The sequence below is a fragment of the Ochotona princeps genome, unplaced genomic scaffold, assembly GCF_030435755.1.
Source record: "Ochotona princeps isolate mOchPri1 unplaced genomic scaffold, mOchPri1.hap1 HAP1_SCAFFOLD_281, whole genome shotgun sequence".
NCBI lineage: Eukaryota > Metazoa > Chordata > Mammalia > Lagomorpha > Ochotonidae > Ochotona > Ochotona princeps.
Genome location: NW_026699228.1, coordinates 112,674 through 180,974, shown reverse-complemented (window position 1 = coordinate 180,974; position 68,301 = coordinate 112,674). Strand labels below are relative to the sequence as shown.

The following is a 68,301-nucleotide window of genomic DNA, read 5'->3' as shown; positions in this document are numbered from 1 at the left end:
CTGCCATGGCAGCCTGTCCAAAACACACAGGCACGTCCTGGACTGGCTGCCAGCAGGAGCGGCTGTGTGTGCAGGAGCAGGGGGCCGGAATGTTTCAGGCCCTCCACCCTGGCCATTTCCTGCCCAGGCCGCTCCAGCTGCCCACCCACCCACCGCCTGGCCCACAGCAGGGAACAGGCGGCTTGGCCGGGGGCAGTCTGTGAGCTTGGCCTTCAGGGGCCGCAGACTGTGACCAGAACCCTTAGTACCGGGAGGGGGGCAAAGGGACTGTCCTGGGGCCTCTCTCGAGGGCGGGGAGGGAGCTCTGGGGGGCCCGCTGCAGGTGTCACAGTGCAGAAGGGACCGTGTGTAGGGTCTTTCTCCGCCTGGGGATTTCCTGGTGTCACAAGGATGCCCCGCACTCGCAGCTGGGGAGTTGGAGGCTCGCCTTGGTCCTCCTAGAAGGGTCCTCTGGGTGTGAGCAGAGCTGACAGGCGTCCTCTGAGCAGCTCGGGGGTGCATGTCAGGCTGGTCGGCATCCTCTAGGGGTCTCTTGCCTGGAGGACGGGCCCCAATGCCCCAGTCTCCCTGGTGGGCATGTCCCATCCCCCCGGCATGGCTTGCTCCAGTAGTCCCCAGTGCCCCAGTTGCTTCTCCCCGCCCCAACCCCAGCTGCCCTCTCATTCTCCCAGGCCAGGGGCTGTCCAGAGACTCAGCATTCCGGCCAGAGGGACAAGGAGTGTTTCAGGGGTCTGTAAGGCTCCATGGGCAGCCAGGTCTGGTACCCAGCCGAATGGGCTGGCTGGGTCACAGCCCTGTGGGCACAGCCTGGTCATGCGGGACCCTGATGCCAGCCGTGGCGACTGTGACGCACACCTGCTGTGGGTGGTGACCGCTTGGGCAGGCAACAGGAGTGGGCCTTGGGCCTCCACAGCCCGTTCCGCACCGCATCGTGCCTGGCTGCTCCCCGACTGCGCCTCCCGGTCCGTCCCCCGCTCAGGCTCTCGGGTCTGCAGGTGGCTAGGCTGAGTCCCAGGGACACTGGCTCAACATCCCATTGCTGTCCCTCAGGGCATGCAGGCAGCGGAGGTCAGCAGGAGCGGAGGTGACTGCACAAGAAGCCATCCGTCAGTTCCAAGCTCCCCCTGCCGTCCGTTGGCCGCGCCTGGAGGCAGCTTGACCTCCCCCTCCTGCCACCCGCCAGCCTCTGGCTGGCCCAATCTGGCTCCACCCGCTCCGGCCCAGTCCCTGCCCAGCCCTGGCAGGCGTTTGGGTGCCCCCTTCTGTCAGCAGGCGGCAGCCTGACCTTGCCAGTCTGCTGGGGGCCCCTGGTTGGCCACGTCTCAGGGTGGACTGGCTCTGTCCCTGGCAGTCTTCGGAGACACTCCCACCTGACGAGGCTCAGTGGGCCCAGGGACCTGGTCACCACGGGCTCACGGGCTGTGCCCCAAGCCCCAGTCAGGGTGGCTCCGGGCAGCAAGGTGGCCCGAGAGGCTGGCAAAGAGAGCCTTCCTGGGCGCACAGCAGCCAGGGACCTGGCGGTCATGAGCTGGAAGAAACAGAACAGAGAGCATGAGCCCTGGGGAAGCAGGGGATGGAGTCGGGGTACGGGGGAGCAGAGAGGAGGGGGTCAGCTTGGAGCTATGCCCAGTGCCAGCCTCCAGCCCCTCCGCAGACACAGGTGCTGGGACCCCTCCCAGCATAGGCAGGCGACTCCCCGTCACCTGTAACCCAATCTCACACACACACACACACTCTCGGGTGCTCCTTCCCTGCCTTCCAAAGCTGAAGCCGTCCCCCTCGCCGCTCGGGGTACCCCGACGAGCTTCCCTCCTCACATGCCTCACAAACCTGCTGTGCTGTATTCGCTGCTATTGCCTGCAAAGGCTCTGCTGGCCACGGTGCTTCGGGGCAGCGCCCGGCTGGAGCCCAGGCTCTCAGAGCCTCCAGCCCGGCTCCTGACCACTGGCCCCGGTCTTGGTTCCAGGCCGAGCACACGGGGTTCCACGGTGGCCAGCGCCTGGTCCAGAACCAGCAGGGCCAAGAGGAGGCCTGGCTGCCACCCTTCCCGGTCCCCTCCCCCCTGTCCTGCCCCACCCAGCATGTGGAGGCTGACAGCCTACCGCCTGCCCGCCCTGTGTCTGAGATGGCCTCAGCCCTGGGCCACCCCAGCAGGGAAAGTTCTGGAAGGAGGCTGCAGCGCCAGGGGTGTCTGGGACACAGGTATTTATTCCTCTGAAGATCCAGGGCCCCCACTCACCGAGCTCACCGACCCCTCCTGGCAGTCCCCTCCCCAGCCCTGGCCCTTTGAGGAGGGGTCACTGCCGCCAGGTCGCCGTTGCTGTGGGGAGGAGCCATGGCTGCCCAGTGGCTCTCAGGCCTGGAGTCCTGGCAGGGGGCACTCTCAGCTGCTGCCTCAGGCCCTGGCGTCACCGCATGGTGACACGTGTCCACTCTGCTGGCCCGAGTGGCCAAGTGGGTGGCCAGCAGCCAGCCCTGCTCTCGGCATTCTCCGGCGGTTGTGGGCAGGAGCGAGTTTCAGCCCTATCTGCCCGGTCCCTGCCTGACCACGGGGGCTCCATGCCCGGCCGGGGCCGTGCTGGCCTCCCCAGCGGCTGGGGCCAGTGCTCTGGCGGGCCTGGCTGCCACTTCTGCCTGCCTGTGACCGGGCCTGGGTCTGAGTTGTTCCCAAACCACTCCTGCTTGCTACATGTCCGTCTGACTTCCAGGGCACTGTGTGACCCACTGGGGTCCCTTCCTCCAGCCCGGATATGACTCTGGGCCAGGTGGGGCTGTTCTATATCATGCCCCGCTCCCCACAGTGGCCAGGAGATAGCAACAGCACCCCCCTCCCACAGTGGTCAGGGGGCAGCTGTACCACCCCCCACAGTGGTCACGAGGTAACAGCACCCTGCACTGCATGGTGGCCAGGAGGCAGCAGCACCCCCCACAGCGGTCAGGAGGGAGCCCTCCCCGACGGCAGTCAGCAGGCAGCAGCCCTGCCCCGCGGTGGTCAGGGAGCAGCGGCCCTCCTCCACGGTTGGCCCTCCCCCGCGGTGGTCACGGGGCAGCCCTCCCCCATGGTGGCCAGGAGGCAGCAGCACCCCCCACGGCGGTCAGGAGGCAGCCATCCCCCACGGTGGTCGGGGGCAGCCCTCCCCCACAGTGGTCAGGAGGCAGCCCTCCCCCACAGTGGTCAGCGGGCAGCGGCCCTCCCCCGCGGTGGTCGGGAGCCCCCTCTGAAGGCTGCCAGGAGAGCCAGACAGAGTCCTGCGTGTGTAGCGCTCACTCTGGAGATGATGCTGGCACCTGGTGTGGCAGAGCGTGCCTGAACACCTCATACTACCTTCTGCCATCCCCTCCTGTCGCTGTGACCCAACCAGCCATTCTCTGTCCGGCCACCGCTCCCTCTCCATCCACCTACACACCCACCCACCCTCTCATGCATCTTGTCACCCTCTGCCCTCCGCTTCTCTCTCCCCTTCCCTCTTGTCTGACTCCATGTTACCACAGCCCAGGGACTCACAGAGCCCGTCTTCTGGGCCAGGGAAGCTGCTGGGAGCAGCAAGCCCAGTGGAGCAGCCAGGCCAGGCTTGCCCGAGTGGGCACAGGACACCGGTGAGATGCTTTGCTGGCCAAGCTGCTCAGGCTCCTGGCTAATGCCACACTGTTCCCCCAGAACCTCTGCTGCCCAGACGCTGGCCACTCCTCAGCGATGGGTCCCCACACACCCAGGTCAGCACTGCAGGGGGCCCAGGAGCTGTGTCTGTGCACAGGGTGGACGCCAGTGCCAGGCGAGGGCAACGGGAAGGAGTCCAGTCCCTGCAGGGGTCAGTGCAGGACAGGCCACTGGCCTTCTGGCACACTCAGTCCCAGTGGCTATGCCCACAGGTCGGGCACCGGACCTCCTCCATGGGGCTCAGCTCCACAGTGCAGGGGCTCCAGTGGGAGGTGCCAGTGGGCAGTGTCGGGAGCCCCAATAGCCCAGGAGGAACCAGAGAGCTCTGGGTGGGCGCAGTGCTGGGGCAGGGCTCTCACTGCTAACACTGCTTCCTGCTGGCTGGCCCTAGGGCACCCCCGGTCTCAGATGGGGTAGGAGCGAGGCCTCAGCTCCCCACAGGGTGGGTTCACTCTGCTTGGGAGAGGGAGCCCTGGTCAGCAAGGCCTGCTAGCGAAGGGAAGCCAGGACCTGAACGGACAGCGTGGAGCCCTGTAACTACTGCAACCCCACCACCCCACCTCAAGCCACTCAGAGAAATCTGGGATGGTTTGGGGAAGCCCTGGCCAGGCTGGCCTGCCCACACTCCTGCTCAGACTTCGCCTGCCTCCCACACTCTAACTGGTGCAGCTCACCCCAGCCTCCTGGCATATTACCCTCCAACTCGCCATTTGCTGTCAGGGTGTGTGTGGGAGCTTTCTGAAACAGACAGGGGCATGTGGTAGAGGGCCACAGGGTTCCCCCAAAGCTCCCACAATCCCTCCCCAGCCCGCTGTCCTGAAGGGGCTCTCCTGCTCTTGGTGTCTCCTCAGCTCCGTAGCCACACAGAGCAGACACAGCCCGTGCCTCCTGGGGCCCCTGCACCCTTGGCATCTGTGGGTGTCCCCAGCCACTGCAGGCATTTGGAGCGTGAACCAGGACACGAGTGCTCTTCCTGCCCTATCCAAACAGACAGACAAATGAACGAATAAATAAACACAACCTCCCTCCCTTTACTTCTGGCAAGCTTTTCTTCTTGTTACTGTTGTAGAAGCAAGGGCATCTACACTCATGGGGTGCCCCTCGTCAGCTCTCAGCTGCCCCTCGGGGGTACTCGCCACACCCGGAGGCCCCGGGGGCCCAGGCCAGGCCTCAGCATGGTGCTGTGAGAGTTGTACCGGTTGGCAAGTGGGTGATGTCGGCCATGTCCCTCCCGCCCCCAGGGAGTGGGCTGACGGTGTTCGGTCAGCGCCCTCTGAGGCCCAGTTGCCCTGCCCTCCCCCCCGGCAGCAGCTCCTGGCAGTGTCTTGCCCTGGTCGCTCGCATGCATGGTGGCTGTGGCAGCCCCTCGTCTGGGTCCGGTCCTCAGAACTGTTGAGGTGACGTCACCCCTAGGATGAAGCCTGCAGCCTCCCTGTCTTCTCCTGAACTCACGCAGGAACTAAACCCCAGAGTCCCACGAGGCGGGAAGCGACAGGTCATGGTGGCCTGAGGTGGCCCTGTGGAGGCCTTGGCTCTATGGCAAGGCCAAGTGGATGCAGCTGCTCTCCCCCCCTCCCGACCACCTGAGGACCCTCGGCTCTCCCTGCTGTGGAGACCCGTGCACTGAGGTGGTTGCCCTTCCGGGCCTGTGCCTCGGTGCCCACACACAGGGCGGCTTGTGGCCACACACACTGCTCTGCCGTGGCCTAGGCCGTGGTCGAACCACCGAACCACCAGAGGTCTGATCAAGCATGTCCGGTTATTGTAATGCATGCACAAACTTATATATATCTGGAAAGGGGCAGGCAGAAGGCTAGTGCCTGACAATCCTCCCACCCAACAATGAGATCTAACTGGCTAGAAGGCAAGTCTGTCTCTCTGGATTCTCCGACCAAGTCACAGGTCACATTCAACATGTGCGGCTGGCGGACCTGCCACAGGGATGGGCAGGTGGGCTGTGAGTCACGACTGGAACCTATGCCCCAAGTCACACTCCGGAAGTGTGGCTGGCAGGTGAGTTGCTCACTGAGGAAGTCCCAGCACAGAGAAGACAGACCGGGGTCCAGCCCACCACTCTCGCTGCTTGCCCAGTGAACAGGTCAGGTTGGGGCCTCAGTTAGCTGAAACCATTGTCAAGGGCTTCACCCAGGCACAGGCTGCGCTGTGTACCTATGACCTCCCACACAGGCCAAGCAGGCGATCCGCCACAGGACCCCAACCCCAGCAGTCGCCTCAACAACAGCCTTCAGCCCCTACTCAGCTGGAAGCAGCCTGAGCGGGGTTGCCCTGAGAGCAGGGGAACAAGGGAGCCCCAACATGTCCTACCGCCAGAGCCAGCAGGTGGCAGGTGCACATTCTGCTGAAGGGTGTTCCTTCTCTCCGGGAACCCTGCCTGTGGGCACCTTCCCACCAGGGGCAGACACCTCTCATATTCTTACTTCTCCCTTTCCCTACTCAGACCCCCAATCCCCTTCCTCCTCTCTCTGTCTGTAACAGACCCTGGCACATGTCAGAGAGTGTGACACCGGTGAGGATCCCAGAGGACCTGGGCCTCCTAGCACAGGCTCCTGGCTACAGCTCCCTCCTGCCAGGGCCCCTGGGAGGCTGCTGTAGGGGCCCTTGGTTGGCCAGGGCCAGGGCCAGGGCTGTCGTGAGTCTGTGGAGGGAGCCGGCCACAGGAGGGAGCTTCCTGGCTGCTTCTCTCTTGCTGTCTCTCATATTAATTATTTGTTGCAAGGTTTGGTGGAAACAGTTGTTTGGGCACTGCCCGCTGTGTGATCTGTTTTCCAGAACTCACTGAGAAGGGCAAACACATGGGGACAGAAAGTGGCTGGAAGGAGAGGGCAGTGGCAGCCGGGGACTGGAGCCAAGTTCAAGCCCTGTGGCTATTCCTCCCCTCCTCTGCCAGGAGGCCCTCACCTTGCAACGCATCCAGAATCATCCGGAACAAGTGTCACATGCAAGCACCCCCGCTGGAGCTCGGGGCAGCTCCGGGAGCCGCATCACCACCTGCACAGCTTCCCAGGGTCAACCGGAATTCTGCTCCGGGAACCCCACCCCGCCCTCCCCCCATGGACACCTCCTGGGCCACCCCCCTGTGAGAACTGGAGCCAAGAGCCGGGCAGGTGATTTGCCTGCGTTCCTCCGAAGACTACCTCCATCCCTCCCCCACCATTCCAGGAAGAACGCGGAAGAGCTGCGAGACCCAGCCTGGCTCAGCTCCTACAGCCCTGGCTGCCAGGCATCCACACTAACCCCCAAACACGGGCAATGCGTCACCAACGCTGGAGGTCTGCTCGCAGTGGCCATGATGGAGCCGCGGGGCGCCTAGGCCACCCAGGCCTTCCTGAGCTGCCAAGGTGTTAGGGAGACTGAACCCTGGAGTTCAGGGCTCCCCATGCCTCCCAGACCAGGGGCTGACTTGGTCCTGGCTCTGCCTCCCTTCCGGCTCCCACTAACATACTCCCTCTGCCATTCGCCCGGCAGGCCTGGATGAAGCCCCTGGCTCCTGGCTGCAACCTGCTACAGTCTGACTATTGTGGCCATTTGAGGAGTGAATCAGTGGATGGAGGAACTCTCTCTCACATATTCAAATAGCAACACGTTTTGCAGAGAAAACACTTGCATTTCCACAGGGGCAGGTTCTGCAAGTTTGGAGAACAGGGGGTCACACAGCCATTGTCCAAACCAGCCCTCCTCCACCTTGGTACCTGGCGCTTTGTGCCCGGGGCTCTTACTTCCTTTCACTTCCAGGATGCTGAGTGGGAGCGACCCACAGGGACCCTGTGCCGGCGGCGAGGGCCCCTGCCTGCCCTTTAGACCTGCCCTTGATGCAGCCCCAGGTCCTGCCCTCGGTGCGCACAGACACCACATCCCGATGCTGAGCAGTGAGCTGTGGCTTCACTAGGGTCCCACGGAGGCCACCGGCTCGGTCCCCGGGAAGTGCACCAGGACGCAGAGCAGGGTGGGAGCTACGCCCCAGACCCACCCTCCCCTGCACTTGGTGCTGGCCTCTGTTTATAGACTCTTTGGACTTTTTTAAGTTCTATCTGAAAAGCAGAGTGATGAGACACAGAGAGAGGGAAAAAAGAGAGAATCTTCCGTTCGCTGGATTACTGCATGAATTGTAACGACAGCTAGGGCTGTGCCAGCTGGGAGCCAGGAGCTTCTTCCGGGTCTCCCACACAGGTGCAGGGTCCCAAGGCTTTGGGCCGTCCTCTGCTGCTTTCCCAGGCCACAGGCAGGGAGCTGGATGGGAAGTGGAGCAGCCGGGACGCGAACCAGAGCCCATGTGGGATGCCAGTGCTGTAGGCAGAAGCTTAGCCTAGAAGCCACGGTGCAGGGCCCTGAGATGTGAGCTTTAACAAGGGCACCCCAAGGCCCTGGGCCCCCTGCTCATGCCTGAGGCCCATGCTTATCCTGGGCAGCTTGGGGAAGTCTGTGGTGCCCCATCAAGTCTGTGCAGGTGCGATGCCAGCTTGGAGCCCGGTCAAGCAGGGTCCCCAGATGAGTTCAAACCCGATCTCAAGTGGCTGCAGGGTGACGTAGACACCATTGGCATGGCAAGGCCTGCCGCACTGGGTGGGAAAGCAGGGGCCGCCACCCGTCTGAGATTCAGCCAGCTGCTGGGATCCCATGTCAGAGGACTCCATGTCAAGGACCCCATGTCAGAGGACCCCATGTCAGAGGATGGGCTCACTGCCCTGTAAAGACTCCCCTCCCCACTACAGCTTCATGTCTTCTTGGCTGGGGAGTCTTCCAGAAGAACCTTCCAGAAGGACAGAGGCGGACAGACACAGCCCTGGTCATCACCTTCCTGGGAGGCAGAACCTGGGAACCCGACGCTGGCCTGGGGACCTCTTCTTGGCAGAGGGTTGAGACGACCTGGCTCCTTGTGCCTCCTGGCACCCTGACCTTCAGCAGCAGGGGTTCTAGTTTGGGCTCAGCCTGGTTGCAAGTGCCCAGGGTCAAGGTTCTACCCAAAACAGCAAGCTGCCCCCCCACCCCATGGCTCCACTGCACAGACAGCCGTCTGGGGCCAATGTTTCCCCCTTATCCCAGCGTCCCCCTTCCATGGGCCTTGCCCCCATCCCTGCCCTGGCCGTTGGACCTACACCACTATCTGATGGGTGCAAGCTTCAGCCCTTGCTCGGCCTGCTGCCCCAGGAGTCAGGTCTAAGCTCTCCCTGCTATCTCCGCGGCTCAGCCCCAGGCCACCCCCAGAGCGCAGCCTCAGCCCTGGACCATCGCCAGCCATGCCCAGCCGCCAGCCCAAGCTCACCCCATTATCTGGGCAGCTCAGCCTCAGCCTGGGCCGTGGGGCGGGGGTGCTCTGTGCTGGTGGGAAGCCCAGCAGGATGAGAACACCCCTTGCAGCTGCTGGTCCCTGTTCTGTGCTTGCACTAAGGCCGAGCAACACCACAGATTGGTTGGAGATATTGTTGCAGAACCCCTAAGCTGGCCTGCTCGCCTGACGAACAGAAAGCCAGTCCCTGGTATCAGGTGGTAGATCAGCACTGACTGCAAAGACAGAGCAGGGAGCCAGGTAGCTGCTGCCTAAGCCCCTGGCGCCCAGAGGAGCTGTGGCCTGAGCCCCTGGCGCCCAGAGGAGCTGTGGCCTGAGCCCCTGGTGCCCCAATGAGCTGCAGCCTAAGCCCCTGGCGACCAGAGGAGCTGTGGCCTGAGCGCCTGGCGCCCAGAGGAGCTATGGGTGAAGGTTCCTGCAGACACAAGTTGGGGATGAGAGGCGTGCACATGTAAGATTCCTGATAGATCGGCAAGGCCGTGACCTTTAGGCAATTTGTGATGCCAGGTGGCGGGGGTTACACGAATGCAGTTATGGGATTTCCCTCTGGACAGCATTGGCCATTATGGTCCTTGCCTCTTGCCATCTGGGGAGAAGACGCCTGTGCCTGCTTCAGTCGGTGAATTCCTGCGGATAACAGGCAGGCCAGGCCACTCTGGCCTCAGGGGGACAGGCAGGAGGCAGGTCACATGATGGGGTTCGATTTCAACGCCACCTACGTGGTGACCACAGGTATCTCCAAGCACAGGGCTGGGAAAACATTGAGAAAGATAAACTTGCCAGAAAGCAGAGTGAAGGAGCCGGAGAAACAGGAAGAGGAAAAGAGGGATGGCGGGAGACGGGACAGAGTACCAAGGCACTAAGCTCAGGTCTCCCATGGCCATGACCACACCACAGGCCCAACCCCCGCCCAGGCCACAACTGGATCAGAAAACAGGTCCCAGCTCTGGGTGGTGGGATGAGGAATTACGGCAACCCGGGGAAGCAAACACCTCACAGGGGCTCCAGCCTCACCCCAGCCTTGCCCCAGCCTCCCCTGCCTGCCGGCCTCACCCCAGCCTCGCCCCATCACCCTGACCTTGTCCCAGAACCCTCAGGACCACAGCAGTGAGCGCGCTCTGCAGTTTCTTGCAGGGGAGTCCTGGGCTAAAACCTACTCAAGCTGGTGCCATCTGCAGCCCCCTGCCAGCATGAGCAGGACAGAAGCCCACCTTACACAGTGGCTCTGGCTTGGAGCCAGGACCACATGAAGCCAACTCCCGAAGGAAAATTGCTAAAACCTAAAAATGTTAGTGGGAATGGCACAATGGTAGCAGTGCCATGAGTTCTGGGCCTGGCTGCAGCCCCTCTGTCCCCTGCTGCCACACCCCTTGCCCTTGTCTCTGTCCACTCACACCAGAGAGGGGACAGTAGCTGCCATCTTCTGGTCTGTTCCCTCAGCCATGACACTGCTCCGAGTGCAGTGGAAGACACAGATCTGTGTGGCTTGAACCCAGTCTCGTCCGAGTTGAGTCTCCGTGTCCACGAACACGGAGCGTTTCTCTGGGTGTGCACGTCCCATCAGCCCCGGAGGGCCCCACCTCCCTGCTCTCATCCCCTGTGGCCCTGAGCTGGAGGGGGGCACCCAATCCCTCCTGACAGCTCTGCCCTCGGGCACTCAGCCCTGGACCTAGCCACAGGGGACCCGGGTGTCCTGCCCAATCCCCCCCCGTTCAGCCTCACCTCTTTTCTCCTCCTCCTTCTCTCTCTCTCTCCCTCTCTCTCTTCCCTAGCCCAGCTCAGCTTGGAGTCAGGTGGAATCAGATGACCTCCTTGAAATCCTTCCACTGCGTGTTGTAAAAGATCCATTTATTTGAAAGGCCCAGAGAGCTCCTCCATCCTCTCACTCACTCCCCAGATGACCACTCGGCTGGAGGCAGGAACTCTGTCCGGGTCTCCCCCACGGACGTAGGAGCCTGCCTGCCCGTTCTCTGCCACTGCTGCCAGCCAGGTGCATCAGCAGGGTGCCGGACCGGGAGTGGGGCAGCCGGGACTCTCTATGCTGGTGCCATAGGCAGTAGATTAATCCACTGTGCCAATGTTGCCAGACCCAGTACACTTTTAAGAAAAGACCTTAGCTGTCTTTCAGGGAACATTCTTGGGGAACTTTCCCAACAGCCTTTGTGTGTCTCCTGCAGCTTGCGGTGTGAGGTGTGCGGGGATTGTGTGGGTTTTGACTCCAGCCTTGCTACTCAGCACCCATCTCGGCGCCAGAGCTAAGTGAACCCCTGGGTGGGCTCACCTGTGCCGTCAGGCTTTGCCAGGGAATGGTCCAAGCACAGGAGCCAGCACCGTGGTGCAGCAAGAAAAGCTGCCGCTTAGAGAAGTGCCGTTGTGTGGGCACCAGCTCCAGTCCCAGCTGCTCACTGCCCGTCCAGCTCGGTGCTCACGTAGCTGGGAAAACAGTGGAGGACGGCCCAGATGCTTGGGCCCCAGCACTCACGTGGGAGACCTGGAAGAAGCTCCTGGCTCCTGGCTTCGCCACTGCAGCCATTTAGGGAGTAAACTATCACACGAAAGAACCATCTCAGTAGATCTGCCTTTCAAATAAATACATCCTTTTTTGGCTTGTTTTTTAAAGAATGCAGCGTAAGACTCCTGACTAAGTTATGTGCTCACCCAGATCCTTCCCCCCGCCTCCCAGGGGACACTGGTGCCCTTTGGTCACTCGTGTGGGTGGGCTCACAGCTGCAGCCCCTTCTTGGGCCCAGGGACAGAGCAGGGCTTGGCAGGGCCCCACTGGGCCTCCTCTCCCTTTGCCCCTGACCACCCAGGACTGTGGTAGCCCTGTGGTGGTCAGGCTGCCAGGGTCTCACGGGCCTGGGCTGAGTCGCCCTCCTTAGCAGCCTGGTGACTGGCAGCTGTGCACACCCGGGTCGGCTGCTTTGATAAAACAGTGATTCTCCTCACGCCCTCCGAAGACATGAGGCTGACAGGTGTCACAGGTGTCTGGGCTTGCCTGTTGGCTCACTGGGGACTGCCTGAGCCTACGCTCCCCCGCAGGACCCCGGCGGGGTCAGCAGGGGCGGCGGTGGTCCTGTCCCTCCGCAGTGCCACACGTGGCTTTTGGAGTACTGGCGGCTCGCCTGCCTGGGGAGGCCCTGTCGGGGAAGAGCATCTTCCCTGATGCCTGTGTCCTGCTGAATTGTGGTCTCTGCCTCTGACTTCGTGCTGGGAGAAGACTTTCCCTCCCAGAATGCTCCAGCAGCAACGACACAGCCCACGGTCTTAATGGTCCCTGGCCCCTCCTCGTGAGTCAGGCGTCCCAGCCCACTCTAAGTGCTGACCGCACATCACCAGGCCTGGGGGGTGGTAGAGTCATTGCCCCCACCTCCGGATGAGGGGTGGAGCGAGCTGCGGGGGAGGCCACCCTGAGAGCAGTGCCCGATGCTTCACAGAGCTCCTGGGAATCGGGCTGATACAGAAAGTGCACTCGGGTCCCAAACACCCTTGGAACTCACGCGTTCTTTTCTCACAGCACCCATTTTCTGAGAGGGTCGTTCTTTGGATGCTGAATTTTAGGCACAATTTATCCCTTATTTTTGCAGTTTATTTGAAAGGCAGAGTCCAAGAGAGTGAGAGAGATCTTCCATCTGCTGGTTCTCTACCCAAATGGCTGCAATGGCTGGAGCTGCGCCAATCCTAAGCCAGAAGCCAGGAGCTTCCTCTGGGTCTCCCACACGGGTGCAGGGGCCCGAGTACTTGGACCATCCTCTGTTGCCTTCCCAGACCATTAGCAGGGAGCTGGATGGAAAGTGGATCAGTTGGGATTCAAACCTGTGTCCATAGGAGGGTGCCAGCACTGCAGCCAGAGGCCTAAGTTACTATGCCACTGCATCAGCCCTCCACGAGCTTACAGAACGCCTCCTCTTTGAGGCAGGTTGGTGTCATTTGAGGTGGTTGGTGACAAGTAACCTGGCCTGAGGTAAACACTAAAGCACGGAGAATGTCCTAGGCAAGCAGCCTGAGGAACTTGTAAAGTCCTTGCCATTCCTCCCGCCGGGGGCAGAAGCGGTCCAGAGCCAACGGAAGTGCAGATGCCAGAGCAAGACGGTGAGCTTGAGGCGACCACGTGACCTCACGGTCGGCCCATCCCAGAGGAGATGGAGCGGGTGCTGGCATCCGAGACGCAGAGGCACGGGTGCCAGGGAAGGCAGGGATGGAGGGCGGAGCCACAGGCATGGCCCCATCGCTGGTGCCGCTGGAAGGAAGGCTGGGGTAGAGGCAGCCACAGATGCCCCAGACCCACAGGAGGGGTCATGGATGAAAATCCTGAGTAAATGAACAGCCAGGGCATGCTGCGGCCTGCAGCCGGCACCGCAGTCTGGCCTCCATCTGCAGTGCCAGCTTCTCATGCGGACCCCGGTTCGAGTCTCAGCTACCCCAGTTCCCATCCACCTGCCTCTGGGAAAGCAGTAGAGCATGGCCCGAGACCTGGAAGTAGCTCCTGGCCTCAGCCTGGCCCAGCTCCAGCCATTACGGCCATTTGGGGATAACCCAGCATTTCCAGATCTCCCGCCGTGGTGCTGGCGGGAGAACCGCCCACAGGGCAGTAGGCAGCCCAGGAACCCAGGGGCAGGCCCAGGCCAAGCAAGGGAGAAGGTGCCAGGCACACAGGCATATCCACCCGGGACGTGCAGCCCTGTCCAGCGACACCCTCTGTCCACCCAGGCCCTGGGCGGGACGTGCCACGGGAGCCGCCCGGGCTGACCCCAGGTGTAAGGAGTTATTCGAATATCAACCCTGGACCCGGCACCATGTCTTCTTCCTCACAGCTCACGAAGTTCGTGCCAATCCAGCCATCCACCAATTAGATGTAACCTGGCATTCCACCTGAGAATCCCACCCCCCCAATCTTTCAGCCCCTTTCCCCAACCCCGCCCACTCACCAATCATCCCTAGGCATTTACCTGCAGTCGCCAACCCCCTGGGGCCTGCCCTCAATCCCTCCCAATCCCCGCCCCCTACACCTGGCAGGCAAAAAGCCCCCTCCCCAGGTGCGGCTCTCTCTTCCTCTCTCTCTTTTCTTTGCTCTCCCCCTCTTAGTCTTCCGGCCTCCCTTCCCCTCCTACCCCTCCCCTTCCCCCTCCACCCTGTTCCTGCCCCGCTGGAATAAACCTCCTAAGATACCTCCTTGCGTCTGGTGTGTTTCAGCTCACGGTAAAGAACCAGGTTGTGGGAATTAGCTGCGCGTAATAATATCGTAATATTCTATGAACTAGAACTATCATTTTTTTAAATAACTAACACCAGGCTCGGGCTGCGAGAGAGTTGCTAACGCCAGCCTTCACTGAACTCCAGACTTTCTGCCAAGAGAGTAGAGACAGCCACAGACTGGCAAAGCTTTATTTACTTAAAAATGTTATTTGAAAACAACAACAAAGCTCACGCACTGGCATCTATTCCTACAGGAAGGTTTTTGATTCCTGTTCTCACCACTCTTTTGGTGCATTTTTATCTTTGTAGATGTTTGTTAACTTCATATTGATGATGTATTACTGTCACCCTGCTGTGGCCTGTGCTCACTGGCTCTGTATTTTAGCAGATATACAATGGCAGTGGAGCGGGGACTGATATGTTCAGAATGGAGATGAACGCTGTGTGTCTGTCCCTTACAGACCAAAGGCAGACTCCCAGTAAACAACTGAATACATCCCAGCAGTGATGCCGGACTCTGGCACTGCCCGTGCCTGCAGTGTCGGGGGACACATGACAGCAGCATGACCAACTTGTGACTGTTGATGAAGGACATTCGCTGTGAAACTAGAGGGGAAACCAATCGGGAGGAGAGCTTGGGGAAGGGCTCGGGCAACCCCAGAGCCTGTGGAACTATACCATAAAACAAAATAGAGTATTTTTAAATGAAAAACAATTTATTTGACAAACAGTGCAATAAAAAGAGAAAGAGAGAGCGAATCTTCCACCAGCTGACTCATTCCCCAAGTGCCGGCAAAGCTGAGGCCAGTCCAGGCCACTGCACAAGCCGAGGACTTCAGCAAGCGTCCCACGTGGGTGGCAAGCCGCACCTGCTGCCTCCTGGCTGAGCCGTCGGAAAGCGGAAGTGAGCCTGGATCCCAGGCACGGGCAGGCTTTGCCAGCTGTGCCAGATCACGTGCCTCCAGGAGGAAATGTTAGTGACACATCCGGTAAATGCTATGCATCCAAAACGGAGCCCCCTGCCCAATTCCTCAAAACTCTTTGCTTGTAAAAGGACCAACTCAGATACAGGTAAGGGATGCAGACAGACACCTGGCCAGGCCCAGGTGCAAAGCAGGTGCGTGGGAAGGGTGTAGACAGACACCCAGCCAGGCCCAGGTGCAAAGCAGGTGTGTGGGAAGTTGCCCTGTGCTTAGTGTCATTATGGAATTGCAGATGACACCAACAGTGACACACAGCCCACACCCAGCAGCCTGGCCCAGATCCAGGGCAGCTACAGCACTGCGGCTGGCATCCCTGGCCCCGGAGCAGGGCTGGCACGAAGGCAGGCAATGCAGCCACATCACAGGTGGTGTAGCTGAGTCGGCAGATGGTATAAGTGCAGAGGTAGCAGTGCAGCCATGTGGCCAGGCAGCACAGTCATGGGAGCGGGCAAGGAGGCCATTGTGGGGATGGGGTAAGCTGTGTTGGCAGTGCGGCCATGATGGCAGATAGCACAGTTGTGTCAGCACGTGGTGTAGCCACAGCAGCATGCGGGGTAGCTGTGTCAGCGGCAGGCAGAACGGCTGTGTTGCCAGATGGTGTGGCTGCATCAGCGTGTGGTATAGCCACGCCGGCTGGCAGTACAGCGGTTTCTTCTAACGCTTGGTGCTTGCCGCCCGTGGCCTCTGCAAACTGCGTTCACATGGAAGCCTACACGCGATGCCTCGACTGTCCCTGGGAGCACACAGGCGTCCCTCAATGAGAATCGGACGAATGAGGGAGAGTATCCGAAGGCGTCGGCCCGTCAAGTGTGGTGCGGCGGTGGTAGACGCAGGGCGCCTGCGTTTGTCCATCCGACCTCTTCGGGACTCCCAGGGCAGCTGGGGACACGCCCTGCAGCCTCCGCGCCCATCGTGGATGGAAGTTGACTCAAACTGTGCTGAAGGCTCCGTGCACTGACAGCATGTGTCTTTCCGAAGGGAGCAGGTGCCAGCTCTTGCCGCCCTCAGTCAAAGGCTGATCAAACACGTGTAACAGTGTCTTTCATATTTTAAGTTGGACTCCATCAAACAGAACACTTCTGTCCTTTGAAAGAAGGGAAGCCACAGACTGGGGAAAAAAATGCTCTCAGAATGTTATGTTTCAGGGGAGGACTGTGGTGTGGCGTAGACCGCTGCTTGGGACACGTACCAGACCACTGATTTGAGTCCCGGCTGCTCCACTTCCCATCAGACCACCTGCAAATGCATCTGGGAGAGCAGTGGAGGATGGCCCAAAGGCTTGGGCCCCTGCACCCACATGGGGGACCCGGAGGAGGCTCCAGGCTCCTGGCTTTGGATTGGCTCAGCTCCGGCCATTGCAGCCGCTTGGGGAGTGAATCAGCGGATGGAAGATCTTCCTTTGTCTCCCCTCCTCTCTCTGTATATCTTTCCAATAAAAAATAAAACAACTCTTTCTATTTAGTGAGAAGTCAAGATATCCCTCCCCCAACCCCCCAAAAAAATGAAATGAGAGAAATTTGAACGCAGACTTGGCAAAGGATATATGTAACTGACTAGTGTGTTCTGACCGGATGTCCAAGTACACAAGTCCCTGGAGAAAGGCAAAGTAAAGGACACTTGTCCAGTACCGTGGGAGACTGGGAGCGCTGACCAGCTGTCCACACACTGGTGGCGACGGGGCAGCGCCTGCCACAGGGGCCGGCTGGTGCCTCCCACGTCTGGAGCTTTGTCTGTGCCACCGAGGTCCCTGGTGCCCATCCATGGCTAACTGGGAAGCGAGTCCCCACTCCCACCCCCTGTATCGCCAAGGCTGGTTGGGGTGGGCAGAGCCGAGGTCCTGCCTCCCCGGACCAGTGGCTACTTGAGGTCATGTGTCCAAGCAGATTGAGGGCCACCGAGGGAGGGACAGGCACCCAGCAGCTGAGCGTCAGCTGGCTGGCTCAGCCGGGATTATCCAAGCGGCTTCCCTCTGTCAGGGGGCGGGGTCCCAAGTACTGCGAGCAGGACTCCAGACACCTGCCCTCACTGCTTCCCTGAGCTCACTTCCTAGCACTTGCTGGCCTGTCACTCAGGCTGTGTCAGCTCCGTGGCTGGTCCACGGGGGCTGGGGAGAGCGCCGGACAGCACACATGTCTGGCAAGTACTTGCAGCCAGCAAGGGGCACCAGGGCTCAGTAGGGGGGCAACACTACATGCCCAGGCCATACAGACTCCCAGGTTAAGCCCCGACGTGCCTGCCCGTGCTGACAGCTCTGCCTCTCTCAACGTACCATCTGCTGTACCCTGCAGACTGCAGCCACGGTGGCGGCAGCTCCCAGGCCCTGCTGCAGCCGTCCAGGGGTCACTTCAGGTCAGAGTTGGGAGGATGGGTCAGCTGACCGGCTGCTGGCTCAGTCTGACTACAGAGAAAGTCCTGGGTGGACCGGGACAGTTGGCTGTGACATGCATCCGCTGGTCACCGCACCGACCTGGCCGCTGCAGGAGCCCTGTGGCAGCCAGGGGCCCGTGTTCTGGGAGTGGTCAGGGCTGCTTCCTCCACCATCCATCTGCCCTGTGTCTCCAGGTCCTTCCTCAAGGGCCCGCCCTCTCTTCTCCCGCCTGATTCCCCTCCTTCCTTCTTCGAGCCCTGTGTCCCTGACCTGACACCCACAGCAGCAGGGTCCAGAGCCAGCTTCCTGTCAAAGGGAGCCTTTGTGGGCTCTCTTAGCCCAGGGCAAGACAGGAGAGCCTTGAGCAGGGAAGGGCGGGGCAGGCACAGACCAAGTACAACCAGGGGTCCCCCGGCAGGAGGATGGGGTGACTGGTGCTCCCAGGGGTGGCGGCAGACGGGCTGGGTGTCCCGAGTCCCACCCTGGCTGCAGGGAAAGGGCCGCCCGTGCTGAGCCTATCCAGCTTGGGTCCCAAGAGCTCAGAGGCCAGGGGTCAGCTACTCTGGGGACAAAGTTGGTCATGTGTCAGGGTTAGTCATGTGTCCAGGTGGCTGTCAGTGGAACCCGTGACTGGGTTGGGGGTGGGGAGCCCACCCTGACTGTCAGCCCTAGGGCTGCTGAATTTGGCAAGGAAGGCAGCAGTCAGGGGGCCTGAAGCAACTTCCTCTGAAGATGTCTTCATCAGGCTGTGGGGAAAGGGCATGACTTTGGGGTACCGGGGCGGTGGAGGGGAGGTGCTGGGTGTGGGAGTGGGCTGGGGGTGAAGGCACTGCATGCACATGGGGAGAGTTGGGGGCTGTGGCCTAAAAGTGTGAGGGGGAGCCCTGGTCTACCTGGGCAGCTGACATGGAAGGGCCATGCCCTGCGGTGCCCCATGGAGGCTGAGTCCTGCGATGACCCGTGGGGATTGTGTCCTGTCATGACCTGTGGGAGCTATGTCCTCACCTGTAGGTGACCCTGCACCCTGCTGGGCCTAGGCCCTGTCCCTGTCACTTTGGCCCCCACAGTGGCTCTGCAGCCCCATCTTGTTCTTGGCGCATGTCCCCGTCACAGAGTACTAACTACCAGTGGTCTGGGCCTGTCCCTTCCACCCCCGCCCCAGCCCCTCGGTGAGCTCCCCCACAAACCCAGTGCCTGGATGAACACCCCCTCCACCCAGTGCCTAGGTGAGTCCCCCACTGCTGTGCTCAGGTGTGCCCCCTGGGCGGAAATCAGCCTCAGCCGAGCCCTGCCTTAGCCCAGGGCCAGTACCTCCGTGAAGGCCTGAAGGGGCAACGAGGACCACAGGACTCCCCTTTGCGGGTGGCATACCACACGGGGACCACAGTCACCAACCTGGAAGGGGAAGGAAGTTGCCAAATGGCCTGCGGGCTGCTGCCAGACCATCACATGCTCTGAGACCAACAGGTGGCGGGTGGCAGGCACCAGGGTCAAGCGCTGACAGAGGCCTGCCCTTTCACTGTGTGGGGTCTCTCCAACCTTGGGGTCTGCAGACAGCTCCTCCCACCCATCACACACACACACACACAGTCCACTGCCACTAGCTGCCTCTGCCTGGTCTCTGCTGTCCACTGTGGTTGCCCACCTCCCTGCCCTGGCTCCGCCCAGCCTCACATTAACGCTCTGAGAGGGTCCAGGCCCCCTTTCCTCTGTCTGTTCCCTGCCTTTTCAGGACCCTCCACTTGGCTGTCCCCGCTGGTCTCCCATGGTGCCTCTTCCCTGTCTCTGAGGAGCTGCCTGTCTCCAGTCCCAGCAGGCACAGGGGCCTTCCGGTAGGCAGAGGCGCCCAGGACCCAGGCCTTCTCCTGCCCTGGCCAGCAGTTTCCAGACTCAGTGGGCACAAGTGAATGGGAAGTGGAGGTAGGATACCAGCCATGTGGCATGCCCTGGGAGACAGAGAGGAGAGCGGGGGTTCAAGCCCTGATGTAAAGAACCATGGACAGCCCCAGAGCCCCCCCAGGGCGTCCTGGGCTCCCCCTGTCTGCTGTGGGGCTCCTGAGCCCGCACACCACAGGCCTCCCTCTTTCCAGTTTCATCCTGATATGTGAGTCAAGAGTCGAGTCTCTACCCTCAGATGCCAAGAAGGCTGCAGCCCCTACCCCGACACTGCTACACCCTGACCTCCACCCCAAGCACTATGTCCTCCCCCAGCTCCTCCCACACCTCCTCATCCAGCAGGCAGAGACCTTCCACTCATCCTCCCGGGGTGTGACCCTGGGGCAAGGGGCAGTTCCTCTGTGAGCACTTGTGCCTATACACCATGCCTACTGGGCACGGTACCTACACTGCAATCCGATTTCACAGAGCAGAAGCCTGAGGTGTGGGGAGAAGATGCCCACTGGGGTCTCATGGCCAGGGGTGTCAGTCTCCAAAGCTATGTTGAGATGGGGGCCCTTACAGGGGGAGCCATGACTACTCCACTTTGCCCCTGCTCCAGCCCACAAACCCTCGGGCAGCCCCCAGACTCAGGACTCAGGACCCGGCTCCAAGTCCACACCATTCTATTCCTGTCTCGGAGTTACCATTCCAGAGGGAGGGGGCCCTGAAGCCCCAAACCTGTTTGTTCAGCTGCCAAAGAGGGATCAGCACCACCCTTCCACCCGAGAGGAGGTAGGCACTGGCCTGTGTGAACACAGAATATTCTCCTTGGGTGAGGAGCCGCCCAGAAATCCGCTTCCTCTCCCTTCCACAACCCCTCATGGCCAGGTTGTGATGGGGTCATGGGCTTGGTATGGGGAGCTCCAGGGTGGACCACTCCTGAGTGAGGAAGCAGGGTGCTGCAGCTCAACTGCACACAGCTGAGAGACGAATGAGGATTTTGGGGGACCACAGGAGGCTCCCTCCAGCTGTCCTGGCACATGAGCCTTGGTTGCTGGATCCATGTGACCACACTGAGCATTCTCCGGGTGAGCCAGCAAGAATTGCTCAATTCTCTTGATGCTCAGGAGCCTTGCAGCACCCAAAACAGGAAGTGCAGGCTAAACTGGGGGCCACACCATCAACCATGCAGCTGCCCAGCAGGAAAACCTGCCCATCCCTCCACCCTTAGCTCACCCAGGAGCCACAACCAACCTGCTCACCTAATGACCACATCCCACCAGCTCACCTGATGACCCTATTCCCCCAGTTCACCTGATGGCTCCATCCCACCACCTCACCTGACGGCTCCATCCAACCACCTCACCTGATGGCTCCATCCTCCCAGCTCACCTGATGGCTCCATCCCACCAGCTCACCTGAGGACCCTGTCCCCACAGTTGACCTGATGGCTCCATCCTCCCAGCTCACCTGATGGCTCTAACCCACCAGCTCTCCTGATGGCTCCATCCTTCCAGCTCACCTGATGACCCCATCCCACCATCCCACCACCTCACCTGATGACCCCATCCCCCCAGCTCATCTGATAGCTCCATCCTTCCAGCTCTCCTGATGGCTCCATCCCACCAGCTCACCTGATGACCCCGTCCTCCCAGCTCACCTGATGGCTCCAACCCACCAGCTCTCCTGATGGCTCCAACCCACCAGCTCTCCTGATGGCTCCAACCCACCAGCTCTCCTGATGGCTCCATCCCACCAGCTCACCTGATGACCCCATCCCACCATCCCCCCAGCTCACCTGACGGCTCCATCCCACCACCTCACCTGACAGTTTCATCCCATCTGCGATGCCCTGCTCTCTGGGTGTGTTCCTGCTGGCCTAGATGTAGAGCAAAGGGGGCAGGTGCGTTCTGCCCAGGCCTGGACTTTCCCTGCCATGATCCCCCAAGGATAGCACCAGCCATTGATCATCTACAGGCATGCAACTGACTGCTTGAGTTCGTGCAGCTGTCAGGACAGGCAAGGACAGCCCAGACTAGGGTGCACAGACCGGGGGTGGGTCCTACTTCTATTCCCTTACAGGGGTTCAGCTTTATTGTCTAAGGCAGCCTATTCCCCTAGTACACCGCCCCACTGAGCTCCCCTGGGGGTGCTGGTCTGAAGTCCTGTGACTCCCCCCCAGTGTGGTGGCAGCACACACAGGTTGATGCAGTGTCCTAGCAGGAGGCCTGATCTTGTGCGGTGATCACAGGTCCCTGGGTGCTGGGGCCTCCAGGCAAGTGTCCACCTCGCCCGTGTGATCATCTGCTGTCCTCCAGGGCTGGGGCTCAGGGTTTACCCTCTGGGGGCAGGGCTCAGCTCTTGTGCAGAGCCCTGGGAATGCCAGGAGCTGGGCTGGGACACCACATGAGAGCTGAGCTCGCCTCCTGCGCCCCCATTAGTGCCCTACTCTCTCCTTTGCTTCCCCTCCCCTCACCTGTCTGGGCACCCCTCCCCCGCATTCACAGTCTGACCCTCCTGGCCTTCCCTGGGATTAGCTGACCAAGCTAATCCCTTCCCTGGCCTCCTCAGCTACTCCGAACCAAAAGCCCAGGCCCCTGGCTGGGGCCCCTTTCTCCCGGGGGGCCATGTGGGCTGGCCTCCCTGGGGGTGACTCACACTGCAGGAGCTGGCAGAGGGTGACTCAGTGCCTTGGAGCTCCTGGAGACCACTTTCTGCCTCAGTCCCGCCCACCTGCTTCCCACGATGACGCTCCCTGGGAGAACCCACCTCCCGCAAGCCTGCCACAGGTGTCACATTGGGGCCTGAACACGCATACACGTGTGTGTGTGTGTTCTCTAAGCAAATGCCAGATCCCCAGCTGAGAGCAGGTGCAGTACAGGTAGCTGTGCCCTCAGCATCCCTGCCAACCACCCACGGGCTTCCGGCCACAGCGCCTCAACAGGGTGGCCTGTCCCTGGGGAGCGCACACTGGAAGCGGGCTGAGTGCTGTGGACAGACAGAGCTCTCCTCCCAGGACACAGCCCTCTTTTCATCTCCCACCTCCTTCAGGTTGTTGTCTCCGTGGGTGACCCTCCAGACAGCAACAAGCGTTCACACCCTGGCTCAGCCGCGGGGCTTGGCTGTGGCTGGAATTGGGCGGTGAGGGGGCGGCAGGCAGACAGGCACTGGCTGTTAAGCTAGGCCCTGCCCCCCTTCACACACACACACACACACACACACACCCGGCTGCCCAGCCTGACTACACGTTGTGGGGGAGGGGAAACACTCCCCTCCCTGAGCCCATCTCAGTGTCAGGCCCTAGGTCCAGACCCAGCTCCCACCATGCCCCTCCCGCAGCCACCTGCTGCTACTGGCTTGCAAGCATGCCTTTCTCCAGCAGAGCCTCCCCACATCCTCCGCCCCTTCAGTGCTCTGATCTCCTGAGACTGGACTGGCCACTGTTCTGGTCTCCACCCAGCCCTCCTGTCTCGTCTTGGTCCTCTCCTGCCAGCTGTCCTCAGCCTTCCCACTGTGCCACAGGTCCCTCACCTATCACCCCAACCAACCCACGGGGGGGGCACCTGTCCAGACCCCTGGGCCCTACCCCTCTCACTTTCCTTCCTGTCACCTGTACTGCCCCCAGTCACATGTGTCAAGGCCAGCTCCGTCCCCCCTCCCCAGAAGAGCCTCCTAGTTCTGCCTTGCCTTCTGCTCAGGAGCCCCCACCCCTCTGGCAAGGCCTCTCGGCTCTCACCCACCCCTCCATCAGCCCACCACAGCATCACACTGGCACAGCTGGAGTGCACCGCTCAGGGCTCAGGGTCCCACGAAGCAAGGCTGAAGGCAGCAGCTCCTGGTCCTCTCTGGCCTTCCAGACAGCCAGGCTACCCTTCTCTTCCCTGGCTGCCTTCAGGAGATGCTGGCAGAGTGGGCACCTCCCTTCTCAGCAGCCCCCATCCTCTAGAGGCTGGACCCTGCCCAGAACCCCAGGGCAGGCAGCAGGTGCTGGGTGCCAGCTCCAGGCTCCAGCCGGCCCAGACCAACCTGGCACAAGCACTGACCACGGAGCCAGCAGCCTGAAGGGCTCTCATCTCTTCCCCTTTCTGCCTCTCTATTGAACAAACAAACAAACAGGGAGGGGGAGGAAAGGCCTCTGCTTGCCAAAGAGCCCCAAAGGTGGGGCGGGAGGTGGTGGGGGTGGGGGGCTCCCAGCACTCACAGCACATGTGGCCATCTGGCCCCTGCCACAAGGTGGGGAAACAGGCACCACAAGCCTCCCACACCCTGCAGCTCTGGAACTGGTCACAGCCCTCAGGGGCAACCCAGCCCAGCACCAGCCCCACACCCCACGCGAGCCTCCGGTAGCCATCACTCGGCTGACCATCCCCTCGGCCCCCAGTGGGTGCACCGGCCACACTCGGTGCTTGGCTGGCGGCAGGGGCCACTCCCTGGCCAGCTCCTGGTCCAGGCCTGCCACGGACCCTGCCTACCTGCGGACAGGTAGGGACAGTGGCTCACTGGCTTCAGAGCAGCCGTGGCGTGCGACAGGCCAGCACTGGAGGAAGGCTGGGCTGGGGCCAAGCACTTGAGGTAACGGAGTCAAAAAAAAAAAAAAAAAAACCGCTGGGAACTTCAGGCCCACCTCTTGGGGGCCACCAAACTGGGTCTGCCTGGGGGGCTTGGAGCCCCCCGCGGCTGAATGTCCTCCGGGCCCAGCCCCCCTGTGCCAACTCCCTGGGCAGCCTTGGCCTCTCTGACTGGCATTTAACTCAGTGCCCAGCGCCCAGGCAGGCCTGAGCACAGCCAGTGCCAGGCCCCAACTCCCAGCAGGAGACCCGGCTCCGCTTTCCTTTCCTTCCGTATCCTTTGAACTCGCTTGGGTTAGGGTCTGGACACTGCAAGGAACCGGCAGGGGCGCAGGGGCCCGGGACCCCAGCGAGGCCCTGGGATGCTGGGTTTGCGCTGCGGAGGCGCAGGGGCAGGCGTGGCAAGCCTCCCCGCACCTGCCCTGAAGGTGGAGCGGAGGTCGGTCTCCCGGGAGTGCCTCCCGCGTCCCTGCGCGCACACGGGAACCTGCGCGCCGCCCGCCCGGACGCACCGCCCCGTCGTCCCGCCCAGGCCGCCGAGTCCCGCCCCGCGCACGCGGGCCGCGGCCACGTGACCAGCCCCGGGGCAAACAAGCGGTCAGCTGACCCGGCCCGACTGCGCCGTCATCCCGGCTATAAGCGCGCCACCGGGTCGGCCCGCCGCCACCGCCGCCGCCGCCATGCAGAGCCCTTGCCTCCTGCTGCTCGCCCTCGGCCTGCTGGCCACCTCCGCCACCGCGATCATCAGGTGAGCCCCGGGGCCCGGCTGGTGGGGGTCGGGGCGCGCCGGCGTCCCCTGCTCCCCGCCAGTGCGCCCGTGCGGCTGTGCACCTGTGCCGCCCGCCGGCTCTGTAGCTGCGGAGGTCGCCGGGGCCCTGGCCCGAGGGCCTTTGCTTCCGGATGCCCTGGGGCCCACCCAGCCAGGGGGAGGCCCTGACCCGGGGCAGGCCAGGGAGGCAGGGAGGGAAGGTAGGAGGGGGCAGACAGACAGGTGTTAGAGTTGGGCTGTTTCCACCAGGGAGTCCCACAGAAGCCAAAGGAAGGAGGGATCCGGGAATGGCCCAGGCAGCCCACCCTGGGGCAGGGCTCGTGTCCCTCAGGCCCCAGCACCTGTCCCCTGTGAGGAGGGGTCTTAGGCCTGTTGCACTGCGCACACAGGTGGGCGAGCTCCCAGGTAGCTCTCTGGGCCGGTGAGGGGCAGGGGGCTGGGTCGGAGCCTGCCTGAGCCTCCAGGCTGTAGCCTCCTCCGAGGCAGCCAGGGTCAGGAAGCAGGCACTGCCCGGGCCTGCCAGCCTGCCTGAGCCCTGCCTACCCCACCCACGGGCCTCCCTTCTTCCAGGAGGACAGAGGCTGCAGCAGACAAAGGCGCTGGGACTTCCGGCATGGCCTTCTGGGAATGGCCTGGGCCCCACGGGACTCCCGGCGCCTGCCTCCTTGGTCCCTGGCCACACCCAGGACTGCCCGGCCTGCTCACTCTTAGGCAATAAAGCTGGCTCCTGGAGTGTGCCCTTGCTGTGCCAGGAATAGTCGGCTACGACCTTGGACTCGGCACAGTCCACGTGATTGAAAGCTGGAAGGGCTCTCCGTGGGCTGGGCCCAGGCGGCATAGCCCGCAGGACACCTGACAGCCTGAGCCTGATGCATCCTCCCATGCAGTGCTGGGGCCCGTGGAGGGTGCTCGTGGCAGTGTGGGTGCCCTGGGGAAACACGCGGAGGTTGTGGGGAGAAGGCCACAGTCAGGCTGAGGGGCCTGTGCTGACTAGAAAGTGGGGACCGCCTTGTTGGAGTGCCTGTGCAGGGAGGTGTGGCTAGCAGGCTGGGTACCGCAGGAGGCCGTGGAGGACTTGGAGGTGGCAGGCCATCCTGACAGGCCCTGACACGCCCCAGTCTCCATCCTGGAGGAGCCCAGGGCAGGTGCAGCTGGAGAGCAGGGACTTGGGGATGGGGTGGCAGAGTGGGCCTGAGCCCCTGGGTTGGGGAGGGTCACCCTTCACTGTCAGGGAGCATGCTGGGCCTTGTCTGCTGCCTGGCCCTGCAGGGTGTCTAGGGTGGCAGGTGGCAGCCACAACACAGGAGTTCCATCCTGATACGACCTGTCTATCCCGATAGGATTCCGCTATACAAGTTCACGTCCATCCGTCGGACCATGTCGGAGGCCTGGGGCCCTGTGGAGGATCTGGTGGCCCATGGGTCCATGCAGGAGTCGTTTGCTCAGGGCCCCATCTCTAAGTACTCCCACGAACCCTCCTCGGGGCGCAAGGAGCCGATCCCGGAGATACTGAAGAACTACATGGATGTGAGCGTCGGCCGGGGCCGGGAGGAGCACTTACTGGGGCTGGGGGAGGGGTGGCGACACTGGGTCTGCACACCCAGCCCCCACCCCGCCCGCGCTGAACAGTTGAACAGTTGTGGCTGAGCTCCTGCCCAGTCCTCACGGCTGCCGTCTAGTGCCCTGGAGGCTGCCCAGGCAGGCCTTCCAATCCTGCAGCCTGCGACCCCCAGGGGGACACTGCAGGCAGTCCCTGTACCCCTTGCCTCTCTTCCGTTATGCTTTCTGCTCCTTCAGGGAGCAGACAGGCTCAGAGTGGAACATTCTGGAAGCCACGTTAACAGCATGCTGGGCCTGGTTGGCCTGGCCAGGAGGGCTCTGGGCCACAGTCTCCCTGGGTGTGGGATGTGTGGCCTGCGTGCTGGGGGAGCGGGCTGAGCTCCCTGACCTGCTTGGCACAAGGCCTGGCCGGGACAGGAAGCTCGAGACTCAACCATGTGACAGGCTGGGGGGAGCTGGGGGCCCTGCTGGCGGGTTCATGGTCCCCCCCACAATGGAGCCTTGCTGAGTCACTGTCTCATGGTCATGAGTCAGCAAGGCTTCTCCCTGGGGTCAAGTGGCCCGATGCCCCGGCTGGCATGGGGTGGGGGTGGGGCATGATGCCCTAGGCTCCATCCAGGACCCCTCTTGGGGGCTCCAAATAGGGGTGACCTCCCCGGCTGCCCCCACTCACCACGGGCACTGAAGGGGATGTCAAGGCCAGATTTTGGGGCTATCATCCAAGCTGGGTCCGAACCCCTGACTTGGATGTGGCTGCAGGTGCCTCTGGCTGACCTTGGGCTTGTCTCTACACATGGTTGGCCCAGTCCCTCTGACTGTGTGACAGGCAGGAGGGGCAGCAGTGGGAGCCAGGCCCAAATGCTGTGCCTGTACTGCCAGGGAAGCCCCCTCCCGACCCAGCTCGGCCAGCGGGGCCGACCCAGGGCCCCTGGTCCCGGCTGAGCTCTGAGCTGACAGCCTGCGTCTCCCAGGCCCAGTACTACGGGGAGATCGGCATTGGCACGCCCCCCCAGTGCTTCACCGTTGTCTTCGACACCGGCTCTTCCAACTTGTGGGTCCCCTCCGTCCACTGCAAGCTGTTGGACATTGCCTGCTGTGAGTGTCACCTGGCTGCAGCCCACCTGCTCAGCCGCCGCCTGGCCCCTCAGCAGGGTGCGTGTCCGGGTGTCACTCCCTGCGGGGGGCCTGCTGACAGCCCCTGCCTCGCTCTGACCCCCTAGGGATGCACCATAAGTACAACAGCAAGAAGTCCAGCACCTACGTGAAGAATGGCACCTCGTTTGACATCCACTATGGCTCAGGCAGCCTCTCCGGGTACCTAAGCCAGGACACTGTGTCGGTCAGTCCTCCTTGGGCCACTCCCAGGGCAGGGGCTGTGGTGGAGGTCCTTCCTGCATGCATGTGCAAAGGCCGGATGGCTGTGGCCTCCAGGAGCCTGCCCAGCATGGGCACAGTCTGAGCCGAGGCTCTGGGGTAGGGGGAAGCGAGAGCCTGGCTCTGGGGTAGGGGAGAGGTGGCAGCAGGCCTGGAGGGTGGTCAGATTCCCTGGGGTGGGAGGGATGCGGGGGGCTGGCTGTGGTGAGCAAGAGGGGCAGGCCAACTGGAAGCAGAGCTGGGAGGGAAGTTGCGACACCCCCCACCCCCGGTGGTAATACAGGTGCGAGCAGGCTGGGCGGGGCTGTGACCAGCTGAGGTGAGTGGGAGGGTGGGAGGGCGCCTGATCGGGTCGGTCAGGGTTCCTGCGGCCTTGCCAGGGCGGGGAAGGTGTGAGGTGTGCCGTCCTCCCCCAGGGCAGGGCCAGTGCCTGTCTCATGTGTGGACCTCGAGCAGAGGGAAGCTCCGGCCTGAGCAGTGTCGTGTGGCTTGGGGCAGAGGGGTGTGCAGGAGTCAGCTGTGGGGTCTGGGGCCTGTGGCAGCTGCCATGGAGCTGGCAGGGAGCAGGGCTGGGACCGGCTTCCCAACCTGGCTATGCTGGTGGGACTGTGAGGTTCTGCCTTGTTGCTTTGCCCTAACAGGATGTTGGCCTCCCATCCCCCTCCCTCACCCCACATCCTGCCCGCTTGTGTCTGCAGCCTCAGCCTGGGGCTGGAGGAGGAGCTGAAGTGGCCCTGGCTGCCTCAGTCCCCCAGGCTCAGCATCTTGTCCCTGAGCCGCAGAGCCTGGCACAGGGAGAGTGCGGGCAGGTGGCCAGCCTCTGTCCTGGCTTCCGGCTCTAAGTTCTGTGGCACACCCACATCCCCATGGCCTGCTTTGTCCGTCTTGCCATCCCGTGCTGGCTGAGCCGGTGTCCCTCGAGCTGGGATGCATGGTCACAGCTGCCTGCAGCTGGGAGTCGGGTGTGGGGCTCAGGCGACGGGATGCCCACTGACCCCTGCCCTACCGGCCACAGGTGCCCTGCTCGGCATCCAGCGGCATCCGGGTGGAGAGGCAGATCTTTGGAGAGGCCACCAAGCAGCCGGGTGTCACGTTCATTGCGGCCAAGTTCGACGGCATCCTGGGCATGGCGTATCCCCGCATCTCAGTCAACAACGTGCTGCCCGTCTTCGACAACCTCATGCAGCAGAAGCTGGTGGAGAAGAACGTCTTCTCCTTCTACTTGAACAGGTGCGCCAGCTGCCGGGCTGCAGGGCCTTCTCTGCCTCGGACCTCGTGGCGTCCTGGGGATGGGACACTGGCTGCCCTTCGCTGAGAAGGCCCACACCTGGACAGGTGCACCAGCCGCAGGGCCGCAGGGCCTTCTCTGCCTCGGACCTCGTGGCGTCCTGGGGACGGGACACTGGCTGCCCTTCGCTGAGAAGGCCCACACCTGGACAGGTGCACCAGCCGCCGGGCCGCAGGTCCTTCTCTGCCTCGGACCTCGTGGCGTCCTGGGGACGGGACACTGGCTGCCCTTTGCTGAGAAGGCCCACACCTGGACAGGTGCGCCGGCCGCCGGGCCGCAGGTCCTTCTCTGCCTCGGACCTCGTGGCCTTTCCTGAGAAGCCCAGCATCTTGGCTGCTGCTACAACACAGGGGGTCCAAGCCTGCGGTGACCTGAAGTGAAGGGACCTTGGAGGGAGACCTGTGCCTCGGTTTCCTCTTGCCAGGCGAGGGTGCAGGTCTTGAGTCGCGGACAGAGCTGGGGGCCACCTGCTGGGCTCAGCCTCCGGCCCTGTGTCACTCCTGGCCTCTGCCTGCTGTCTGCTTGGGTTCCACTCAAGGCTCTGGGCCTGACTGCTCACCGGGGCCACTGCTGCTGGAATGCCAGCCCCAAACCCTGCTGGCAACGCTCACCCCCCTCCTGGATCTACCCCTGGAGGCTGTTGGGCAGGGAACCCCGATAGCTGAGTTTGTGCCCAGGAAGCCAGGGCTGCAGGAAATGGGCAGGTCCACGGGCAAGAGGACCCACTGGGGGAAGCTGTCTGGCTGTTCTTCCTGGTCGGTCCTCCCACGCCTGGGAAGGGCGGGCTGCTAACCCCTGGCTTCATCCTGCCCACAGGGACCCAACTGCCCAGCCTGGGGGTGAGCTTATGCTGGGCGGCGTGGACACCAAGTACTACCAGGGCCAACTGTCCTACCTGAACGTCACCCGCAAGGCCTACTGGCAGGTGCACATGGACCAGTGAGTGTGGGCACGGCCGGGCTCGGGGGCAGGAGGGCTGAGCCCATGCAGATGGGCCCCTGGCCTGGTGGGACGAACTCACCCATGCTCCCCACAGGCTGGTGGTAGGCAACGGGCTGACCCTGTGTGAAGGGGGCTGTGAGGCCATCGTGGACACTGGCACGTCCCTGCTGGTGGGTCCCGTGGACGAGGTGCGGGAGCTGCAGAAGGCCATCGGGGCAGTGCCACTCATCCAGGGCGAGGTGAGTCCCAGGGGCAGTTGCAGGGGCAGGGTGGAGAGGGGCCAGGGGGCGTGGCAGGGGCGGGGTGGAGAGGGGCCAGGGGGCGTGGCAGGGGCGGGGTGGAGAGGGTGAGGGGTGTGGCAGGGGTGGGTGGAGAGAGGCTATGGGCGTGGTGGAAGGTGGTAGGGATGGGGTGGAGAGGAGCCAGGGGCGTGGCAGGGTGGGATGAAGAGGGTGAGTAGTGTGGCAGGGACTGGGTGGAGAGGGGCCAGGGGCTGTGGTGGGACGTGGCAGGGATGGGGTGGAGAGAGGCCAGGGGGTGGCAGGGGTGGGTGGAGAAGGGCGTGGTGGGTGAAGAGGGGGTGGGGCTCCGGCCTGACTCTCCGCTCTCACCCTACTAGTACATCATCCCCTGTGAGAAGGTGTCCGGCCTGCCCGCGGTCACCGTGAAGCTGGGAGGCAGAGATTACACCCTGTCTGCTGAAGACTACACGCTCAAGGTGGGCCCCACGTGACCCCAACGCGACCCCAGACTGATCCCCCATGACCCTGGCGTGACCTCTCTGTGACCCCCATGGCCCTACAGGTGTCCCAGGGCGGCAAGACCATCTGCCTGAGCGGGTTCATGGGCATGGACATACCCCCGCCCGCCGGGCCCCTCTGGATCCTGGGCGACGTGTTTATCGGCCGCTACTACACCGTGTTCGACCGTGACAACAACAGGGTGGGCTTCGCGGAGGCCGCCAGGCACTAGACGGCCAGCGCCGCGGCCAGCAGATGTGCAACGGACTCCGGGCAGGGGGAAGGGGTGGCCAGACCTCAGGCCTCCCAGCCCCCTCCTCCACTCACCCACACACTCATGCTCACTCACACTCACACTCACACTCACCCGCCCACAGCCTGAGCTGGGCCCGTGGCTGCTGTCTCGGAAGGGCTGGGGCATGCGTGGGCCTCGCCTACCCACAGTGAGGGGTTTGTGCCTCATGCCGCCCGACAGGCCCTGAGAATCTGCCCTCCCTGCTAGCTGTCTGCCCAACCTGGAGCTGGCACCCCTGCCCGCTGTCTCCTCTCTCCCTGTGTCCTGAGGGACGCCAGCAGTTTGAGGCCCGCTGATAAGTAGGAAGGAGCTGGAGGGAGGGAAAGGTAGACTTTGGGACTGTCCTGGGGCCACGCATTGTCGGGGACAAGATGGCCCGAGGCCATGAGAATACAGTTTGGGCCTCTAAGCTGTGTCTGTGTGTTCTGCTGGGAGAGGGCCCAGGGAGGGAGCTGGGAGCCAGCACCAGGCTGTGCCCCCGGGTCAGGGAGTGCACCACCTGAAAGACCCTGCCCAACAGCCAGAGCCGGCTTCTGCCCAGAGCAGTGACCCTGGTTGCTGGCCCCTGCCTTCACTGCCCACCCATCTGGTCGGTTGGCTGGGAGGGGGCAGACTGCGCTGCTGGCTGCCTCATTGACCTGAGTGGCCTGGTGCTTGCCACAGCCTTGCCGGCCCAGAGCTGACCCGGTGGGGTCATTGGCCGGCAACAGCCGGGAGTGACTGAGTTTGGAAGGGGCAACAGGAGCTTGTGAGCACTGGCAGCCGAGCCAGAATCCCTTGGGTCAGGCCACAAAAGCCCGACCCCGCAGGACAGACTGTCCTGAACCTTCCAGGGGTCTGGGGTGCAGGGCAGGGCCCCCTGGGAGGACACAGGCACTCCTGCCCTGCGCTGCCTGAGGAGGCCCCAGTGGCTTAGGGCAGGGGTGTGAGGGCTGGCAGGGAAGCGGAGGCAGCCCCAGAGCGTGTGGGGCAGGAGAAGGCCGGCCTCCACTCTCCCCTAGCACGGTGACCTGGTGACCTCCAAGCAGGCTCGGGCACACCTACCAAACCATGGACAGACCAGGCCCCCTACCCGGGGCAGAGCCGGGAAATGGGGTGACACGGCTCCAAGTGAGGAGGGCAGCTTTCGTTGGATCTGGCCCTGCGTTTCCAGTCTGGGTTCCTCCATGCCAGGTCTTGAGTGCAAGGAGCACCGAGTCTCCCCCTCCCCATCATGGTCCAAGGAGCCTTGGCTTGGGGAGGTGGCCAGGGTGCCCAGGAGAGGGCTGGGGAGCCATCTGCTGAGGCTTGCTCCCGCCCACCCAAGATTATCCACATCTGAGATCCAGTTTGCGCTGAGGGTTCCTGACCTGTACAGGGCTGCGCTGTGCCAGGACCCGTGGCCTGGAGTGGGGACTGGGAAGGGGAGGGGCTTGAGGAGGCGGGGTCTGTCCTGGCAATGGGGTTCCCAGAAGGGACGGGGCTGCTGGGGAGAGGAGGTGGTTCTGGGGGCGCTGCCTGCTGAATTAGGGAGAGGTCCCCCAGAGGGCCCCGGGATGTGGGAGAGGAGGAGGGTGTGGGAGAGACGGGGGACGGCAGGGGACCTTACAGGACAAAGGGCAGAGTGGTGCCCAGAGCTTGGGCAGGACAGGACATGGAGCAGGGTCACTTGGAGAGCCGCTCGAGGAAGGGACAAGCTGCTGTCACAGGGTCGGGTCTCCTAGAGCAGGGGAGGAGGGGTGAGAATCCGAGAGTCCCAGAGGCAGGTGGGTGTGAGAGGGTACTGGGGTCAGGGGCTGGGGACAGGAAGCTATCGGGGTGAGTGGGTAGAGCTCTGAGGGACGGGTGTGTGATTGCGTGTGCTGGATCGGGACAGCAAGCCCCCTGAGGCAGAGGGGACCTTGCAGGGACACCTGTACCGGTGGCTGGCAGGCTGACTAGCCAGAGCAGGGGCTTGTTCTGGTCTGTGTGGGTAGAGACGCAGGGCCGCCAGGAGCTGGCAGCAGCAGGGTCCTCAGGAGAGGAGAAACTTTGGTTAGAGTTTGGGGCTGTCAGGGCCAGAGACTCAGTGGGACACAGAGTGAGGGACAGGAAGGGGCACAGAATGGGGCTGGGCAAGCTGGAGGACAAACTGGTGACCTCACAGGCTCCCTTAGTAAGGCCCGGGTCTTCCTGGACAGGTGCAAGGACTGGATGCCGGGGAGGGGGAGGGGATTCAGAGGAGAGACTTGGAGAAAAGGGCCGGGCCCTGGGGCGGGGGAGGGGGTGCTCAAGGCAGCAGGGAGCCAGAGGGTGGGCTCCAGGGTAGAGGATTAGACCAGCGATGGGGCTCTCTGGGGACTTAGAGCGAGGGCTGGCGGCGACCACTCTGCGACTTCTCAGCGTGGTGCTTCCGGCCGGCCGGGCCCCCACCCTGCGGCGGGGGAGGCGGAGGAGCCTGCGCCGAGGCCGCCGTGAGTCAGGCGCAGGCTGCGGCCGCTGGCCTGGCGCTGCGGAGGGACGCGGGAGCGGGGGAGGTAGCTGCGCCGCCGAGCCCCGCGCGTTCCCTACCCGCAAGGTTCGGCCGAGGGACGCGGATCGGCGGCGGACAGAGCGCGAAGCGGCGCGCGGGACGGTGCAAGGACGCGCGCCGAGCGCTGGGGTCCGCCGCCCAGGAGTCATCAGCAGGTGAGGACCCACTGTCCCGCGGCTGCCTCAGAGCCAGGCCGGACGCAGAGCCACTGAGCTCCGGCCCCAGCCCCCGCGCCCCGCTTGGGCTCCAGGTTCCAGAGTGGCGCAGAGCGCGAGCACCTCGGTACCTGGCTGGAGAAGCGCTCCTCCCGCTGAGTGTGGCCCCGGGGGGTGGGGTGGGTGGCTCAGCGCGACTGAGCGCTTCTGGGGTCCCACAACGATTTCGGTGGGGGATGGCGGGGTGCGATGCTCGCCAGGCTGTGGTCCCCACCCCCTCCAGCGATGGCGTCCCAGCTTTAGTGGCCATGGGGACTGTCAGGGTCTGTGCCCCGGTGTCGGCGGCCCGCGCGCCAGGTGCCTCTTGTAGCTTAGCTAGGGGGCCAGTTCCTGTCTAAGGCGGCCTCCCTAGGGGGTCTGCCTCCCGGGCCTTTGGAGATGGGGGTGAGGAGAGTCTGGGTTTGTGGCAACAGTGTGGGACCAGTGTTGCCGGGGCACTGCGGGTCAGGGAGGCTGCTGTTGTGTCTGCCAGTGAGGGAGTGTTTGTGCGCAGATGGCGAAGTGATGAAAAGTCTCCGTGTGTTTGCCAAGGCTGCCGTGGAGGGCCCTGCAACTGGCAGTGGCCGCTGGTGGCTGGGGTGGTGGGGGAGGCAGGTGGCAGGCTGGCAGCTGGCGCTCCCTTGGCAGGGATGGCCCGCCAGTCTGGGGGCTGTCCATGGGGCAGCCCAGGAGACGCTGTTGGGGAGGGGGTGCCAAGGTCCTGCCTGTCCTCACTGTCACCCTCCCTGCAGGCCCAGGGCCCCAGCCAGTGCCCAGCCCCGCTGGGAGCCCCGGCCAGCACCACGGACGGCACCCAGGAAGCCCGAGTGCCCCTGGACGGGGCCTTCTGGCTCCCGCGGCCCCCGGCTGGTTCCCCCAAGGGCTGCTTTGCCTGCATGTCCAAGCCCCCCGCGCTGCAGGCTCCTGCAGCCTCTGGCCCCGAGCCCTCAGCCTCGCCCCCCATGGCACCCACCCTGTTCCCCATGGAGTCCAAGAGCAGCAAGACGGACAGTGTGCGGGCGGCCGGCGCGCCCCCCACCTGCAAGCACTCAGCGGAGAAGAAGACCATGACCAATCCCACGACGGTTATCGAGGTCTACCCGGACACCAGCGAGGTCAATGACTACTACCTGTGGTCCATCTTCAACTTCGTCTACCTCAACTTCTGCTGCCTCGGCTTCATCGCCCTGGCCTACTCCCTCAAAGTGAGCCTCGGGGCCGGGCCAGGGTGGGTGCTGGGGCAGCCCGCACCTGCTCCGCTGGTGGGGAGGTACTCCTGGCTGTTTCTGGCCGTGGAGGTATGGGGCAGTGATCTGAGGTGGGACCTGCCCAGCAGCTACCCCCAGGCATCTGGGGCCAGAGCTGAGGTGGGCACGAGGAGCTGCTGTGGAGGGAGGGGTGAGCTGAGATACCTCTGCAAACTTCCTCCAGGCCCTGGCTGGTGAAGCCTGGGGCAGCGGCCTGGCCATGTCCAGTCCGGCACTCAATGGGAGGCCATTCCCCGACGAGCAGGGCTGCACCGGGGATAGCAGGACATCCGTCCTGAGAGGAGATGGTTAGGGGCAGAGCTGAGCACAGGTGACCCTGACCCCAGCCCTCCCACTGAGGCAGTGGGCACGGACAGCGTGGGGGAAGGGGAGAAGGGGAACTCTGGTCCTCCCCTCAGCACTGCGCCAGCCTCCGTCGCCACTCCGGAAGCAAGGACTTGGCTCATGTTTAGTCAGGTCATCAGTTCCCCTGAGCCCGGACTGGGTCAGCCAAGGCCAAATGCATTCCTGCATGGCAGCTGCTCAGCCAGGCGGGGGCTTCAAGGAGGGAAGGGGGCCGCTGAGGCCACCCCTGGAGGAAGGTTGGGGGCTTGCGATGCCTCTGACCTATCTCTGCGCGTCCACCGTGCCCCGCATCACATGCCCGGACAGCTGGCACTCCTGCCATCCTCTTGAACCATAATCAGCAGCAGACTCTGCTGTGAGAATCCAGTGTGTGCCGTGTGTGCCTGTGTGTGCCCGTGTGTGCCCGTGTGTGCCGTGTGTACCTGTGTGTGCCCGTGTGTGCCTGTGTGTGCCGTGTGTGCCCGTGTGTCCCCGTGTGTGCCTGTGTGTGCCGTGTGTGCCCGTGTGTGCCGTGTGTACCTGTGTGTGCCTGTGTGTGCCGTGTGTACCTGTGTGTGCCGTGTGTGCCCATGTGTGCCGTGTGTGCCTGTGTGTGCTGTGTGTGTCCGTGTGCCTGTGTGTGCCCGCATGTGCCTGTGTGTGCCTGTGTGTCCCTGTGTGTGCCGTGTGTGCCTGTGTGTGCCCGTGTGTGCTGTGTGTACCTGTGTGTGCCTGTGTGTGCCATGTGTGCCCGTGTGTGCCTGTGTGTGCCTGTGTGTGCCTGTGTGTGCCCGTGTGTGCCTGTGTGTGCCTGTGTGTGCCCGTGTGTGCCTGTGTGTGCTATGTGTGCCCGTGTGTGCCGTGTGTACCTGTGTGTGCCTATGTGTGCCATGTGTGCCCGTGTGTGCCGTGTGTGCCTGTGTGTGCTGTGTGTGCCGTGTGTGCCTATGTGTGCCGTGTGTGCCCGTGTGTGCCGTGTGTGCCTGTGTGTGCTGTGTGTGCCCGTGTGCCTGTGTGTGCCCGCATGTGCCTGTGTGTGCCATGTGTGTCCCTGTGTGTACCATGTGTGCCTGTGTGTGCCATGTGTGCCCGTGTGTGCTTGTGTGTGCCCGTGTGTGCTGTGTGTGCCCGTGTGCCCGTGTGTGCCATGTGTGCTTGTGTGTGCCTGTGTGTGCCGTGTGTGCCCGTGTGCCCGTGTGTGCCATGTGTGCTTGTGTGTGCCTGTGTGTGCCGTGTGTGCCCGTGTGTGCCATGTGTGCCGTGTGTGCCATGTGTGCCCGTGAGTGCACCAAGTATATTCACAGCTGTGTGTGTTGTATTGCATGTGTCACAACTCATGTATGGTCATGAGTGCGTGCATGTGTGTGTACATGTGTGAAGTGTGTGAGCATGCGGCATGAAGGCTGTTGTGTATTTCTTGAATGTGTACACATGTGTGTTCATGTGTGTGCCATGGCAGCGACACAGACAGGGTCCTCAGCGCTGTGGGCGGCAGGGGCCAGCCGAGGCTGTGGCTGGCAGAGCCAGGCCGTGCAGTGGCCTGCAGGCGTGGGCCTGGCCGCCTGGGCTCCTGTCCGGAAGCCGTCCCTCCTCCCGCAGGCTCAGGCTGTGCTGGCTGGCTGGCCCATCTGCTGTGGGTTGTAGGTAGGTCAGGCCAGAAAGGTGCTAGGTCTGGGCTGGGACAGAGAGCTGGCGGGGGCGGGGGTCCTATCTGTCTTTGTCTTGCTGCCCGGGGGTGGCGGAAGCCCAGGAGAGACTCGAGGTGGTTCTGTCTGAGGGGTGTGTGCCATGCAGAGGGGCACGCAGAGCTGTCAGCCCAGGCTCTGCACCTAGGAGCCCATCGCTTAACGCCTGCCACTGGGGAACGGGTGGACCTGGGTCGGGGTCCTGGCTGATGGCCATGCCATCTTGCTGAGCCCCGCCCCTTGCATGTTCACCAGCAGAGCCCGTACACGCGAGGGTGGCTGTGGGGGTGGAAGGGGGTGGAAGGCCAGGGCTGTGCCCTCGCGGGCCCTGGGCAGGGAGCTGGCTGTGGGACGCTGAGCTGCAGGCTCTTTTTTCTCAGCCCCGTCTCTGGGGAAGGAACACAAAAAGCCAATTCTCCATTCACGCCGGCGCCTGGACGCCAGCCAGGCCCCTTGGCCTGGCATTCAGTGGCCCTCAACACCTCCAAGCCTCCTGAACATCCCCCTGCACTGGCAGATTGGTGGGCAGGGGGCTGGGAGGGCCATGCACACATGGGTCAGTCCTTGCTTCTCCTTGGCCTGTGGGTGCTGGTGTGAAATTGGGGCTCCAGGCATGTCTCCCCGTGCACGTACAACACACACACACAGCCCAGGCCTCCGCCTTGGGGTCTGCAGCTCCTGCTTCATCAGCTTCTCTCCGATACGTGGAGGGCCTGCCTGGGACGACTCTGAGGGCAGTGGGCCGCAGGGGCTGCTGTGCCTTGGGTCTCAGATGGGGGTGTGAGATAGTGATTTAGCAAGCAGAGAGACGTAGGCTGGGCCCCAAGGGGCCGCTGTAACCAGCCCTCCCTGAAAACCTAGCTGTGCAGCCAGGCCTGCCTCGTGGGCTGCGCCTCTGGCTCAAGCCTGCACCCGATTGCTGCTGACAATCGCCCATGGATGTAAGCGCTGCAGTGTTGGGTGTGATGGGTGCATGAAGGCCGTGTGCCCAGAGGGAGGGCCTCCCTGCAGCCAGGGTCACGGGGAGCAGAAGGCCTCCCACGCAGCCCCACGGGTACCTCGAGGCCTCTGTCCTCTTGGGTGGCCCAGCAGTCATGGTCAGGAAGGCTGTGGACACTGGCAAGGGGGCAGAGGCAGTGAGGGAGGGTCCCAGCAGGGAGGGTCTAGGGGAGACTTGCGGCCTGAACCAGGGTGGGCCTGAGCAAGACCTTGGGCTGAAAGGGCCCAGTGGTGAGGGCATGAGAGCCAAGGAGTGGGCAGAAAGAACACTGCTTCCTTGCTGACTGCTAGCCTTTCCCACCCACCCACCCATCTTCTCACCCACCCACCCATCCACACACTCATCCATCCACCATCCATTCACCCACCCACCCATCCATTCACCCACCCTCTAACCCATCCATCCACCCTCCAACCCACCCATCCACTCATCCACCTGTTCACACCACTCATCCACCTGTTCACACCACTCATCCACCTGTTCACACCACTCATCCACCCTTCACCCGCTTGCTTACTCGCCCATCCACTCACCCTTAAATCCCAGCCCATCCTCCTTCATGTCCGTCAACCCATCCAAAAAACCACCCAGCCCTCCGTCCGTCTGTTCACACATAATCGTCTGGTCTGCTTTCTCTGCCTGCTGCTCGCCCATCTCTCCACCACGCTCACGTCCCGATCCCCTCCGCTGTCCGTCTCTCCTGAGGGTCCCGGTGACTTCCTGCTGGGGCTCCCAGCCCTCAAGCCCGTTTGCTCAGTTGTGGCCGCCCTGACCCAGCGCCTCTGACCCTGGGGTTGCTCCCCGTCCCTTCCCTCCTGTGTTCAGTGCGTTGAGCGTGTCTGCATGTCCATCTGGCCTCACTGCCACAGCTTGGAGCCCCGACCACCAGGGTGGCCGCTCTGCTGCCCTGTCTCCTCCCTTCTCACCCGTCCGTCCGTCTGACTCTCCATGCACCCATTTCCCTGGATTCGTGTTTGTTTTCCTTCCCCTCGGTGACATGTTAATTTACCGTCTGTCCGTCTGTGGGTTTCATTCCGCTACTTGTCTCGGGGTTCACCCGCTCACCTCTTCTTTCGTCACAAATCCATCTGCAGATCCAACCTCCTCCTGAATGCCTGTGCTTTGTCCCTGCCCAAAGGGCTGTGCCAGTCGTGGCTGGGCCAGGCTGCAGCTGGGAGCTTCCTCTGGGTCTCCAGGTGGGTACAGGGGCCCAAGCTGAGCGGCTGCGACTCCAGCCGGCCCCCATGGGGATGCTGGCACCATAGGCGGCCCCTTTACACTAAGCCACAGAACCGCAGCCACTCGCTTTGACTCCTTACATTGTCCCTGTTTTCCATCAAAATACCAAATTTCTCACCCGTATCCACCCGGTCCCCTCAGGGATGCGCACCTTCCCCGCACCACCTCCTCATGTGCCTGCCCGTCCTCCAGGGCCTTCCACACTGAGAGCTTGTGCAACCAGCTGACCTCTGCTTCCTCGGTGGCCCACAGAATCGCAGCCCAACAGTTTGTGGTGGCCGTGGCCAGGCGTGTGCCCGTGGTATTTAGTGGCTTAGGGACTTTCAGCAGCAGCCACCTGGGTGTGTGCTCCGTTCCCTGCCTGTACATGTGGGGTAGCTGGCTCAGAGAAGCCTTCCTCCTCCTCCTCTCCCTCTTCCTGCACTCCCTCCCTTCTGTTACTGGTTTACAGCGGTCTGCCCTGTCCTCCCCTCTCAGCCCCTGCCCTGTGCTGCTGGCTCAGCCCCTGGCCTGTGTGCTGACGTCCGTCCACCAACGCCGTGTCTGGGGGCTTCCCACGGCCATCATTTGGCCTACCTTGCCCTGTTGTCTTCGCCTTCCTCCCTCAGCCGTCTGCCGTCCTGTCTGCTGCTTGGCTGTGACGGTTAGGCCTGCCTGTGTCACTTCCTGCCCTCCTCAGCCTCTCCTCCAGTCAGAGCTGCGTCTAGCTCACTCCCCGCTTTCTCCTTCAGCCCGATCACCTAGCTGTGTCCTTCACCTGTCCACAGATTTAAACTTCCCACTGTCCACCCTGTCGCACATGCCAGCACCCGGTGAGTGCCACGTCCACGCAGGCCTCAGCCACAGGGAGCCACGTGCTGCCAAGGCTCGCTCGCACATGCCGGGCCTCCGCCCTGCAGACACCTTAGCTGTGCTGTCCACCCACGTGGACGGGAACCCACTGGCTCCCACCGCGTGGCTGCTGCTGCCCCGGCCCTGACCACACGGTTCCTGGCCAGGTCAGCAGAGAGCAGTCGCTGAGCAGGTAGCCATGGCTGAATGCAAGAGACCCAGTGTGTCCAGCTCCACCCACCATGTGCTGGCCCACACAGCCACGACTCTGGCTCGTGTGTCCAGCCACAGTTCATCTTCGTGTCCTCTGCTCCTCCGCTCGGCGGGCGGCTGCCCCTCCCTGCCCTCCACCCACTTGCACTTCTCTGGTCTCCGTTCTGCTGACCGCTCGCCCTTGGTGCGTGGCCCAGTGCCTCCCTCCTCATGGCATGGACATGCTGTACCCGTTCCTCCCAACCCTCCCTCCTCTCCGCTCCTCATCTCCTGCTCTGACTGCCCTGGCGTTCACCCTGAACAGGAGTGGCCTCTGGGAGCTGGGCCGGGCCCTGCCCACCGACCTACAAGACGCTGGACTCCAGCCCCTCCCTGCGTCGTCATGTCCCTTCCTGAAGGCCATGGGGCCCATCCACCACCTGTCTTCCCAGGGCCTCTCAGGGGAGGCCCAGACATCAGAACACAGCCTGTCACACTCTGAATCATGGCAGACAGCATCCCTCCACCCAGACACCCACCCGGGCAGTGTCCTCCCCAGGGATCGCTGTCGCCTGTTCCACAGCCGCTAGGCCACGTGATGACCCTGGCGGGGCTGCTGTGTGGCTGTAACATCTGTGGGTCCAGATATGGCATGTGGGACTTTACGGAAGATTTATTGAGTTATTTGAAAGACACAATTATAGAGAGGAGAGACAGAGAAAGATCTGCCATCGGCTGCTTCACTCCCCAAATGGCTGCAACGGCCGGAGCATAGCTGATCTGATACCAGAGGCTTCTTCTGGGTTTCCCATGCAGGTGCAGCGTGCGAGCACTTGGGCCACCTTCTGCCGCTCTCCCAGGCCATCAGCAGGGAGCTAGGTCCCAGGCCGGTGCCCAAAGGGCACATAGCCCACACGTGGCAGCTGTGCGGGCTGTGCCATAGCACTGGGCTCTGTGTGGGCCTTGGCTGCTATGGTTCGCAGCTGTCACAGTTGAGTACTGACTTCTGTAACATTCCACAAAGTCAACCTTTGTGTTCCAGAGGCAGACCGTGCTCAAAGGAGGGTCTTGGTTGCCAGGGAGGCACAGGCCAGGACCAGGCCCCGGGGGTCCCGTGCCCTCTGTCTCCTGTGCTGACTGCCCATCTCCCCGACTGCCCGCCCTCCTGGCCACAGGTCCGGGACAAGAAGCTCCTCAATGACCTGAACGGTGCGGTGGAGGACGCCAAGACGGCCCGACTGTTCAACATCACCAGCTCGGCCCTGGCTGCTTCCTGCATCCTGCTGGTCTTCATTTTCCTGCGGTATCCACTCTCCGACTACTGAGCGCCCAGCATGTGGGCGGCCCGAGCACACCCGCTCGTGTCCATGCCGGGTCATGCCAGGGGTTGTGCTTCCGCCCTTGGGGTCTGGGAGGCCTGGAGGGAGCCGGCCCACCACTCCGTCTCCTGCCTCTGCCCTTGTGTGTGTGCGTGTGCAGGCCTTGGGCTGCCCCTGTACTGTGCACCCTGGCTTCTGGCGGCTGCCCTCTTATACCCTCCCCAGGTTCCAGCAGCCCCCCCAATAACCAGCAAGAAGGGCTTTTGTGGGAGTTTGTTCCTGGGCCAAGGGCAGGGGCTGCCAGTCCAGGGACCCCTGTGTCTCCCCTGACCCCTGCCACCTCCAAGCTGTGACCCTGCTCTGTATCTGTGAACTCAATAAACCCCCTCCCTGCTGCAGCCCAGCCTCTGTCCACTCCCCCCGCAGGAGGGTGGGGGGTGACCCTTCAGGAGCCTCCTTCGCTGGGCACCCTGGAGGCACCTGCCACCTGCCTGTCTCTGTGAGGTAGATGGACGGAGGTCCTGATTAGGACTCCCTACGTGTGGCATTTTGGGCCAGCCTCTGAAGATGAAAAGGCCCAAATGGGAAGCCGAGCCAGCTCCAGTCTGAAGATCCTGGCTGGGAGTGCGGCTGCTAAGGGCCCAGCTGCCTGGGACACCCCAGAGAGCTGTGTGGGACAGTTGGGTGGGCACGGGCCTATGTCCCACCACATGACAGACAGGTCACCTGCAGCCTGGGGGAGGCTCAGGAGACCAGGTGCCTCTGCCAGCTGGAAGGGAGCTGAGCTTGGTGCAGGAGTTCAGACAAGACGCGGGACATAGTAGGGTAAGGACAGGGTCACAAGGCACAAATGGGATTGGGAAGGGTCATAGATCATAGAAGACAAATGGGGGTCAGGAGGGGGTCACATATCACGGAGAATGACCAAGTAGGCTTGGGAAGGGTCAAGGGCATAGGGAGTGCAATGGGGTCAGGACACGGTCACCTGATCAAGGGGAACGTAGTGGGATGGGGTCAGGATCACAGATCCTGGGGGATGACGGAGTGGGGAGGGGACAGGATCACAGATCCTGGGGGATGACGGAGTGGGGAGGGGACAGGATCACAGATTCCGGGGTAGGACCACAGGTCACAGGAGATGCAGTGAGAATGAGGAGACGGTCATGAAATCCAGTGGGGTCATATGTCACAGGCGGTGCCATGGGGTTGGGAACGGGGTCCCAGGGGACACAGTGGCAGGGTCTTCATCCACCCGGAGCCAGGAGTGCAGGCAGGCAGGGAGGGCGGGCAGGGCCTGCCGCCAGAGGGTGTGCTCAGAGGCACGAGTGGAGGGGAACACAGGGGCCTGGGGTCAGGAGAGGGGCCGTGAGGGCTGACTGCTTCCCACAGGCGGTGGCAGGGGAGGGTGGGTTAGCTGCTAGAGCTGTGGTAGTGTCACCTCCTGGAGCTGGTGTCTCAGAGGTGGGTTCCTGCCACACACACACAGAATGAGAGGGTGTACATCCACCAGGCTCCCTCCCCACTGTCCACCACAGCAGGCTGGACCAGGCTGCAGCCAGGAGCTGCGGATTCCTTGCAGGCCTCCCATGAAAGAGCCAGCACCCACAGGCCCACTCCCTGGGACATGGGGTGCCAGAGTCCCCAAGGGTCTTCCAATTGGGAGCTTCCCCCCACTGGGGACCTGGTGACACAGGATAGGGACATGTTACCCACGGGCGGGGTCTCCTGGACCCCAACAATCCACAGTGGACACCGGACCTTGAAGGGAGGGAGTCAGAGGGGGCGCCTTGGTGGGATGCCTCCCTCTCCCTGCTTGCCTGGTGCTGTCCAGGGTCAGTCCCCCGGCCACGTGGGGCCTCAGGCCGGCTTTGGCTTATGCGCCCCTGAAGGCTAGGGAGGCTGGCCAGCAGGGCTGCTGGCCCTGGGGATGGCCAGGTTTGTCCTTAGTGCCACCTGAGTGTCTGATGGGGCCTGCACCACCCGGAGTGCTGGGCACGCTGCTGCCAGCTTCTGCCACTCACAGGCCCCCTCCTCACACCCACCCCCCAGGCTGCTTGTAGTGGCCGCATTGCCACGTTGGCCTGTGCTCTGGGAGCCAAAGGCAGGAAATGGCTTGGGCGCCTGTGGGTTTCCATGTCTGCATGGAGATAGCAATTCACGTCGCACCTCTGGGTTCCAGCTTGCGTCTCTCTCCCAAACACAGAAGCCCAAGGAAACCTTGGAGGGAGTGGGCTGGGGCAGCGGACCAGCGGGTAACTGGGCTGTATCGGGGCAAGTGGGCAAGGCATTGTGCCTGGGCAAAGAAGGGAGGGGCCACAGGTGTGCTGAGCAGGGTCACCACAGGATGCGGCCATGTTGGGGACAGCCACATGAGGTCGCGCGAACCTCACGGTGGTGAGAGCAGTCAGTCCCAAGTGGGACTGAAGCCGGTGCCATCTGGGGAGGGTGCACACCCTCTCCGCCAAGGGGTCTTGAAGCTGCAGGTCCACTCTGATGATAGAGTTGGGTTTCTCCTGCTGGGACTGGAAACTGACGCCAGGGAATCAATGGAGAAGAAAAGCACATTTCTTCATAACTGGAGCCCATGGGAAGCCCCAAGGCCCAGGCTGGAGCTGCCCACCTGCTAGGGACATTCTGACCATCAGGACAGCCCTCGTGGGTGGGGTCCCACAGAGTCACCCTGGGCTCTAGACATGCCCCCCGCCCACTCTGTTAAGCGACAGCAGCTGATTGCCCACTCCCTTATCCAGGTGTGTGTGTCTGTCGCCTTCCTGGAAATGGCTCTTGCCACAGGTGCCCGTGCCGTGTGCCCAGGAGGCTCAGGTGTCCAGACTGGGGAGTGGCTCCGGCTTTGTCCCTGTTGGAGCGTCCACTGGGGCTGCACCAGAGGCTGCCAGCAGGCGCAGGGGAGAGCCCACACCACCCATGAGCCAGCTCTGCCCCTGGGCCCTGGGAACACAGCATGTCTGAGGGATTTGGGCCTGCCTCAGCTCTAGCTGAAGTAAGCCAAGGAACAGGATCTCTCTCTCTCTCTCTCTCTCTCTCTCTCTCTCTCTCTCTCTCTGTGTTTATCCCTTGTACTCTCTGTGTCTTGAAATGCTTTTTTAGGGAACCAGCATGCTGGTGTGCCAGGTTGAGCCGCCACGTGTGGTGCTGGCGCTGGTTGGGTCCGGGCTGCTCCACTTCTGATCCAGCTGCCTGCTTGTGACCTGGGACAGCAAGAGGGGACAGTCCAAGTGCTGGGGCCCTGTGTCCAGGTGGGAGACCTGGCTTCTACTTCCAGCCTGACCACACCTAGCCATAGTCACCTGGGAAACAAGCCCGTGGATAGGAGACCTTTGTCTCTCCCTCTCCTAATTCTGTCTTTCAAATAAAATGAATACCTTTTTTTTTTTTTTTTTAATGTTTTGGTGTATCAGGCTGAGATGCAATGCTAGTTTCTTGCTTAGTCAGGGGACCTCTCCTTGTCCAGCAGTGTCTGGGGACACAGCGTGATGGGCCTCGGCCTCTGTGGCTGTGTCACCGGCTTTATGGCCAGCACCTCGCCGCTGTGCCCACCTCCTTGACGGCAGCACCTTCAGTGCTGGCCCCAGTGCACAGCGAAGCCAGGGGCCAGGCACTCTGTTGGCGCCAGCTCATGGCGGCGGCCTGCCACCCTCCCCCGGGTGCCATTCCTGCACCTCTCCCACACAGACCTGGCCCTGAGGGCCCTGTGGGCGGCTAGCCCAGCCCTGAATGGTCCTAGGACTACATGGAAGCTCTGTTGTTAGCAATCTCATCTGTGGCGGCTGTGGGCTGGTCCACTCCCCAGGTGTCCGGAACAGCCTGAGCTGGGGCAGGCTGAAGCTGAAGCCGGGAGCCTGGAGCTCCCTCGGGGTCTCCCTGTGACAGGGCTGTCACGGCACCTCCAGGGGCTGCATTGCGGGCGGCCCAAGAGCAGTCAGAGCCCGGACTGTCTCCAGGGTTGCAGCATGAGACATGGCCATTGGGCAGATCTGAGCTAGGCTGGACGCCCACCCAACAGCTTGTGTGATAAAATGCATGTGAACTTACCACATAAGCCACGTGCACGCAGCCACGTGCCACACGCACCCTCCACCCCAACGCTTCCTCGCCTCCCACACGGAGCCCCACCACATCGGTGGCATCTGGGGGAGACGGGGACCCTGCTCAGGACCTCCACGGCAAAGGCGCGTGGCTGGTCCTGCCCTCGGGTTTTGTCCACAGTGTAGCATGTGTCAGAACGTCCTTTCTTCTTCGTCATTCTTTTTAAAGATTGATTTTTGTTTGAAAGAATTGCACAGGGGAGAGGCACACACAGAGATATCTTCCGTCTGCTTATTCAGGTGGAGGGAGAGGCAGGTAGGGGAGCAGGAGGGGGCCCCCACTTTTGTAGGACAGTTGTGTTCACTAAGATGTCCTCACTGGGACCAGAGGTTGGCATCGTTTTTCACCAGTTCCTGGTTTTCCTCATGTTGTAGGATGCCCCTGCTGGGCGCATCCCTCAGGCCCCTTGGGTCGCTGGGCTCATCAGCCACCTGCCTGGGCCCTTGTCTCAAGTCCCCCTGCTTCCTCCTCTCAGGCCTGGAGAGGACACGGCTTCACCCCTCGACCCAACTGTGTCCAAGTCAGAGTGTGGCCTGAGGTTCCCGGCAGGTGGTCCTGGGGGTAGGGGTGCATGCCAGGGAATGCTCCTGGGGGCGGGCTCCAAAAGTGCAGGGAGTGCTGGGACACTGTGCCGTGAGACAGACCCCTCCCCTCTGTGTGCAGACAGGACTCAGGGCCAGTCAAGGGCCCCAGAGCAGCCGGGCTGGGCCCTGGCATGGCCTGGCTGGTGGACTGGGGCTGCCAGACGGGGCCGGGGACGCAGACTGGTGATGTTAGCTCATTGCAAAGCATGATGGGACCCAGGGGGCTTGGCTGAATTCTCAGGCCTGAAGGTGCTTGCCCACAGCTCACTGGGTTTCAAGACAGGAAGCCGTCCCATCAGCACAGGTGACTGCTGGCAAGGGGAGAGAGACGAGGGCGACCCGCCCTGCCCACGCTGGGGCCGAGGGAGGGGACCTGCGCATGTGTCGTTACTTAAGTGCAGCCTCAAGGGGGGCAAAGAGCAGCTCTGCCGGGGCAGTTGCCTGTCACCTCCATCGCCTCCATCGCCTCCATCACCTCCATCACCTCCCAGTGCCGGCTGGACCCTGGCACCATGTGAGAGTGTGGCTCCTCGTGCACCAGGAATTGCCAGGCAGGGCACCGAGTAAGGGCTCTGCTGCTGCTGGTCCCACTGTCCTGTCAGGCGCCCTCCTGTGACCCCTGCTTCCGGCCGGGCTCATTTTTTTTTGCAAGGATGATTCAATTTATTAAAATTAATAAATGTGATATATCAACAAGCCAAAGAATAAAAATGAGTATCACAGTAAGTGCAGAGAAAGCATTTGATAAAACATGATATGCTTTTATGATAAAAAAAGTCAGGCAAAATTGTTCATAGAGGAATATTCTTCGTTACAATCAATGCAATACATGAAAAACCAATTGTGAGTACCACATTGAGAGGTACAAGAGTTGGAGCAATTTCCATTAAACTACACAATAAGACAAGAATGCCAAGTCTCACTAGAGCCACAAAGCAAGAAAAATAAATGAAAAGGACCCACCACCCCTGCCTCTGTTCACATCTGCTGGCTACTCCTGGCTGCCCCTCATAGCCTGCCTTCCTGGGAGCCAGCTCCAGGGTCAAGTCCACTCTTGAGAGGTTGCCTAGGGCTGGCTCAGCCTTCTGTCAGTCAGGATGCTGGGGGCACACGTGAGCCTCTCTGGCTCCGTTTCATCTCTAGAAGGGAGTTTGCAGCTAAGCCTAAGGCAAAGGGCAGAGGGCATCATCACAGAGTTAAAAGGCCAGCTGTCCTGGGCTCCCTGGGCCATCCTGGGGCCACTGACCAGTGAAAAATCCAAGAGAGGTCTGTGGACACCCCCTGCTGGCTTGGAGTGACTCCCAGGGCTGCAGACCCCCACATGGAGAGGGTGGGCCCCCGAAAGAGGGTGTTAGCTTAGGTCTGGGCTCCCTGAGGAAGCCCAGCACAGGCCAGCTGTGGGGTCAGGACAGTCCAAGCCTGTGGCTCCTTCCTGGCCCAGGTGAGCAAGGCTAAGTGTGAAGGGCTCTCCGGCCTGTGCCTGCCTCCCACGCTGTCCTGCGGAGGGGTCACACCTGCTCAAGCTGGGAGCCCCTTGGACGCGGGCAGCTGGGCTCCCTCCCTACCGGGTGGCCACAGCTCCAGGCCTCCCTCCGAGCTGAACGCTGGCCCGTAGGCCGGCTAGCTGCTGGTCTCTGGGCAGCCTCTCGGCCACCGTGCCCTGCCTAAGCCCCACCTCTCAGAGCTGTGTGCCATCCTGGGGACATTCATCAGCCTTCTCCTCACGCCTGCAGGCCAAGCCCCATGCAGAATACTGCGCAGCGAGGAGCGGCGGTGCAACAGCGGCGCTTGGCGCCACCTGCTGTTACAAGCATGCACAGTGGAAACATGAGGCTTTTGTTCCCAGAGAATGCTGGAACCAGCAGGGCTGGCCAAGGATCCCCTTCCCTTCCTGGAACCCACTGGGCTGGGTGCGGCTGCTAGCCCACACATGGCATTTGCTTCTCTCTGCTCAGTCAGGACAATAGGTGGCTTCTGTCCCCAGGGGAGGGAACTCAGAGGCCTGAGCTGGGAGGTCCTCTTTGACATGCGGCTGGGAGGACCCACAGCTGGGGCACGCAGCAGCTGGGCAGTGGCGGGGGCCTCCATCCTCCTAAGGAGACCTAAGTATTGTGGAACCGGCAACCTGGGTTCTAGCGTGGGAGTAAGCCACAGGCCCTCAGCAGCACGTCCCTGGGAACACAGAGCAAAAGCCCCACGGGCAAACTCCACAGGGAGGGAACCTCAGCTGACAGGGTGGGGAGCAATGTAAGGAGGCTTCGCTGACCACTTGGAGCTTCCTCTTGGTCAGCACTGCCCCCAGGCCCAACAGCACCACCCGGAGCCCACTGTGAGCATGGCTTGGACACACAGCCACAGACTGAGCCAGGAGCCCAACACGCACACCTCCTGCCACGCGCCAGGCTGCACATGGAGGAATTCGCTGTGGAAACAGCCCAGCCAGGAGAGTGCTGAAGCCAGGGCCACACAGGACAGGGCAAGACAAAGCCCTGGCACTATGTGTCACGCATGTCACATGTGTGGTATGCGTCATGTCCTTGATTAACAACCCAGAACCCAGGAGGTGACGATGATACAGAGGAGAGAGGCAGGGCGAGTGAGCCGGCCGCCTGGTGGCCAGCCTCCCCAGTGAGCAGCCGGCGTGGCCACAGCGGACCACACCAGGCTGGGAGACACACGTGGCCCAGGACAGCTTCAGGAAGACAGAGACAAAGCCTCGGGCAACTCGGGCAGCCTCGGGCAGCCTCTGGCCAGGGCTCCCGCAGAGCGGTGGTGAGAGGGGCCGACATGGGGAGGACCGGGCACTCAAGACAGAACCAGACACTCAGGAGCCGGTGGGGCTGCACTGGACCGTGGCCTGGCGCTGGGCAGTGTGTGTGAGTGTGTGTGTGTGTGAGTGTGTGTGTGTGTGTATGCACGCCGCTGTCACTGTGGGCTGTGTGTGTGTGTGTGTGTCTGTGCTCACTGCAGTCACTATGGGCTCTGTGTGTGTGTGCGTATGTGTGCATGCCGCAGTCACTGTGGGCTGGGCTCTGTGTGCGTGTGTATGTGTATGTGTGTATGTGTGTGGGTGTGTGCGCCGCAGTCACTGTGGCCTGGGCTGGGCAGTACTCACTTGGGCTCTGGGGTCTCAGCCAGGCCAAGGGGCCCTCAGACGAGGGCCAGGGGTTGTGAGGACAGCCAGACCACCTGCCCTGGGTGCAGTGCCCAAGTGCCCACCAGGCCTCCCACCAGGATGCCCACACAGCGACCCTGACACCCTGGGACAGAGCTCTGCATGGCACGGGGCATGAGGCCAGACCGGGTCTGCAGGCGCAGGAGGCTACGGCAGGGCTGTGGCTCAGAAGGTGTGGATGGGATTGGGGACAGGCTTGCGGTGTGAGGGTGGGGCATGGGCACGGCTGGGGGTGTGGGCACCCCAAAGCACAGGTGCTGAGCCTGGCAGCCCGGCTATGCAGTCCCGGAGGGAAGAGAGGAGGAGGCCGTGGGGGCCGGGTACCTGTGGGATGTGGGGTGATAGCAGGCCCCGAAGCCGCTGGCAGGAGGCGAGATCAGGGCGTGGGGCAGTGCGGTCCACATCTGCGAGCTCAGGAGGGCAGTCACGGGCAGGGGAGGGGCGGGAGGGGCTGGAGGGAGCAGCCAGGCCAGGCAGGCTTGAGGGGGGCAGGCGCATCCCCAGGAGAGCAGAGGGCACTGCCCAGGCAGGGCCGGTCCTGGCATCCCCAAGCAGTGACAGGCTGCCACAGCATGACAGCAGGAGAGCAGTGTGGGGCTGGGCCACGCTCACGGGGAGGCTGGAGTTGGGCAATGGGGACCCTGGCTGGGCAGAGCCTGTGCGTGTCCCCAGCTCCTCATGGCGGTTCCCAACACCCCTGGACTCTGGCGTGTGGCTGAGCTGGGGGCTCTGTGCCCTGGCAGCCCAGGACAGCCCCAGACCCAGGTCCCGTGCTCAGCCTCTGCTTCCGGGACAGCCCAGGTGGGTGCAGGCTGCCCACAGCCCAGGTCCCGTGTCCGCCGGAGGGTCTCCCTGCCCAGCCCCTGCCCAGCCCCCCGGCCCTGGTGGCTCCCGCGGGGGCCCGGGCCCTGCACAGCGTCAGCGCCGACGCGGGCCGGGCAGGGGTGCAGATGTGCGCTCTTGTAAACAACCTCGTGGCAACGCAAACCAGACCCGGCCCGGGCTCCAGGTACACACGTGTGGCCGCACTGCACTCCCGCCGCCGCCTGGGGAGGGGGCCCGGCCCGGGGCCTCCTCTGGGATGCCTCACGCTGACCGCCGAGACGGCCCTAATTAGCCCAAATTGGGCCTCACATTCTTTCCCTAAATCCCCGAGATTTCTGCCATCTCGGGGCTCGCCCGGGATGAAAACCCCGGGTAATTAAATGACGCACAGGCGCAGGGAGAAGGGGCGCTGGGGCCTGGAACACAGCACTCAGGGTGGGGCCCGCTCCCCACCCGCGTGGGGGGGCCGGGGCTTATCTGTCCCCGGGGCGAGGGCTGGAATGCTGGGCCGGGGCCCGGGCAGCTGCGAGGGGCCGCGAGGGGCTGCGGGTGGAGGCCGTGCTGTCCCGGCCGTGATAGCGTTCAGCGTGGGGGCCGCGGGGCCCCCCGAGGCTGCAGCTGCGCTGGCAAGAGCAGGGCCAGAGGCCTTGGCTGCGGATTCCAGAGCCGAGGGCCCCCGCCCCGGGCTTGAATCCTGCATGAACTCCAGGCTCCTCCGGGCTGGGTGGGGGTCCAGGGCTCTGCGCCGGGGCCGCCTCGCCCTCCCTGGGCTCCCGGCTCCTCTCCCTCCCGTGTCCCGGGGTTCTGCGGCCCTCGCTGACCCCAGTTTGAACCCTCTGACCGACCACCACCCCTGTGAGTGACAGGGCCTCTGGCACCCCTGTCCACGTGTCCCTCGTGTCCCTCGTGTCCCTCGCGTCCCTCGTGTCCCTCGCCCCGGGGCAGGGCTGACCCAGGGCCTGTGCTCCTGCTCAGTCCCTCCTCGTGCGGCCCCACTGGTGTCTGAGCGGTGCCTTGGCCTGGGAGGGAAGCTCTGCCCAGCCCAAGGCACTGTCACCGTCATGGGGTCCCGGCCGCGCTGTGCCCCGTGGGCTGCTCGCTGGGGGCTTTCCTCCCGGCCCCTGTCCCTCCGTCAGCCAGTGACCGGATCCTCATTTGGCTGTGCTCCTGTGTCCCTGTGCCCGTGTCCTGTCGGGCCAGCGGGCTGGGCCCGCGCTCCCTGCTCCCGTGGGAGGGCCAAGGCGAGGTCTGCGGCCATGGCCACTGACACTCAGGGTCAAGGCCAGCAAGGCAGTTTGTCCTAAGCCCAACTGCCTCGTGTGTCTGTGTATCAGTGTGTCTGTATGCATTGGTGAGACAGTGTGTGTGGACAAGAGTGTGTGTCTGGGACTGAGTGTGTGCCTGACCGTGTGTGCGCGTGTGAGCCCAAGTCTCTGTGTGTGTGTCTGCCTAGGTCTGTGTGTGTGTGAGCCCAGGTCTGTGTGTATGTGAGCCCAGGTCTGTGTGTGTGTGTGAGCCCAGGTCTGTGTGTATGTGAGCCCAGGTGTGTGTGAGCCCAGGTCTGTGTGTATGTGAGCCCAGGTGTGTGTGTCTGAGCCCAGGTCTGTGTGTGTGTATGTGAGCCCAGGTCTGTGTGTGTGAGCCCAGGTGTGTATGTGAGCCCAGGTGTGTGTGTGACCCAGGTCTGTGTGTATGTGTGAGCCCAGGTCTGTGTGTGTGTGTGACCCAGATCTGTGTGTGAGCCCAGGTCTGTGTGTGTGTGTGTGAGCCCAGGTCTGTGTGTGAGCCCAGGTCTGTGTGTATCTGAGCCCAGGTGTGTGTGTCTGAGCCCAGGTCTGTGTGTGTGTATGTGAGCCCAGGTCTGTGTGTGTGAGCCCAGGTGTGTGTGAGCCCAGGTCTGTGTGTGTGTATGACCCAGATCTGTGTGTGAGCCCAGGTCTGTGTGTGTGTGTGAGCCCAGGTCTGTGTGCCTGCCCAGGTCTGTGTGTATGTGAGCCCAGGTGTGTGTGTGTGTGTGAGCCCAGGTCTGTGTGTGTGTGTGAGCCCAGGTCTGTGTGTATGTGAGCCCAGGTCTGTGTGTATGTGAGCCCAGGTCTGTGTGTATGTGAGCCCAGGTGTGTGTGAGCCCAGGTCTGTGTGTATGTGAGCCCAGGTCTGTGTGTGTGTGTGAGCCCAGGTCTGTGTGTGTGTGTGAGCCCAGGTCTGTGTGTGTGTGTGAGCCCAGGTCTGTGTGTATGTGAGCCCAGGTGTGTGTGAGCCCAGGTCTGCATGTGTGTGTGACCCAGATCTTTGTGTGAGCCCAGGTCTGGGTGTGTGTGTGTGTGTGTGTGTGTGTACCCAGGTCTGTGTGTATGTGAGCCCAGGTCTGTGTATATGTGAGCCCAAGTCTATCTGCGTGTGTTTGCCTAGGTGTGTGTGTGTGTGTGTGTACCCAGGTCTGTGTGTGTGCCTGCCCAGGCCTATTTGTGTGTTGAGGGCAAGTCTGTGTGAGCATGCATTTGTGCACACACTTGTGTACACGCGTATACACGCAAGGCTGCCACATGTGTACAGACACATGTTTTGTGGAAGGACTGACTCCTGGAGGTCAGCTATGCAGCCCCAGGCTGGGAGCCTGAGACCCATGGGTGTGGTGACAGTTTCCTGCTGGGCAAGGCTGGACTCCACGGGCCTGGGACATGGCACTTCTGGCAGGCAGGGTTCCAGCTTCACCCAGAGGTGCCTAAAGGGTCTGCCTCTGCTCGCCCAGGGTCGCCCTCCCTGCTGCGACAATGTACGTTGGCGGGAACTGTCACTTGGCCTGGCGACCGGGTGTTGGGCTGGGGTCGGGTCAAAGCTGGGAGGGAGGAGGCCATGATAGCATTCTGCGTGGGGGCTGTGGGGCCCCCCGAGGCTGCAGCTGCGCTGGCAACAGCAGGGCCAGAGGCCTTGGCTGCAGATTCCAGAGCCGAGGGCCCCCACCCTGGGCCTGAATCCTGCGTGAACCCCAGCCCCATCTGGACTGGGTGGGGGCCCTGCAAGGCGGATCGCCTACTCTGCTCAGCTTGGCCGCGGGCCAGCTTCCTCGTGCCTGCCTCCTGCAGCCTTCCGCACAGCGCCTCAGTTTTTTGGATCTGGATAACTTTGCCAGCTCAGCATCTCTGGATCTCGCCCCCCTGCCACCCCCAGTCCGTCAGTTTCTGATGCAATTTTTTGGGGTCTGTTTGCAGAATGCTACGAGTGGAACGCACTTTTTAATCCCTGTCCGCCCCCACGTAAGCCGCAGGATACAGTCCTGTCCTGCTCCTAAAGCCCTCGTTTGAAGGGGTTTTCAGTTTGAATTTCTGAAATTGTCCAGATAACGCAACCAGGTCCCCTGGCCCCTCTCGCAGGGTCCCAAGGGCTTGGGCTGGCTTAGCGCAGCCACAGGGGTCAGCAAATCTGCCTGGTCCTGGACTGTGTCACTCACAAAGACAGCCCAGGAGCGGGGCACAGCCCTCTGGCCTCTCTGCTCACTGCACATCCCTCTTTCTCGGCCATGACTGGTTACACAATGTCATGTCCACATGGGCACTGAGACTGGCTTTTTCTGCCCTCGGGTGAAGGCCTTGGGTTCCAGTCAAGGGTGCTGGCTGAACTCTGCCTCTGGGCCCTCTTTAGGCCACATGGCGTCCTGTGGCAGGTTGAGCTGCTACCAGGCCTGTACCTCTGTGGTTGCCACACGTGTGCTGTGGGCTCCTGCTGGTGCTGGTGCTGTGTCCTGATTCCCGTGGTCATTGGAGGTTGCTGTGTGCTGAGACTGCACTGTCCCCAGCAGGGCTACCTTCCTGGTCAGCACGTCCACCCATCAGAGGGTCCCGTTAGACGACATGACCCGTGCGTTTGAGGCTGTGCAGAGATCCCCAGCCCAGGCCTGCACATGCGCACCCAGGCTTCACTTGGAAGGCTTTGTCATTGTTTAAGGATCGGATCTGAGGGTGCTCTTGCCCTGGGGTGTGGGTCAGGCTCACCCAACGCTGCAGTGGGGGCTGCAGGGTCTCAAGCAGCGGTGGGGTGGGGTGGGTGTTTGTTTTGTTTTGCCCCAGAACAAACCCGCCTTCCACTTCCAAGTGCCGCTTGCTCCCCTGGGCTGTCCCCTGAGTTTGCGAGTTTCAGCAGCCTGTGGGAATGGCTGAGGGCCTGGGCTCACAGAACCCCTTTTCCTGCTGCGTGTGTTAGAATCTCTGAGCAGGGACTCCATTTTCCTCTTGCAGACTTTGGGTACACCGCTGCTTCCCTCAGAAATGGGCCGTTCTCGCTTTCCTTGCTGCCCTGGGGTTCCTGCCCTGTTCACTGGGATCCCACCACCCCGGCTCCCCCCAGCTTCTCCCCATGGCCGCCCGGCTTCCTCCCAAACTTGCTTTTCCGAGTCCTTTCCTTGTCATAAGCCAGTCACGCCGGGGAGCACCGTGGTGGCCGTCGCCCTCCCCTGCCCCCCTGCTGAGGCCGGGGCAGGTGGGCTGTGGGGCCCCGGGCGGCACCGGGCTGCGTTCTCACGGCCGGGCCTGCCTTGCCCCTGCTGGGCCCCCGTCCCTGCCCCCCTCTCCGGGAACCATCACTCCCTCCCCTCCCTCTGTGCTTTGCCCCCGCACGTGCAGTCCGATGGGAGAACATTTGGCAGTACAAAACCATCATTAATTTTCGCTGGAGCGCCGTGCAACGTGCGCCGTCAGCACTCGGCCTGCTCGGCGCTCGTTTCCTGAAAGATTTCCCGGAGATTTCTAAATCACCGGGGGCGGGGCGGGGGAGGCAGGGGGCCCAGGGGCAGCTGCTCCGTGAGCTGTGGTTTCTGGAATCTTCGTCTGGCCCTCGGCCTGGCCCACCCTTGCAGTGCCACTCTGTGTAAGTCCTCCGTGTGAGACTGCTCCTCACACACAGTCAGACAGGGCAGCACGTCCCCTGGCGCTTCCTGGCACTGTGAGTCGCACATGGTTCCTCTGGCTGTGCGTCCCTGTGGCAAACTGGCTTCCCTATGCAAAGTCAACTTCGAACTTTGACCTTTTGACCTCAGCATGAGGCCCAAGGTTGTGGAGCTGGGTGGGGCCTCCAGGACTGGGGATTGAGTTAAGGACAAACCAGACCCAGCTTTTGAAGGGACATGCCCCCTAACTCCCCCAGCCCCCTGACCTGTGGCTCAGAGCCACCCTGATTCACCCAGTCTCCATCTTCACACCCCATCAGGTGCTGATGGGTTCCAGCTGGGTCTCCCACACGGGTGCAGGGTCCCAAGGCTTTGGGCCGTCCACCACTGCTTTCCCAGGCCACAGGCAGGGAGCTGGATAGGAAGTGGGGCAGCCGGGACTCCAGCAGTGCCTGCGGGCTCACCCCAGATCTCCTGCAGGCAGGGCACAGTCATTCCCTCCGGCAAGGCAAGGTGAGCTGCCTCACCCAGCGCCTGCTCGGAAACTCCAACGTATAGCCAGAAACCTCCTGACAACGTGGACGCAGACAGTGAGGCTGTCGCGTGCTTCTGCCACCTACCTAGCCTGGAGACGAGCCTGGGCCCCACTGGACCCCAGAGCCAGAGCCCCTTCTGGCGCGCTAACTCCAGGGTGGCACCCGTGGCCCCTCTGCACACCAGGCTCTGGGCAGGGGACACCCGGGGGCACACAGGTTCTCATGAGGCACATTGTCTGAACATGGGGAAGGTCTGGGGCGCCCCCCCTCACCCCACTGCCACGGCCTCAGCCCACTGCCATGGCCTCAGCCGCCGTGACAGGGAGAGTGGCCGCCCTGCTCCAACTCTCAGTCAGCTGGAACACGGAGAACTTTCACAGTGAGAGGGGACGCCCAGATGTACAGGCCAGTGGGAGGACGGGAGCAGGCAGCAGCGGCCACACCGGGCACCTCTGCTTCATGACACCTGGGGAAGTGGGGCAGGGGCTGTGGAGACAGGCCAACAGGCAAACAGCTCACAAATGAAGGAGCCAGGATACACGCGCATCCCCTGGGACCCCCCGGGGTGCTGGGCCTCTGAGGGGACTTCAGTCTGACCACAGGCCACATCACACACCCACAACGACCCCTGTGACTGCGTACCATCAAAGCACATGAGCCCGAAACGCCCTCAGCGGCTCAAACGGGAGGACCAAGCTGTGGGCGCTGGGATCCCGGGGAGTCCTGGCAGGCACCATGTGCAAGTTGGTCACAGGCCTGGCCAGGCTGATCCAGGGACCCATGCAAACATGCCATGCTGCTTGCAGCGTCTATTCGTGGGTGCAGCCCACACCAGCACGTCCCCCAGCCACACAACACACAGAGGGCCCACACGGCATGAGGCTGTGCACCCAGGACTCCACAGCCTCTGGCCGCCAAGTCTGTGAGTCAGGCAGGGGAGGCAGGCCACAGAAAAAGGTGACCACCGAGCAGGAAGGGGACATCTACGAGGGGCGTGGCTTTCTCAGGGAGCTGCCAGCGGCTGCGAAGGGTGGGGCCACAGTCCCCATGGCTGAGACCCCCTGAGCTGGGCCAGCAGGGCTGTCTGGCACCACAGCAAGCTGGGGGCAGTGGCAGGCCTGAAGTGGGAAGCCTGCTGTGGGCCCACACGCTGGTGGGGCCTGACGCCAGCTGACAGCCACAGAGCACGGGCGGGCCCAGCCCACGAGAGCCCGACCGTGGCTCAGGAGAAGTTGCCAGAGAAGATCAGACACCCTCGTCCTCCCTGAGCTGACACACGTCCCTGCCTCCCCGCTCCCTGGCCCGGCCCCTCACTCGATGGCCTTGACCCTGAGTGTCAGTGGCCTGGGCCCTGGACATGAATTCCCACTCCCACTGGAACAGGAAGCACAGGACACGGGCCAGTGACACAGGAGTATAGCCACACACACACACACACACACCTGGGCTCACACACATACCTGGGCTCACATACACACACACCTGGGCTCACACACACACACAGACCTGGGCTCACACACACAGACCTGGGCTCACACACACACACAGACCTGGGTCACACACACACCTGGGCTCACATACACACCTGGGCTCACACACACAGACCTGAACTCACATACACACACACAGACCTGGGCTCAGACACACACACCTGGGCTCACATACAGATCTGGATCACACACACACACACACCTGGGCTCACACACACACACAGACCTGGGCTCACATACACACAGACCTGGGCTCACACACACCTGGGCTCACATACACACAGACCTGGGCTCACACACACACACAGACCTGGGCTCACATACACACAGACCTGGGCTCACACACACACAGACCTAGGCAGACACACACACAGAGACTTGGGCTCACACGCGCACACACGGTCAGGCACACACTCAGTCCCAGACACACACTCTTGTCCACACACACTGTCTCACCAATGCATACAGACACACTGATACACGGACACACGAGGCAGTTGGGCTTAGGACAAACTGCCTTGCTGGCCTTGACCCTGAGTGTCAGTGGCCATGGCCGCAGACCTCGCCTTGGCCCTCCCACGGGAGCAGGGAGCGCGGGCCCAGCCCGCTGGCCCGACAGGACACGAGCACAGGGACACAGGAGCACAGCCAAATGAGGATCCGGTCACTGGCTGACGGAGGGACAGGGGCCGGGAGGAAAGCCCCCAGCGAGCAGCCCACGGGGCACAGCGCGGCCAGGACCCCATGACGGTGACAGTGCCTTGGGCTGGGCAGAGCTTCCCTCCCAGGCCAAGGCACCGCTCAGACACCAGTGGGGCCGCACGAGGAGGGACTGAGCAGGAGCACAGGCCCTGGGTCAGCCCTGCCCCGGGGCGAGGGACACGAGGGACGCGAGGGACACGAGGGACACGAGGGACACGTGGACAGGGGTGCCAGAGGCCCTGTCACTCACAGGGGTGGTGGTCGGTCAGAGGGTTCAAACTGGGGTCAGCGAGGGCCGCAGAACCCCGGGACACGGGAGGGAGAGGAGCCGGGAGCCCAGGGAGGGCGAGGCGGCCCCGGCGCAGAGCCCTGGACCCCCACCCAGCCCGGAGGAGCCTGGAGTTCATGCAGGATTCAAGCCCGGGGCGGGGGCCCTCGGCTCTGGAATCCGCAGCCAAGGCCTCTGGCCCTGCTCTTGCCAGCGCAGCTGCAGCCTCGGGGGGCCCCGCGGCCCCCACGCTGAACGCTATCACGGCCGGGACAGCACGGCCTCCACCCGCAGCCCCTCGCGGCCCCTCGCAGCTGCCCGGGCCCCGGCCCAGCATTCCAGCCCTCGCCCCGGGGACAGATAAGCCCCGGCCCCCCCACGCGGGTGGGGAGCGGGCCCCACCCTGAGTGCTGTGTTCCAGGCCCCAGCGCCCCTTCTCCCTGCGCCTGTGCGTCATTTAATTACCCGGGGTTTTCATCCCGGGCGAGCCCCGAGATGGCAGAAATCTCGGGGATTTAGGGAAAGAATGTGAGGCCCAATTTGGGCTAATTAGGGCCGTCTCGGCGGTCAGCGTGAGGCATCCCAGAGGAGGCCCCGGGCCGGGCCCCCTCCCCAGGCGGCGGCGGGAGTGCAGTGCGGCCACACGTGTGTACCTGGAGCCCGGGCCGGGTCTGGTTTGCGTTGCCACGAGGTTGTTTACAAGAGCGCACATCTGCACCCCTGCCCGGCCCGCGTCGGCGCTGACGCTGTGCAGGGCCCGGGCCCCCGCGGGAGCCACCAGGGCCGGGGGGCTGGGCAGGGGCTGGGCAGGGAGACCCTCCGGCTGACACGGGGCCTGGGCTGTGGGCAGCCTGCACCCACCTGGGCTGTCCCGGAAGCAGAGGCTGAGCACGGGACCTGGGTCTGGGGCTGTCCTGGGCTGCCAGGGCACAGAGCCCCCAGCTCAGCCACACGCCAGAGTCCAGGGGTGTTGGGAACCGCCATGAGGAGCTGGGGACACGCACAGGCTCTGCCCAGCCAGGGTCCCCATTGCCCAACTCCAGCCTCCCCGTGAGCGTGGCCCAGCCCCACACTGCTCTCCTGCTGTCATGCTGTGGCAGCCTGTCACTGCTTGGGGATGCCAGGACCGGCCCTGCCTGGGCAGTGCCCTCTGCTCTCCTGGGGATGCGCCTGCCCCCCTCAAGCCTGCCTGGCCTGGCTGCTCCCTCCAGCCCCTCCCGCCCCTCCCCTGCCCGTGACTGCCCTCCTGGGCTCGCAGATGTGGACCGCACTGCCCCACGCCCTGATCTCGCCTCCTGCCAGCGGCTTCGGGGCCTGCTATCACCCCACATCCCACAGGTACCCGGCCCCCACGGCCTCCTCCTCTCTTCCCTCCGGGACTGCATAGCCGGGCTGCCAGGCTCAGCACCTGTGCTTTGGGGTGCCCACACCCCCAGCCGTGCCCATGCCCCACCCTCACACCGCAAGCCTGTCCCCAATCCCATCCACACCCTCTGAGCCACAGCCCTGCCGTAGCCTCCTGCGCCTGCAGACCTGGTCTGGCCTCATGCCCCGTGCCATGCAGAGCTCTGTCCCAGGGTGTCAGGGTTGCTGTGTGGGCATCCTGGTGGGAGGCCTGGTGGGCACTTGGGCACTGCACCCAGGGCAGGTGGTCTGACTGTCCTCACACCCCCTGGCACTCGTCTGAGGGCCCCTTGGCCTGGCTGAGACCCCAGAGCCCAAGTGAGTACTGCCCAGCCCAGGCCACAGTGACTGCGGCGCACACACCCACACACATACACACGCACACATACACATACACACAGAGCCCAGCCCACAGTGACTGCGGCATGCACACATACGCACACACACACAGCCCATAGTGACTGTGGCGCACACACACACACACACAGCCCAGCCCACAGTGACAGCGGCGTACACACACACACTGCCCACGGTGACTGCGGCGTGCATAGACACACACACACACTCACACACACACACACACACTCACACACACTGCCCAGCGCCAGGCCAGGGTCCAGTGCAGCCCCACCGGCTCCTGAGTGTCTGGTTCTGTCTTGAGTGCCCGGTCCTCCCCATGTCGGCCCCTCTCACCACCGCTCTGCGGGAGCCCTGGCCAGAGGCTGCCCGAGGCTGCCCGAGTTGCCCGAGGCTTTGTCTCTGTCTTCCTGAAGCTGTCCTGGGCCACGTGTGTCTCCCAGCCTGGTGTGGTCCGCTGTGGCCACGCCGGCTGCTCACTGGGGAGGCTGGCCACCAGGCGGCCGGCTCACTCGCCCTGCCTCTCTCCTCCTCTTGTCTTCCTTCCTCCCCTCCCTCCCACCTGGCCAGCTGCGCTTGGCTGTTTGTGCATGGTGAAGGGCATAGGGCACTGTGCACTGTGACGCAGCCATGGCCTGCTCCAGCTCTAGTAGTGTCTTGTCTCCCACACAGATCTCCGTCTCCAGTCGCATAGCAGCCCCAGGTCTCCCCTTCCACCCCCTGCTGCCACCATGGCTCTGACCTCTCCAGGCCCTCTGTTGGCCAGCTCCTGGGGACCTGGACACAGCCCGTGGCACTGTGCCCTTTCTAGAGCTGTTCCAACAGGCAGGCTGGTGTGCCCTCCTGTCTGCTTTTGAGAGGTGATGAAAACGCAGGAGTTTGGAGACGGAAACCTTGGGTTCCTGGAGTCAGGGTCGCAGGGCAGGGAGAGGAAGGGAGCTCAGAGCCCAGGCTGAATCAGCCTCAGGGCCGTGCTCACCGACGTGGTACCTGCTGTCCCAAGCCCCTGCCTCCCCGGCGTGGCTGCTGTGCACAGGCTAACACCCACCGTCATGGCCACACTTGGAGTTTTGCGTGCCATCCCCTCACACACACAGAGCTGTGCAGGCTGTGGCTGGGTCGTAACCACACATGGTGGCATGAATGCTCCCTGCTATAGTGAGAACCGTCACCCAGACGTGGCTCTCCCAGTATGCTCATTCCCAAGCCACCCTCCACAGTGCCCCTATACCTGGCAGCGGGCCTCGCACCATGGGTGGAGCTTTATGTACGTCTGTGTTCATACTGGCTCTCTATGGCTCTGTTTATTTCTAAAATGAGACTCTGCTCCACAGTGCTGAGTGAGGTCACAGTGGGTGTGCACACGGCCCCATGGTGCAGAGGGAGGTGAGGGTGCATTGCACACGACCCCACGGTGCAGAGGGAGGTGAGGGTGGGTGTGCACACGGCCCCACGGTGCAGAGGGAGGTGAGGGTACATTGCACACAGCCCCACGGTGCAGAGGGAGGTGAAGGTGGGTGTGCACACGGCCCCACGGTGCAGAGGGAGGTGAGGGTGGGTGTGCACACGGCCCCACGGTGCAGAGGGAGGTGAGGGTGGGTGTGCACACGGCCCCACGGTGCAGAGGGAGGTGAGGGTACATTGCACACAGCCCCACGGTGCAGAGGGAGGTGAGGGTGGGTGTGCACACAGCCCCACGGTGCAGAGGGAGGTGAGGTTGGGTGTGCACACAGCCCCACGGTGCAGAGGGAGGTGAGGGTGGGTGTGCACACGGCCCCACGGTGCAGAGGGAGGTGAGGGTGGGTGTGCACACGGCCCCACGGTGCAGAGGGAGGTGAGGGTACATTGCACACAGCCCCACGGTGCAGAGGGAGGTGAGGGTGGGTGTGCACACAGCCCCACGGTGCAGAGGGAGGTGAGGGTGGGTGTGCACACAGCCCCACGGTGCAGACGGAGGTGAGGGCGAGACTGCACACGGTATGGCTGTCCCCATGGCTCTGGTGCCGGGAAGGCCCCTGGCTCTCACGTTGTGTTTTGGGCTGTTTTGCGGTTTCCATGGCAGCGCCCAGCTGCGGCCGTGGCTGTTGGGAGTCGGTGCTGACACCTCGGACTGGGATCCGCTCCCGGAGGCTGAGCCAAAGAACCTTCGTGTGTCAGGCGTGAAGGATGAGGTGAGAACGCCTCAGGCGGCGCGGGTGAGGATGTCCCGGCCGCCCGCCCGCCCAGGAGGGGACACGTCCTGCACGTCCATCCGGAGGCCGCAGCCAGCGCAGGCACGCACAGGGACACCCAGGGCGGGGGAGCCCACTCTGACTTGAGAGGTTCCCAACGGATTTCTCAAGCCGTCTGCCGACCGCTGACCCTGCGGTGCTGGGGAGTGGGCTCCCCAGGAGTGTCCTGTTGCCATAGGAGCCACTCCTGCCCTGCTTGCCATCCTGCTGGGGCCTGCTGCCACGTCTGACCTTCCAGGAGCTGCTTGGGCAGCTGCCAGGGGGTCCTGCCATCCCACATGGCTGCAGTCACCCCGTCTTTTGGGGGGCAACCCCTGGGTTCAAGGCTCGGTGGGATGCAGCCCCTCCCTGGCCGTGCCCATGGCCACACTGTGTCCTGCCTCCTCTGTGATGGGGGCTGCCCGGACACCAGCTCCCCAGCACCTTGGCCTTCACCCCCCCGCCCCCAGCCCAGAGGAACTCCTCCTGCTGCATGTGTTTGAGCCAGCCAGGGTCCTGGGCCCCAAGTTCCCAGGGACAGAGACAGCCATGGTGAGGGTTCTGGGCCCCTGACCCCAGCTGAGTGACGGGAGCTAGTCCCCAAGGGACGAGGCCGTGGTAACCTTCCCACCCAGTGGCCTATGGGTGCGAGGGCTCAGCCATCCCTGCACTCTGCCTACTTCCCCTGAAGGGGCTGGCAGTGCAGGTGGGGACCCAGCAACCCTGAGAGATGAGCTGGACCCCTCACCAGCCACAGGGATCGGGAACGCCTCAGTCTGCTCCACACGGGGTCAGGGCCAAGGGCAGGGGCAGGGAGACTGGCCTGCCCCAGGTCCTGCACACAGCTTTGACACGGCTGAGGAATCCTGGACCTCTCACACACACACAGAGGCAGAGAGAGCCCAAGGAGGACACACGCAGTGGCCAGCTAAGGCCCCACCCTGCTGTCCCGTGAGCCAGTGGGAGAGCTAACTGTTGCCCATGGTTTATAAGTGTCTGAAAGTAAAACCCCTCAGGCGTGTGGCCAAGGCTGAGGTGCAACCAGAGGTAAAGCAGTTAACCACTGGAGCCACACGCAGAGGCTAGCTGGGCTCCCGGCACCTCCCGCCCCAGGCCAGGCACGGCTGCGGGTCAGCGGCAGAGGACAGGTGGGCATCCAGGGACGGTGCAGGAAGGGCCTCTGGGGTCCGGCCAAGTCCTCTGCAGCTCCCAGGGCTCAGCAGGTGGAGCAGGAGGTGCGGCCCTGCCCAGGGCACGGCCTGGAGGCAGAGGGGCTGCCCAAGCTGGTTTCCTCCTTGGGAACCCCAGCCAGCAGGGCCTTGTGTCCGGGGCAGAAGGACTCAGGGCACCTGAGCCTTGCTCAGTGTTCCCCTGGCCACAGCTCTGTGCTGAGCTGACAGCCAGCACTTGGGGCAGGTGGGGTATGAGCAGTCACACTGAGGAGGGGTCCCCATGGGCAGTCTGGCCTCCATAACCTGCACACCACTCAAGCATGAAGGGCCCAGGGTCCTCCTGGGCGTGATAACCCTGCTTTCTGCTGTGCAATAGAGCCACCTGGTGGCCAACTGTGCATCTGCAGCCACCCAGTTGCAGAGAACATTCTGGAACAGGATGCCCTGCCCTTTTTAAACCATGGAGCCCAGGGCTAATGCCTACACTGAGGCCAACGCATGGCCAGGGACGGGCCTGCCTGGGGGGCACTCTCTAGGCTGTGGCACACGGCCTACCGGCGACAGAATCAGGAACCTGGTCCCAGGCAGCCAGGATGAGCGGTCAGCCCCACCAGCCCTCACATCAACCAGGTGTCCACTCACAGACCAGCTCTGGCCCATCTGCTTGCTGTCCATATGTCCACCAGTCCCAGGTGCCCGGGAAGACTAGCGCTTCCTCCCTGGCTTCCCCTCCACCAGCCAGGGGCTCCAGGCAGCGTGGGGATGGCCCACTCTGCTGCTGCTGGCAGAGGTCTCTTCTGAGCCAGGCCAGTGGAGAGGGCGGGGCCGAGGAGGGGCTGCCCCGCTTGCAACTTTATCCTCCCGTCACAGGGTTCCGGGGTGATGCAGTGACAGTACTCAGAGTGTCCACTGTCAGAGCGCCCACGGTCACAGCGCCCAGTCACAGCGCCCACGGTCACAGCGCCCAGTCACAGCACCCAGTCACAGCGCCCAGTCACAGCACCCAGTCACAGCGCCCACGGTCACAGCGCCCACGGTCACAGCGCCCAGTCACAGCGCCCACAGTCACAGCGCCCAGTCACAGCGCCCACGGTCACAGCGTCCAGTCACAGCGCCCACGGTCACAGCGCCCAGTCACAGCGCCCACAGTCACAGCGCCCACAGTCACAGCGCCCAGTCACAGCGCCCACGGTCACAGCGCCCACGGTCACAGCACCCAGTCACAGTGCCCACGGTCACAGCGCCCAGTCACAGCGCCCACGGTCACAGCGCCCACAGTCACAGCGCCCAGTCACAGCGCCCACGGTCACAGCGCCCACGGTCACAGCACCCAGTCACAGCGCCCACAGTCACAGCGCCCACAGTCACAGCGCCCACGGTCACAGCACCCAGTCACAGTGCCCACGGTCACAGCGCCCACGGTCACAGCGCCCACGGTCACAGTGCCCACAGTCACAGCACCCACGGTCACAGCGTCCGTAGTCACAGCATGGTAGACGCTGCCACAGTGTCCACCATGCAGGTTCTGACCAAACTCCGGCCTGGGAGCGCTCACTCAGCCCAGGGTCCCTCCCGAGTGGCCGAGCTGTGGCCTTGCACCTGGTCCCGTCCCTCTGTCCCTCTACCGGGCATCCCAGCGCCTGAACTCCACCTTTCTTCCGGCACCTGCCCACTCCTGTGGCTGGGCCCCTCAGGCCTGAGGCCTGCAGGGGACGTGCGTGGGGCCAGCAGGCAGCGGGGTTCCTGCGCCTGTCCCAGCTCTGTCCCTGCAGGCTCTGCTCCTGCTGATGCCCACCAGACCTTGGGAGCGGCTCGTTGGAGCTACACCCTGTGCTTGAGTAGGACAGAACAGAGAACTCAAATTCCTGGAATTGCCGGAGTTTCTGGTGCTTGGCCCTTCCAGCCCTGCCGGCCGAGCTGGATGGGCCTGTTGTCCTAGCTGGACCAGGCACTCCAGCTGGACCAGGCTCCCCAGATGGACCAGGGACCCCAGCTGGACCAAGGACTCCAGCTGGACCAGGGACCCCAGGGGGACCAAGGACTCCAGCTGGACCAGGGACCCCAGGGGGACCAAGCTTGTTACTGCTAAAGCGGCGGCGCCTCCATGCGCCCTCTGGTGGCAGCCAGCGGCACCTGACGGGATGTTGCTTTTCAAAGCTAAAAATCCATTCAAGGTAATAAAAGCTTATTGTTAAAAAAAAATCTTTGTTGATTATGAAAACAGAGGCACAGAGAGAGAAGGCTGATTCACTCCCCAAATGTTCTCAGTGACCAGGGTTAGGCCAAGCAACAGCCAGGGTCCAGGAGCTTCTTCCAGGTCTCCCACACAGGTGCAGGGTCCACGCAGGCGGCCCGGCCTCTGGTGCTTCCCCAGGCTGTGGGAAGTGGAGCCACTGGGACACCGGTGCCCATCTAGCCCCGTGTGCCACGGGAGGCAGCTTTACCTGCTGCTGCTCCGCAGCGCCAGCCCCCTTGAAGAGCTGACGACCTACGGTGGCCGTCTTACAGCCAAACATTTTGGGGGCATTTATGGAAGATCTCCCCCTCTCTTTTTCTTGTGCTGCCGCAGCACGCACCGTGATCTTGTGGGTTAGTCCCTGCCAGCCTGGACACGGGCGCATGCTGCTACCCAGGCGGCCACAGGGAGAGACCGGGGCCCGGGGAGACAGTGGCATTTGCACTGTTCCCACGGCTCCTCTGTCCCCTTTCCCACATGGGCTTCCTTGTCTTGTATCATGTGAACCATTGCTAAATGCACGAGTTCCAAGGTAGGATGTGTCGGGCACACAGACAGATCTGGGCCTGGGGTCCAGCGTCTCTCCACTGAGGCCACCTCTGCCTCATTGACATTGAGAGGCATCCCTGCCTACCCCTGGAGACATTGCCACAGAAACTGCTGGAGAGTTCTGGAAAAGATAATGCCGGAGTTGCAAGTTTGCTGACTTGACATGAAGGGTCCTCAGCACAGGGCGCCCGGTCGGCAACAGAGGGGCATGCGGGGGTCAGTGGTCAGGGGCGTTGAACCCACGAAGCCCGGAGTGAGAGAACGCAGAGAAAAGCTCCCACCCTGGGGAGCTGTGAAATCACAAAGCCACGTGGCCCCAGGCTGAGTGGCTGTGAGCGCGCAGTGGCAACAGCCAGAGAACACACGAGAACCCTGGACATGTGGGGTCTGCACGCATGGGAGCCACACTTGCCTCCCCCCACATCTCGAGTCTCAGGCTCACCCAGTCAGAGGTGGGAGATGGCCCGGGGACGGGAGAGGGGAGCGAGGCCCCCTTGTCCCACTGCCATCTCAGTGGCTGGTTCCCACAGTCCCCAGGGTCACCAAGACAGCCCTCCAGGCTCAGCCCTCTGCAGACCTGGCCAGGAGGAGGCTGCAAGTGGGACCAGTGGGCTGTGTGTGTGCGGCCGTCGGCGCCTGTCCCCCAGGGCCTCTCCCCCATGCCTCTGGGGACAGCACTGTGCCAGGTGGCAGTACCCACCTTGCTTGCCAGCCTTCCGCGCGTGCCTGTTATAGCCAGAGAAGTAGGGTAAGTCTTGTTAAAAAAAAATCTGTATTTATGCTTTAATATTTGTGCTTGTGGGAAAGACAGAGTTACAGAGAGGAGACAGATCTTCCATCTGTGTTCACTCCCCACGTGGCTGCAACGGCCAGAGCAGATCTGATCTGAAGCCAGGAGCCAGGAGCTTTCTCTGGGTCTCCCACATGGGTGCAGGGTCCGAGGGACTTGGGCTGTCCTCTACCGCTTTCCCAGGCCACAAACAGGGAGCTGATGGGAAGTGGGGCAGCTGGGACTCGAACTCGTGTCCCTAGGCGATGCTGGCACTTGCAGGTGGAGAATTTGCCTGTCGAGCCACCGCACCAGCCCTAGCAGGGTGTGTGCACCCATGCATGTCAGTCATCATGTGTGTTTGCCTTCTGGTGACAGGGCTGGATGGTGGAGCTGGGGCTCCCCGCCTTCCAGTTGACTTGGGCATTTGGTATGGGTCGGTGGTCTCTACGGAGGATAGGGACAGTGAGTGGCCCCAGGCCTCTGACACTGTGCCCCTGACTGGGGAGGGGCGTCTCAACATCTGTTGGCTCTCACCAGCTGTACCATCAGCTAAAATCCAGCATCACCCAAGGATGGGGCAGGTCACTGACCCTGACACTGCAATGGAACTCTTCCCTAAACACCCAACACCCCCAACTGCAGCTGGCTTGCACCTCAGAGCCTTGTGACCGGCCCCGTTCCAGGCTGATGAGAAAACAAATGGACATCATGCCCAGGCCCTGTGCCCCTGCCGTGTCTGGGGGCCTTTCAGGACCAGGCTCTGGCCTTCTCGCCCTTCCCAGGCTCTCCAGTGGGGTCACCAACTCCACCCGCGGCACTGGAACTTGCTGCCCAGGCCACCTGGCACGCACACAAGCCTTCACGCTATTGGAGCCTGCGCCCTCTGGTGGCTGCTCAGAGACTGGCGGGCTCAGCAGGTGCAGCCTGGTGAGCAGGTGCCTACATTGGACAATCACTGAGTTTCCACTGTTTGGGGGCAGAGCTGTGGCCCAAACCACGCAGCTCTGTGCTGGGGGTCTACCCTTGGAGATTCAGGGCACCACAGGGGAATGGGGAGCCAAGGGCTCTGTGGACACACAAACCCGCACCTCCAAGTCCCCGGCTGTAGGGAGGGGCACCAGACCAGGGAGCACAGCCCAAGGGGTACATCCTGGCCCAGGCCCAAGGAGTAAGCAGGGTCACATGACATGCAATCAGAGAAGAGGAACATGCATGGGGAAACCTCCCCACCCCATGTGCTCCCAAGCTCAGATTGGTGCCTGGAGGAGGAAGGGCAGTACTCTGGGCTTGGGGAACCTCTCAGAGCACTAGGGACAGAAGAAGGGGCTGTTAGGGGTACCTCCTGGAGCCAGGGTGGAGGCTCAACCATGGAAAAGAGCAGGAGGAGGCATTGGCTGGAAGCCTGGAGGTGGCACCCACATCCCTGGCTTAGTGGGGCCCCTAGCTCTCGGAGCCCTGACATTCTCGCTGTGTCCCCGACCAAAGCCTCTCCACACAGGACAGAATGACTTCCATCTCCAGTCTGCACACGTGAGTGTATGAGGATGGAAGTGTGCGTGTCCAGGACA

At 62.9% G+C, this 68,301-nt stretch overlaps 2 protein-coding genes across 2 annotated transcripts; both read left to right on the top strand.

Annotated features, from left to right (window-relative positions):
* Positions 1-24,551: 24,551 nt before the first annotated feature.
* LOC101527187 (cathepsin D) lies at positions 24,552-31,333 on the top strand. The gene is made up of 9 exons (XM_004599268.2): positions 24,552-24,704; positions 26,066-26,252; positions 27,257-27,380; positions 27,506-27,624; positions 28,675-28,889; positions 29,764-29,886; positions 29,984-30,128; positions 30,509-30,607; positions 30,694-31,333. Exons 1-9 carry the CDS (start codon positions 24,637-24,639, stop codon positions 30,859-30,861), a joined length of 1,248 nt encoding a protein of 415 aa, XP_004599325.1. The 5' UTR covers positions 24,552-24,636; the 3' UTR covers positions 30,862-31,333.
* A 3,025-nt stretch (positions 31,334-34,358) lies between these two features.
* On the top strand, positions 34,359-41,691 carry LOC131479191 (interferon-induced transmembrane protein 10). Its single transcript, XM_058659727.1, has 2 exons — positions 34,359-34,814; positions 41,324-41,691. The coding sequence occupies exons 1-2, from the start codon at positions 34,506-34,508 to the stop codon at positions 41,471-41,473; spliced, it is 459 nt and encodes a 152-aa protein (XP_058515710.1). The 5' UTR covers positions 34,359-34,505; the 3' UTR covers positions 41,474-41,691.
* Positions 41,692-68,301: the final 26,610 nt, after the last annotated feature.

What these genes read in the sequence shown, in the direction of transcription:
- LOC131479191 (XM_058659727.1), top strand. Translation starts at nt 34,506, where the DNA reads ATGTCCAAGCCCCCCGCGCTGCAGGCTCCTGCAGCCTCTGGCCCCGAG. An exon ending in CCCTGGCCTACTCCCTCAAA is followed by an intron (nt 34,815 to 41,323) that starts GTGAGCCTCGGG and finishes TCCTGGCCACAG; the next exon opens with GTCCGGGACAAGAAGCTCCT.
- LOC101527187 (XM_004599268.2), top strand. Translation starts at nt 24,637, where the DNA reads ATGCAGAGCCCTTGCCTCCTGCTGCTCGCCCTCGGCCTGCTGGCCACC. An exon ending in TCCGCCACCGCGATCATCAG is followed by an intron (nt 24,705 to 26,065) that starts GTGAGCCCCGGG and finishes CTATCCCGATAG; the next exon opens with GATTCCGCTATACAAGTTCA. An exon ending in TACTGAAGAACTACATGGAT is followed by an intron (nt 26,253 to 27,256) that starts GTGAGCGTCGGC and finishes TGCGTCTCCCAG; the next exon opens with GCCCAGTACTACGGGGAGAT.